The sequence below is a fragment of the Notolepis coatsorum genome (genome assembly GCF_963971535.1).
Source record: "Notolepis coatsorum genome assembly, chromosome: 4".
In the NCBI taxonomy this organism is placed as follows: Eukaryota; Metazoa; Chordata; class Actinopteri; order Aulopiformes; family Paralepididae; genus Notolepis; species Notolepis coatsorum.
The window spans coordinates 27924064-27996152 of NC_140168.1; positions in this window are offsets into that span (position 1 = coordinate 27924064).

Genomic DNA, 72089 nt, shown 5'->3' on the forward strand with positions numbered 1-72089 from the left:
ATCAAGTGTACAAAAACATTTAAGCAAATAAATAAAGGGAAGATGATTAAACAAGGATTTGTAGATACAGTAATAATTATAATCCATTTGAATAATCCATAATACATTCAAAATTGAATTATGAACTATAAATAACCTTATTATGGCCAAGTCATACATCTATGGATAGGGAAAAAGCTCATCTTTCCAATAGCAGTGTTGAATCTGGATTTAGTAATTTCCTACGATAAAAGAGAGATTGAATTTGCATTATTCCGATAAATTCTTATTTTCGGTAAACAAACATAGTGTGGAAAATATACACTTTGACTGCTGTTTTGATGGGGTTAGGGTCTTTACTCTTGGCTACATTTGAAAAAGAAACACAACATTAATTAATACGGTCTGTATTGATCAATTTATGATAAAACCAATTCGGGGACCTTACAGACTAAGTTTAAACTGTCCATAGGATAGCGAGGCGAGTTGAAAGTTGATGTCGTTCCACAAAGCTGGGGCATTAAAACAAAAGGCTGACTTTTCAAGCTCAGTCGGCACTCTGGGGACCACATAAGTCAGTCATTTGAACATGTCAGATAGGGTCCAGAGCTCCAATCCAGCAACATTGTGATATAAGGTGGTAATGGCCTTAAAAATCTATTTCTATTTTGCCTCTCTTTTTGCCAGAGAAGACCAACCCACTTTATCATACAGGATGCAGTGACGAGTACACACACACACACACACACACGCACGCACGCACGCACGCACGCACGCACGCACGCACGCACGCACGCACGCACGCACGCACGCACGCACGCACGCACGCACGCACGCACACACACACACACACACACACACACACACACACACACACACACACACACACACACACACACACTGTTATGTACTAGAGGCCTGATCACTCTGTGTCACGGGGCATGTAGGTGAGGGCTGCCACTTAGCTAATTAGTGCTGATTGGTTACCTGCTGGGAGGTTTAAAACCAGCCAGGCACACACACATGCAGGGTCTGTGTTTAGAAGAGTGTGGGTTACCAGATAGATTGTCACGTTCTTCCAGTCCTTATCCTTTTAGCTTACACTAGTAATTCCTTAATATAGTAGCACTTGAGTTAATATACAGGTTTTGGTGTCGGTTTTGCACATAGGTTGCGGGCCTTGAGCCAGGGTCGTAACAATTGGGCGCTCGTCCGGGATCTTTTACCCCTAGAACTTTGTTTGGTGTTTTTTTTTTTGTGTTGCACGGGGTGTCATCATATTATGGTTTGGGTGGTGTTCGTTACATTTGGTGTAACGTGGGGGCTGAGCCATTTCATCAAACAGGTGAGTATGCCGTATTTGTTTGTAATTTGATGTGACTACTTATGCTGTTAAAATATATAGTTTAGTAGGCACCACATGTAGATAGGGACATTATTTTCTGGTTGTGGGTTAGCGTCCGGTGCACCACGTACTCCTGGGGCGGTCAATGAAATGATTGTATATGATCTTTGACTGGTAGCAGGTGTGGTTGAAGAAAGTTAGGTCTACAGGGCATTAGTTTAAGGGTAGGTAGGTTAGGGCGGCCAGGAAACACAGGTAGTGTGGTAGGGCTTGAATTAGTGTTTCTTAGGGTAGACATGTGGTAGGCCGGGTTTTTTTTTTTCCTGCAGTTTAGACGTAGAAGCATATACATTTACATTTACATTTAGTCATTTAGCTGACGCTTTTATCCAAAGCGACTTACAAGTTCTGTACGACAAGCCATCAGGAAGAGCACAACTCTATCAGCTGAGTAACAATGTTCATCAAAGTGTTGAGTGCTACAGTGTAGGTTAGTTTATTAGGACAAGTGCATGACAGTATGGTTAGTTAGGGTTAGATTTTTTTTTTTTTTTTTTTTTTTTTTTTTTTTAATTCAGATAATGGTTGAAGAAGTGAGTCTTTAGTCGACGGCGAAAGATTGGACGTGTTTCGGCTGTCCTAACTGGGGTGGGTAGTTCATTCCACCATTGTGGGGCAAGGACTGAGAATAGGCGACTTCTCTTTGATGACCCTCCCGGAGCTTGGATAGGAGTAGGTCTGAGGCGGCCAGAAGATGCAGAGCGTAGGGGTCTTGAGGGTGTGTAGTTAGAGACCATTGACCGGAGGTAGGCGGGAGCAGTTCCCTTTGCCGCACGGTATGCTAGGTCAAGGGCCTTGAAGCGGATTCGTGCAGCAATGGGGAGCCAGTGCAGGTCCCTAAGAAGTGGGGTGACATGGGCCGACTTCGGTAGGTTTGAGATCAGGCGGGCCGCTGCGTTCTGAATGAGTTGAAGAGGCTTAGTGGCAGTGGCCGGGAGGCCAGCGAGCAGTGCGTTGCAGTAGTCGAGGCGGGAGATGACTGTTGATTGGACGAGGAGTTGGGTGGCTTCTTTTGTCAGGAAGGGGCGTATCCTTCTGACGTTGCTCAGGAGGAATCGGCAGGTTCTGGTTGTCGCTGCGATGTGAGCAGAGAAGTTCAACTGGTCGTCGAGGACAACACCAAGGTTCTTGGCGGTCGGGGACGCGGTCACAGCTGCATTCTCGACTGTGATGGAAAGGTCGGTCAGGGGGGAGGATTTGGCCGGCAGGTGGAGCAATTCTGTTTTGCTTAGGTTCAGTTTGAGGTGGTTGGTCGTCATCCAGGCGGAGATGTCGGACAGACAGGCCGAGATCCGCTCAGAGACGTGGATATCTGAGGGAGGGAAGGAGAGGAAGAGTTGAGTATCGTCGGCATAACAGTGGTAGGAGAAGCCATGAGACGTGATAATGTTACCCAGTGATTTAGTGTAGAGGGAGAAGAGAAGGGGTCCTAAAACCGAGCCCATATGTGGTCACATCAGGTTAGAAGGCGCACCTGTTTGGAATTGTTTGTTGGATTTATTTTGTTTTGTTTGTTTGAGTGTTTGTTGAGCATACCTGGTAGCACCTAACACCCTGAGTGTATGTCACGTCTATTTAGGGTGGGTGTGGTTTTTTTTTTTGGTTTTTTTTACGTCCTTGAAATGTGCGCTCCGTAGCACATTGCCACAGCGTCCCTTTATGGTTGTTATTAGTGGCTTTGGCATTCAGTATGATTCTTCAGTGGTTCGTCGTGGTTCTTTAGTCGTTCTTCGGTGGTTCTTTGGTGTTTCTTTGGTGACTCTATGGTGAACGGGTGGTGGCGCTGGTGTAGGAAAGATGGCTTCCGTTAGGGATTTTGTTGATCTCCCTTCGCATGACTTGTTGGAGAGGTTTTCCAAAGAACAGCTTCTGGAGCTTGCTGTACACTACAAGGTGGAGCTTTCTCCCAGTGAGAAACGGTTGAAGCCATCTGCCTTGAGTGCTTTAAGGGTGTTGCTCATTAGAGGGCAGGTGCTTGAGGAGAGGGTGGAGCAGCCTCCTTCGTCTGACGCGTCTCCGCTTTTATCTGGTGCAGAGGGTGAATGGAGGGTTAGAGAGTTGGAGTTTAAGGAGAGGCAGCTACACCAAGAGCGTGAGGAGAGGAGAGAGGAGCGTGAGCTTAAGGAGAGGAGAGAGGAGCGTGAGCATGAGCGTGAGCTTAAGGAGAGAGAGAGGAGAGAGGAGCGTGAGCTTAAAGAGAGGAAAGAGGAGCGGGAGCTTAAGGAGAGACAAATGTTGCTGGAGCACGAGCGTGCGCAGAAGGAGCTTGAGTATAAGCATGCTGCCTTACAGGCGGGTGTTCTGCATCCAGAGTCACGTTCCGGTTTTGATGTAGGCAGGAATATTAGGATGGTGCCTCCGTTTTTTGAGAAAGACGTGGAAAGATATTTCCCCCTTTTTGAACGGGTGGCAACCACATTGAAGTGGCCTGATACCGCCTGGACACTGCTGCTGCAATGTGTTTTGGTTGGTAGGGCACAAGAAGCCTACACTGCTCTGTCCCTTGAACATAGCGCTGATTATGAACTTGTTAAAGCTTCCATATTGAGGGCTTATGAGTTGGTCCCCGAGGCCTATCGTCAGCGTTTTAGAGGTTATCGTAGGCAGGAGGGGCAGTCTTATGTTGAATTTGGAAAAGAGAAGGAGAACCTGTTTGACCGGTGGTGCACCTCGCAGAAAGCAGAGTCAAGGGAGCAGCTCAGACAGTTGGTTCTCCTAGAGGAATTTAAAAGGTGTGTTCCTGATAACGTGTCCACACATCTAAATGAGCATAAGGTATCGAAGATAGCCGACGCTGCTGTCTTGGCTGATGAGTTTGTGTTAACACACAAATCTGTCTTTGTAGAGGAGGGCCGTGTGGAGTCCAGGGGTAGTAGGCGTCCTTCTCAGGGGAGCCGGTTCCCGGCACCCGTGTCTGCTGGTCGGTTTACTTCGACTCCTAGGCAAGGTGGCTCTGCTAGTGCATTCCCAGAGGGGGTTATCTGTTTTTACTGTAAGGAGCCTGGTCATATCGTTGCTGGATGCCCTGTGCTTAAGCAGAAAAATGTAAAAACGGTGGCTCTGGTAGAAATCATGGACAGGACACCTATGCCGACATTAGAGGGTGGGGTGCGAAGTATCAAAGGTGCAGACAGGGAGCTAGAGGGCTCCTCAACATTTATGATGGATGGATTTGTTTCACTGGTTGGTGCATTAGGATCAAGGCAGGCTATTACAATATGGAGAGATACAGGAGCTTTCCAGTCTCTCATTCTGGATGGGATTTTGCCATTTTCGGAAGATTCTTCATTGCATTCCGGTGCCATTGTTCAGGGCTTTGGAGGAGGCTTTGTGAATACTCCTTTGCATGAGGTCTCGCTAAACTCTCCCTTAGTATCAGGCAATGTTGTCGTAGGAGTGTGTTCTCACATTCCCATAAAGGGGGTGTCCTTCATTCTAGGGAACGATTTGGCCGGTGGCAAAGTGCTGGCTACTCCAGTTGTAGTTCCCGTCCCTGTAGTTTCTGAGGTTCCTGATGAGCTCGCACAGAAGCATCCAGGAGTGTTTCCTGTGTGTGCGGTAACACGCGCAATGTCAAAGGTCAAATGTGACACCCATGAGGTTGTTAACTTAGATGGTGATATGACACTTAGTGACACGTTCTTTGTTGAGTTGAAAAGTGGCCCTGATGAGGGTTTTGGTAAGGTGATACCGTATCATGAGCAGTTGGTACTAGAGCAAAACAAGGATGTCTCCTTGTCGTCCCTCTTTGAAGAGGCGGTTTTAGAGGATGCAATGGTAGATACGTCTCAAGGATACTTTGTTAGCAATGACGTGCTCATGAGAAAGTGGACACCACCTAACCTGTCCAGTCTGGATGACTGGGGCAGTGTGTTTCAGATTGTTGTTCCAGCCGTATATCGTCCTGATATACTGCATCTAGCACATGATCATGATCTTGCTGGTCACATGGGGGTCAGGAAGACTTATGACCGTGTGCTGAGACATTTTTGTTGGCCTGGTTTGAAGTCAGATGTGGCACAATATTGTCGCTCGTGCCATGTGTGTCAGGTGGTTGGTAAACCAAACCAGAAGATCCCTCAGGCTTCTCTGCAGCCTATCCCTGCCGTTGGGGAACCTTTTGAGCGGATCCTCATTGACTGTGTTGGTCCCCTCCCTCGAACTAAGACAGGGAACCAGTACCTTTTGACTATTATGTGTGCAGCGACCCGTTTTCCTGAAGCCATTCCTTTACGCAAGATCACAGCCCCAGCTATATCCAAAGCTCTGGTTAGGTTTTTTTCGACATTTGGTCTACCAAAGGTCATTCAATCAGATCAAGGGTCTAACTTCATGTCCCGTCTCTTTGCTCAGGTCCTCCAGCAGTTGTCTATCCAGCATTGCCCTTCCTCTGCCTATCATCCAGAGTCCCAGGGGGCGCTGGAGAGATTTCACCAGACTATCAAAACAATGCTGCGGGCATATTGTACGGAGTTCGACAAAGACTGGGATGATGGAATTCCTTTGCTTCTGTTTGCTGCTAGGGAGGTAACCCAGGAGTCTCTTGGATTCAGCCCGGCTGAGCTGGTGTTCGGCCACACAGTGAGGGGTCCTTTGAAACTGCTGAAGGAAAAGTGGTTGGCTGACCAGACTCCTTCCTCTACTAATTTGTTGGACTATGTGTGTGACTTCAGGCTTAAGCTTAGTAGAGCATGTGAACTAGCGAAAGAGAACCTAAAGGTAGCCCAAGGAAAAATGAAGGTGTGGTATGATAGGCGGGCCCGACATAGGGTGTTCTCACCGGGAGACAAGGTGTTGGTTCTCTCGCCTATTCTTGGGTCTGCATTACAGGCTAAATACAGTGGGCCATACTCCATTGAGCGCAAAGTTGGTGAGGTCGACTACTTGATTAAAACTCCCGACCGCAGGCGCAAGAGTAGATTATGTCACGTCAATATGTTGAAGGCGTACAATGATAGGGCTCAGATGGACCAGTCAGGGGTCAAGCCTGTGGCTATTCTGACAGTTTCTGCATCTCCTATTGTGGCCGACTGTTCTGTGTCGAAGGAGATTTCTCAGGGCAGGTTGCCAAACACCCAGATACTAGGTGACTTGGACTCACACCTGTCGTACTTGCCACTTCCTGAGCGTGCGGATGTGGTGCGCCTACTTAGACAGCATACACGTTTGTTTTCTGATGTCCCTAGTCGTACTAATGTACTCGAGCACGACATTGATGTTGGTAGTGCAGGGCCAATTAAGCAACATGCCTACAGGGTGAATCCGGAAAAACGACGGATCTTGAGTAAGGAAGTAGACTATATGGTGAGACATGGCATTGCGGAGCCCAGCTCTAGTGCGTGGAGCTCCCCCTGCCTGCTTGTTGATAAGCCAGACTGCACTCATCGGTTCTGTACTGACTTCCGTAAAGTTAATGCAGTAACCAAGCCGGACTCGTACCCTCTTCCTCGGATGGACGACTGTATCGATCGGGTGGGTTCAGCAGCCTTTGTAAGTAAATTGGATTTGCTGAAGGGATACTGGCAGGTTCCGCTTACTCCGCGAGCACGTGAGATATCCGCTTTTGTCACACCAGAGAGTTTCTGCCAGTATACAGTGATGGCCTTTGGCATGCGAAATGCCCCAGCGACGTTTCAGCGGCTAGTGAACAAGGTCCTGGCCGGAGTAGCGTTCTGTGAGGCATATCTGGATGACCTGGTTATCCACAGTTCCTCTTGGTCACAACATGTGGAGCATCTGGCGGAAGTGTTCAAGCGGTTGGGTGATGCTAACTTGACAGTTAACCTTGCGAAATGTGAATTTGGACAGGCCACGGTTACCTACCTGGGTAAGGTGGTTGGACGTGGGCATGTGTGCCCCATTACAGCTAAGGTGGAGGCTATAGTGGGCTTCCCTGCTCCCATCACCAGGCGGGAGTTAAAGCGCTTCCTAGGTATGGCAGGGTACTATAGGAGTTTCTGTAGGAACTTTGCTTCTGTTGTTGCCCCTTTGACCAATCTGCTCAGTCCTAAGGTACCTTTCGTGTGGACTGAGACTTGTCAACAGTCTTTTGAGAGCATCAAGGGTATTCTGATTAGCGCTCCCGTTCTGTCAGCTCCCGATTTTCAACTGCCATTCAAGTTGGCAGTGGATGCTAGTGACCTCGGTGCTGGAGCCGTCCTCCTGCAAGAGGATGCATTAGAGGTGGAGCACCCAGTGTGCTACTTTTCTAAAAAGTTTGACAGGCATCAACTGCACTACTCTACTATAGAGAAGGAGGCGCTCGCTTTGGTTCTTGCCTTGAACCATTTTGATGTTTACGTTGGATCCTCCAGTTTACCCCTTGTTGTGTATACAGACCATAACCCTTTGGTTTTTCTTCGCAGCATGGTGAACTCGAACCATCGTTTGATGCGATGGAGTTTGTTCCTCCAGGCGTATAACTTGGATATTCGCCACATTCGTGGGAGGGACAACGTGCTAGCAGACGCCCTCTCACGATCATAGTACCGGTGTTTGTGGTACCCGTTATCACTGTTGTGGTAGTGGCCCTGACAACTAAGGGGTCACAGTTGTTTTTTTGTTTTGTCTATGAGTTGTTGTGTAGTGGTTGCCTCTTGGGCAACCAGTTTGGTGGGGGAGGTGTTATGTACTAGAGGCCTGATCACTCTGTGTCACGGGGCATGTAGGTGAGGGCTGCCACTTAGCTAATTAGTGCTGATTGGTTACCTGCTGGGAGGTTTAAAACCAGCCAGGCACACACACATGCAGGGTCTGTGTTTAGAAGAGTGTGGGTTACCAGATAGATTGTCACGTTCTTCCAGTCCTTATCCTTTTAGCTTACACTAGTAATTCCTTAATATAGTAGCACTTGAGTTAATATACAGGTTTTGGTGTCGGTTTTGCACATAGGTTGCGGGCCTTGAGCCAGGGTCGTAACACACACACACACACACACACACACACACACACACACACACACACACACACACACACACACACACACACACAGTGGTAGTTTGTGTTGAATCACACACCCTTGTGGGTTGGGTGATTAGCTGGCTGACACTGTGCAGATCACAAAACCTACTGAAGGATTTGAAGAAAAAAAATGCATACACTATTGCTGCAACAATTACCAATGTGTTTTTACACAAATGGCTTAATAAAGGAATCTGAATCTGAATCTGAATCTGATTAAAACTGCTCAGTACATCTCTGGAGCAGCCTTCCCCTCACTACAGGACATTTACTCTACCAGGGCCACCAGGGCCCTCATTCATCAATAGTGTGCGTAGAACATTTCTATTTCCACACGTAAGCACGGAATGTAGAACTAGTGTACGCACAGGGAAGTCGGGATTCATCACACGGTGCTTACGCAGGCTCTATGCTCCTCCGTGTTGATGAATACCACTTTGTTCTACCGTCAATGCTCGTGCATGATTATCCATATATGGTCATGAAAATGAGGAAACACCCCCCATGGGATGTGAAATAATGGACTGACCCGAGCGGGACTCTGAGAAACTCCACGAAGATTGTTCACTGCTGTCGAACCAAGAAGACACTATCGCGTATTATGGGATAAATAGAAGGCGGACTCGTAAACGGTGATGTCAGATATCAACGGCTCCCTAAGACCATTGCTGCAATTCTGCCTGGACAGCTCAAAATACTAATAAAGACTGTTCGTTGACCACTGTTTGGCGTTGGTTGTGTGTCATTATAACCGTGCTGTAATATGAATGCCTTTATTAGTTGTGTTCGATTGGCTATATGATTTTTAGAGGCATCTATTTTGTTGTCGGCTAATAAAGACCGCGCTGGAATATGACTGCCTTTTCCCGTGTTGTTTGATTAATAGTACCCAGGGATTAAAGTTCTCCTCAATTCTATTCCAAATCGCGATGGATCTCCCGTAAATTTTCTACCTGCTGCATATGATTTCTAGAGGCATACTACAATCTATTTTGATGTCAGTATTGGGTAGCCTATATAAACAATATAATACGAGAGCATATACAAGAACAATGAATCTCACTGCATGTATGATGTAGCCTGCCTTTCAATACATGAACTTGAATTCCATCATGTTTGTGTGCGGGACTCACAAGGCTGTTGTCACAATGGGTGGTACCGGTGTACAGTAATAATAACAGTCCACACAATATCACGATCCATGCCATAGCCTATGTTCTATTAGGACATGATCTGTGACGACAAATGTTCTAGAATGTTTGATTAAGATATCATACTCTGACAGCATGCCTATGAGCAACAAAAACGCGAACTTGAATCCCATCATATAGTCTGTCCACTATCTGCATGGTGTCATTGCAATGCGTTTTCTATTTTTTCTTATACAGTAAAAAGGGGGAAGAACACTATATTCATATGACTTATTCTGCTTACAGCTTCGAAATTCCACTTGTTTCGTTTAACGTAAAGCCTTTTAAATATAATCAAAACGTTCCCGTGTTTCGGCGGTCTGTGCGCAAAATAATAACGAGTTGAGCTTTATGATTTATGATGAATTGAAAATGGGGGACCCTGATGTAAACAAGACGAAAGTTGGTCTGCATCCCCAATTAACAATTGTATGTACTGAGCTGTACTGTACTGTACCCATTCTGCAATCTGTTAATAAACTTTTCAATCAATCAATCAATCAATCAAGCTACGCGGAGCGCAGTCAGTCAGTAGCCTACACCCCGTATATTCCGATAACGCTATATAAACCATGCTGCATTCATTCTGAGAGAAAGATCTATTATTCCAAATGCTATTTATAGGGTTTTGACCATAATTACACTACTGTTGCTATTTTACAATGAACTATAATGAACTACGGTTCGTACAGAACATGCCAGTGTTATTATGCACAGAAGCTCATTTCCTTGTAATAATATATTCTACCACTGGGCGCTAGGTACGCCAGGTCTGACCTGTGCGTAGATGTAAGCACGGAGTCAAGTTCAAATCGAAATTGATGAATCCCACTCTTTGCTTAGAAATGATCGTACGCACAGGGTAAGCACAGATCTGTGCGTAGAACACGTTGATGAATGAGGGCCCAGGAGAGCACACAACATCATTAAGGACAGTGCACACCCCCAACACAGACTCTTCAACCTCCTGCCATCAGGAGTCAGAACCACGAGACTGACAAACAGTTTCTACCCACAGGCCATCAGACTCTTGAATGCCTAGCCCCCGCCCTCCACACCTTATACTATGAACTATGAACTATGAATCACTAAAGACACTTTTAACTGCTGCTATGACCCACTGTCACCTCCATGGAACGTGCAATGTAACTCACTGTGCCTTGTTGTATTGTATATATATTTGATCTATTTTATCTTATTTTCTAGCACTCGCTTGTATTTAAATATGTTTAAGTACTGTGTGATTTTTTGTGAAGGGTGGACTAGCAAAGTAAGATTTTCATTGTATGGCAAACTCGTTTTAACTGTGCATGTGACAATAAACAATCTTGAATCTTGAATCTTGAATCTTGAATCTTGAGATGACCTCCACCCAGCAAGCATCCAGAACAAGAGGCCCACGTGTGATACCACGAGTGTGGACAGAACCAGGTGCTCCGTGCACTGTGTTTTGGTCTTGGCTTTGGGAAATCAACCATATTCCAGAGCTCTTCCAATTGTGTGTTGCTCAGTGGGCTGTACTGGCACAGTAGCCTACACCTGGGAGCTCATTGGAACTTTCCACCGAAAACTTCATCCGTCACACCGTTATGGTCTCCACTCGCCACACTCTGTCAGGCATCCTGTCATCAAACGTTGTTTAGAGATTTGAAAAGAAACTCCCACGGCTCCTTTTGCGGGAATTGATTAACCCGACAAGGTATGATTTTTGCTGGACCAGGAGGGCCAGCCTATAATAGCGAATGTCCCTGACTGACTCGCCATTGTTGAAAGACGCACGTGTGAGTGTCGTGGCCAGGTCTAGCTTAATAAATAGGCTTTTGTTTTTCTTTGTTTTTTCTAGATTCTATTTTGGATTCCTTGAATAACCAGAAGCCATTGTTACTGAACTCTTACGTCCTTGGTGGAGTGTCAGGTTCTCAATATTCTTAATCCTCAAAGGGTTAAGAAAGAGGATTTTCCCTGTCGGTACTGAAAGGCCTTGCCAAGCCTGTCTTAGGTTCCCTGTGGCAGACTGCCTGTGCCATCTGTTTGTTTTAGTGTCTCTATACGTATCCATCTCTCTTCTAACTGTCCTGTGTCTCTATACGTCTCTCTTCTAACTGTCCTGTGTCTCTATGCGTCTCTCTTCTAACTGTCCTGTGTCTCTATACTTCTCTCTTCTAACTGTCCTGTGTCTCTATGCTTCTCTCTTCTAAATGTCCTGTGTCTCTATGCCTCTCTCTTCTAACTGTCCTGTGTCTCTATGCCTCTCTCTTCTAACTGTCCTGTGTCTCTATGCCTCTCTCTTCTAACTGTCCTGTGTCTCTATACTTCTCTCTTCTAACTGTCCTGTGTCTCTATACTTCTCTCTTCTAACTGTCCTGTGTCTCTATACTTCTCTCTTCTAACTGTCCTGTGTCTCTACTTCTCTCTTCTAACTGTCCTGTGTCTCTATACTTCTATCTTCTAACTGTCCTGTGTCTCTATACTTCTCTCTTCTAACTGTCCTGTGTCTCTACTTCTCTCCTCTAACTGTCCTGTGTCTCTATACTTCTCTCCTCTAACTGTCCTGTGTCTCTACTTCTCTCCTCTAACTGTCCTGTGTCTCTATACTTCTCTCCTCTAACTGTCCTGTGTCTCTACTTCTCTCCTCTAACTGTCCTGTGTCTCTACTTCTCTCTTCTAACTGTCCTGTGTCTCTATACTTCTCTCCTCTAACTGTCCTGTGTCTCTACTTATCTCTTCTAACTGTCCTGTGTCTCTATACTTCTCTCTTCTAACTGTCCTGTGTCTCTATACTTCTCTCCTCTAACTGTCCTGTGTCTCTATACTTCTCTTCTAACTGTCCTGTGTCTCTATACTTCTCTCTTCTAACTGTCCTGTGTCTCTATGCGTCTCTTCTAACTGTCCTGTGTCTCTATGCGTCTCTTATAACTGTCCTGTGTCTCTATACCTCTGTCCTCTAACTGTCCTGTGTCTCTATACTTCTCTTCTAACTGTCCTGTGTCTCTATACTTCTCTCCTCTAACTGTCCTGTGTCTCTATACTTCTCTCCTCTAACTGTCCTGTGTCTCTATACTTCTCTCCTCTAACTGTCCTGTGTCTCTATACTTCTCTTCTAACTGTCCTGTGTCTCTATACTTCTCTCCTCTAACTGTCCTGTGTCTCTATGCTTCTCTCTTCTAACTGTCCTGTGTCTCTATACTTCTCTTCTAACTGTCATGTGTCTCTATACTTCTCTTCTAACTGTCCTGTGTCTCTATACTTCTCTCTTCTAACTGTCCTGTGTCTCTATACTTCTCTCTTCTAACTGTCCTGTGTCTCTATGCTTCTCTCCTCTAACTGTCCTGTGTCTCTATGCTTCTCTCTTCTAACTGTCCTGTGTCTCTATACTTCTCTCTTCTAACTGTCCTGTGTCTCTATACTTCTCCTCTAACTGTCCTGTGTCTCTATACTTCTCTTCTAACTGTCCTGTGTCTCTATACTTCTCTCTTCTAACTGTCCTGTGTCTCTATACTTCTCCTCTAACTGTCCTGTGTCTCTATACTTCTCTTCTAACTGTCCTGTGTCTCTATACTTCTCTCTTCTAACTGTCCTGTGTCTCTATACTTCTCTCTTCTAACTGTCCTGTGTCTCTATACTTCTCCTCTAACTGTCCTGTGTCTCTATACTTCTCTTCTAACTGTCCTGTGTCTCTATACTTCTCTCTTCTAACTGTCCTGTGTCTCTATACTTCTCTTCTAACTGTCCTGTGTCTCTATACTTCTCTCTTCTAACTGTCCTGTGTCTCTATACGTCTCTCTTCTAACTGTCCTGTGTCTCTATACGTCTCTCTTCTAACTGTCCTGTGTCTCTACTTCTCTCTTCTAACTTGTCCTGTGTCTCTACTTCTCTCTTCTAACTGTCCTGTGTCTCTATACTTCTCTCTTCTAACTGTCCTGTGTCTCTACTTCTCTCTTCTAACTGTCCTGTGTCTCTATACCTCTCTCCTCTAACTGTCCTGTGTCTCTACTTCTCTCTTCTAACTGTCCTGTGTCTCTATACCTCTCTCCTCTAACTGTCCTGTGTCTCTACTTCTCTCTTCTAACTGTCCTGTGTCTCTATGCTTCTCTCTTCTAACTGTCCTGTGTCTCTATACTTCTCTTCTAACTGTCCTGTGTCTCTATACTTCTCTCTTCTAACTGTCCTGTGTCTCTATACTTCTCTCTTCTAACTGTCCTGTGTCTCTATGCGTCTCTCTTCTAACTGTCCTGTGTCTCTACTTCTCTCCTCTAACTGTCCTGTGTCTCTATACTTCTCTCTTCTAACTGTCCTGTGTCTATACTTCTCTCCTCTAACTGTCCTGTGTCTCTACTTCTCTCCTCTAACTGTCCTGTGTCTCTATACTTCTCTCTTTTAACTGTCCTGTGTCTCTATACTTCTCTCTTTTAACTGTCCTGTGTCTCTATGCTTCTCTCCTCTAACTGTCCTGTGTCTCTATACTTCTCTCCTCTAACTGTCCTGTGTCTCTACTTCTCTCCTCTAACTGTCCTGTGTCTCTACTTCTCTCTTCTAACTGTCCTGTGTCTCTACTTCTCTCCTCTAACTGTCCTGTGTCTCTACTTCTCTCCTCTAACTGTCCTGTGTCTCTATGTGGGGCGGCGTGGCTCAGGGGTAGAGCGGGTCGTCCAATGATCGAAGGGTTGGTGGTTCGAATCCCGCTCAAGCCCATGTCCATCACACTGCCGTTGTGTCCTTGGGCAAGACACTTAACCTACTTGCCTCGTATGAATGTGTATGCATGTGAATGAATGTTGGTGGTGGTCGGAGGGGCCGTAGGCGTTGATTATTCGCCACGCTTCCGTGAGTCTGCCTCAGGGCAGCTCTGGCTGCAATTGTAGTTTACCACCACCGGTATGACTGTGTATGAACGAATAATGGACTCTGTAAGCGCTCTGGGGTCTCTGGGGTGTCACGAAGAGCGCTATATAAATCCAATCCATTATTATTATTATTATTATTATACTTCTCTCCTCTAACTGTCCTGTGTCTCTACTTCTCTCCTCTAACTGTCCTGTGTCTCTATACTTCTCTCCTCTAACTGTCCTGTGTCTCTATACTTCTCTCCTCTAACTGTCCTGTGTCTCTATACTTCTCTCCTCTAACTGTCCCGTGTCTCTATACTTCTCTCCTCTAACTGTCCTGTGTCTCTATACTTCTCTTCTAACTGTCCTGTGTCTCTATGCGTCTCTTCTAACTGTCCTGTGTCTCTATACTTCTCTCCTCTAACTGTCCTGTGTCTCTATACTTCTCTCTTCTAACTGTCCTGTGTCTCTATACTTCTCTTCTAACTGTCCTGTGTCTCTATGCTTCTCTCCTCTAACTGTCCTGTGTCTCTATACTTCTCTCTTCTAACTGTCCTGTGTGTCTCTATACTTCTCTCTTCTAACTGTCCTGTGTCTCTATACTTCTCTCTTCTAACTGTCCTGTGTCTCTATGCTTCTCTCCTCTAACTGTCCTGTGTCTCTATACTTCTCTCTTCTAACTGTCCTGTGTCTCTATACTTCTCTCTTCTAACTGTCCTGTGTCTCTATACGTCTCTCTTCTAACTGTCCTGTGTCTCTACGTCTCTCTTCTAACTGTCCTGTGTCTCTATACGTCTCTCTTCTAACTGTCCTGTGTCTCTACTTCTCTCTTCTAACTGTCCTGTGTCTCTATACTTCTCTCCTCTAACTGTCCTGTGTCTCTATACTTCTCTCCTCTAACTGTCCTGTGTCTCTACTTCTCTCCTCTAACTGTCCTGTGTCTCTACTTCTCTCCTCTAACTGTCCTGTGTCTCTATACTTCTCTCTTCTAACTGTCCTGTGTCTCTATACTTCTCTTCTAACTGTCCTGTGTCTCTATACTTCTCTTCTAACTGTCCTGTGTCTCTATGCGTCTCTTCTAACTGTCCTGTGTCTCTATACTTCTCTCCTCTAACTGTCCTGTGTCTCTATACTTCTCTTCTAACTGTCCTGTGTCTCTATACTTCTCTCCTCTAACTGCCCTGTGTCTCTATACTTCTCTCCTCTAACTGTCCTGTGTCTCTATACTTCTCTTCTAACTGTCCTGTGTCTCTATACTTCTCTCCTCTAACTGTCCTGTGTCTCTATGCTTCTCTCTTCTAACTGTCCTGTGTCTCTATACTTCTCTTCTAACTGTCATGTGTCTCTATACTTCTCTTCTAACTGTCCTGTGTCTCTATACTTCTCTCTTCTAACTGTCCTGTGTCTCTATACTTCTCTCTTCTAACTGTCCTGTGTCTCTATGCTTCTCTCCTCTAACTGTCCTGTGTCTCTATGCTTCTCTCTTCTAACTGTCCTGTGTCTCTATACTTCTCTCTTCTAACTGTCCTGTGTCTCTATACTTCTCCTCTAACTGTCCTGTGTCTCTATACTTCTCTTCTAACTGTCCTGTGTCTCTATACTTCTCTCTTCTAACTGTCCTGTGTCTCTATACTTCTCCTCTAACTGTCCTGTGTCTCTATACTTCTCTTCTAACTGTCCTGTGTCTCTATACTTCTCTCTTCTAACTGTCCTGTGTCTCTATACTTCTCTCTTCTAACTGTCCTGTGTCTCTATACTTCTCCTCTAACTGTCCTGTGTCTCTACTTCTCTCTTCTAACTGTCCTGTGTCTCTATACTTCTCTCTTCTAACTGTCCTGTGTCTCTACTTCTCTCTTCTAACTGTCCTGTGTCTCTATACCTCTCTCCTCTAACTGTCCTGTGTCTCTATACTTCTCTCTTCTAACTGTCCTGTGTCTCTATACTTCTCTTCTAACTGTCCTGTGTCTCTATACTTCTCTCTTCTAACTGTCCTGTGTCTCTATACGTCTCTCTTCTAACTGTCCTGTGTCTCTATACGTCTCTCTTCTAACTGTCCTGTGTCTCTACTTCTCTCTTCTAACTGTCCTGTGTCTCTACTTCTCTCTTCTAACTGTCCTGTGTCTCTATACGTCTCTCTTCTAACTGTCCTGTGTCTCTACTTCTCTCTTCTAACTGTCCTGTGTCTCTATACCTCTCTCCTCTAACTGTCATGTGTCTCTACTTCTCTCTTCTAACTGTCCTGTGTCTCTATACCTCTCTCCTCTAACTGTCCTGTGTCTCTACTTCTCTCTTCTAACTGTCCTGTGTCTCTATACCTCTCTCCTCTAACTGTCCTGTGTCTCTACTTCTCTCTTCTAACTGTCCTGTGTCTCTATGCTTCTCTCTTCTAACTGTCCTGTGTCTCTATACTTCTCTTCTAACTGTCCTGTGTCTCTATACTTCTCTCTTCTAACTGTCCTGTGTCTCTATACTTCTCTCTTCTAACTGTCCTGTGTCTCTATGCGTCTCTCTTCTAACTGTCCTGTGTCTCTACTTCTCTCCTCTAACTGTCCTGTGTCTCTATACTTCTCTCTTCTAACTGTCCTGTGTCTATACTTCTCTCCTCTAACTGTCCTGTGTCTCTACTTCTCTCCTCTAACTGTCCTGTGTCTCTACTTCTCTCCTCTAACTGTCCTGTGTCTCTATACTTCTCTTTTTTAACTGTCCTGTGTCTCTATGCTTCTCTCCTCTAACTGTCCTGTGTCTCTATACTTCTCTCCTCTAACTGTCCTGTGTCTCTACTTCTCTCCTCTAACTGTCCTGTGTCTCTACTTCTCTCCTCTAACTGTCCTGTGTCTCTACTTCTCTCCTCTAACTGTCCTGTGTCTCTACTTCTCTCCTCTAACTGTCCTGTGTCTCTATGTGGGGCGGCGTGGCTCAGGGGTAGAGCGGGTCGTCCAATGATCGAAGGGTTGGTGGTTCGAATCCCGCTCAAGCCCATGTCCATCACACTGCCGTTGTGTCCTTGGGCAAGACACTTAACCTACTTGCCTCGTATGAATGTGTATGCATGTGAATGAATGTTGGTGGTGGTCGGAGGGGCCGTAGGCGTTGATTATTCGCCACGCTTCCGTGAGTCTGCCTCAGGGCAGCTCTGGCTGCAATTGTAGTTTACCACCACCGGTATGACTGTGTATGAACGAATAATGGACTCTGTAAGCGCTCTGGGGTCTCTGGGGTGTCACGAAGAGCGCTATATAAATCCAATCCATTATTATTATTATTATTATTATACTTCTCTCCTCTAACTGTCCTGTGTCTCTACTTCTCTCCTCTAACTGTCCTGTGTCTCTATACTTCTCTCCTCTAACTGTCCTGTGTCTCTATACTTCTCTCTTCTAACTGTCCTGTGTCTCTATACTTCTCTCCTCTAACTGTCCCGTGTCTCTATACTTCTCTCCTCTAACTGTCCTGTGTCTCTATACTTCTCTTCTAACTGTCCTGTGTCTCTATGCGTCTCTTCTAACTGTCCTGTGTCTCTATACTTCTCTCCTCTAACTGTCCTGTGTCTCTATACTTCTCTCTTCTAACTGTCCTGTGTCTCTATACTTCTCTTCTAACTGTCCTGTGTCTCTATGCTTCTCTCCTCTAACTGTCCTGTGTCTCTATACTTCTCCTCTAACTGTCCTGTGTGTCTCTATACTTCTCTCTTCTAACTGTCCTGTGTGTCTCTATACTTCTCTCTTCTAACTGTCCTGTGTCTCTATACTTCTCTCTTCTAACTGTCCTGTGTCTCTATGCTTCTCTCCTCTAACTGTCCTGTGTCTCTATACTTCTCTCTTCTAACTGTCCTGTGTCTCTATACGTCACTCTTCTAACTGTCCTGTGTCTCTACGTCTCTCTTCTAACTGTCCTGTGTCTCTATACTTCTCTCTTCTAACTGTCCTGTGTCTCTATACGTCTCTCTTCTAACTGTCCTGTGTCTATATACGTCTCTCTTCTAACTGTCCTGTGTCTCTACTTCTCTCTTCTAACTGTCCTGTGTCTCTATACTTCTCTCTTCTAACTGTCCTGTGTCTCTCTACTTCACTCCTCTAACTGTCCTGTGTCTCTATACTTCTCTCTTCTAACTGTCCTGTGTCTCTATACTTCTCTCTTCTAACTGTCCTGTGTCTCTACTTCTCTCTTCTAACTGTCCTGTGTCTCTATACTTCTCTCCTCTAACTGTCCTGTGTCTCTATACTTCTCTCTTCTAACTGTCCTGTGTCTCTATACTTCTCTCTTCTAACTGTCCTGTGTCTCTATGCTTCTCTCCTCTAACTGTCCTGTGTCTCTATACGTCTCTCTTCTAACTGTCCTGTGTCTCTATACGTCTCTCTTCTAACTGTCCTGTGTCTCTACTTCTCTCTTCTAACTGTCCTGTGTCTCTATACTTCTCTCTTCTAACTGTCCTGTGTCTCTATACTTCTCTCTTCTAACTGTCCTGTGTCTCTACTTCTCTCTTCTAACTGTCCTGTGTCTCTATACTTCTCTCCTCTAACTGTCCTGTGTCTCTATACGTCTCTCTTCTAACTGTCCTGTGTCTCTATACGTCTCTCTTCTAACTGTCCTGTGTCTCTACTTCTCTCTTCTAACTGTCCTGTGTCTCTATACTTCTCTCTTCTAACTGTCCTGTGTCTCTATACTTCTCTCTTCTAACTGTCCTGTGTCTCTACTTCTCTCTTCTAACTGTCCTGTGTCTCTATACTTCTCTCCTCTAACTGTCCTGTGTCTCTATACTTCTCTCTTCTAACTGTCCTGTGTCTCTATACTTCTCTTCTAACTGTCCTGTGTCTCTATACTTCTCTCCTCTAACTGTCCTGTGTCTCTACTTCTCTCCTCTAACTGTCCTGTGTCTCTATACTTCTCCTCTAACTGTCCTGTGTCTCTATACTTCTCTCCTCTAACTGTCCTGTGTCTCTACTTCTCTCTTCTAACTGTCCTGTGTCTCTATACGTCTCTCTTCTAACTGTCCTGTGTCTCTACTTCTCTCTTCTAACTGTCCTGTGTCTCTATACTTCTCTCCTCTAACTGTCCTGTGTCTCTATACTTCTCTCTTCTAACTGTCCTGTGTCTCTATACTTCTCTCTTATAACTGTCCTGTGTCTCTATGCTTCTCTCCTCTAACTGTCCTGTGTCTCTATGCTTCTCTCTTCTAACTGTCCTGTGTCTCTATACTTCTCTCTTCTAACTGTCCTGTGTCTCTATACTTCTCCTCTAACTGTCCTGTGTCTCTATACTTCTCTTCTAACTGTCCTGTGTCTCTATACTTCTCTCTTCTAACTGTCCTGTGTCTCTATACTTCTCCTCTAACTGTCCTGTGTCTCTATACTTCTCTTCTAACTGTCCTGTGTCTCTATACTTCTCTCTTCTAACTGTCCTGTGTCTCTATACTTCTCTCTTCTAACTGTCCTGTGTCTCTATACTTCTCCTCTAACTGTCCTGTGTCTCTATACTTCTCTTCTAACTGTCCTGTGTCTCTATACTTCTCTCTTCTAACTGTCCTGTGTCTCTATACTTCTCTTCTAACTGTCCTGTGTCTCTATACTTCTCTCTTCTAACTGTCCTGTGTCTCTATACGTCTCTCTTCTAACTGTCCTGTGTCTCTATACGTCTCTCTTCTAACTGTCCTGTGTCTCTACTTCTCTCTTCTAACTGTCCTGTGTCTCTACTTCTCTCTTCTAACTGTCCTGTGTCTCTATACTTCTCTCTTCTAACTGTCCTGTGTCTCTATACCTCTCTCCTCTAACTGTCCTGTGTCTCTACTTCTCTCTTCTAACTGTCCTGTGTCTCTATACCTCTCTCCTCTAACTGTCCTGTGTCTCTACTTCTCTCTTCTAACTGTCCTGTGTCTCTATGCTTCTCTCTTCTAACTGTCCTGTGTCTCTATACTTCTCTTCTAACTGTCCTGTGTCTCTATACTTCTCTCTTCTAACTGTCCTGTGTCTCTATACTTCTCTCTTCTAACTGTCCTGTGTCTCTATGCGTCTCTCTTCTAACTGTCCTGTGTCTCTACTTCTCTCCTCTAACTGTCCTGTGTCTCTATACTTCTCTCTTCTAACTGTCCTGTGTCTATACTTCTCTCCTCTAACTGTCCTGTGTCTCTACTTCTCTCCTCTAACTGTCCTGTGTCTCTACTTCTCTCCTCTAACTGTCCTGTGTCTCTATACTTCTCTCTTTTAACTGTCCTGTGTCTCTATGCTTCTCTCCTCTAACTGTCCTGTGTCTCTATACTTCTCTCCTCTAACTGTCCTGTGTCTCTACTTCTCTCCTCTAACTGTCCTGTGTCTCTACTTCTCTCCTCTAACTGTCCTGTGTCTCTACTTCTCTCCTCTAACTGTCCTGTGTCTCTACTTCTCTCTTCTAACTGTCCTGTGTCTCTATACCTCTCTCCTCTAACTGTCCTGTGTCTCTACTTCTCTCTTCTAACTGTCCTGTGTCTCTATGCTTCTCTCTTCTAACTGTCCTGTGTCTCTATACTTCTCTTCTAACTGTCCTGTGTCTCTATACTTCTCTCTTCTAACTGTCCTGTGTCTCTATACTTCTCTCTTCTAACTGTCCTGTGTCTCTATGCGTCTCTCTTCTAACTGTCCTGTGTCTCTACTTCTCTCCTCTAACTGTCCTGTGTCTCTATACTTCTCTCTTCTAACTGTCCTGTGTCTATACTTCTCTCCTCTAACTGTCCTGTGTCTCTACTTCTCTCCTCTAACTGTCCTGTGTCTCTACTTCTCTCCTCTAACTGTCCTGTGTCTCTATACTTCTCTTTTTTAACTGTCCTGTGTCTCTATGCTTCTCTCCTCTAACTGTCCTGTGTCTCTATACTTCTCTCCTCTAACTGTCCTGTGTCTCTACTTCTCTCCTCTAACTGTCCTGTGTCTCTACTTCTCTCCTCTAACTGTCCTGTGTCTCTACTTCTCTCCTCTAACTGTCCTGTGTCTCTACTTCTCTCCTCTAACTGTCCTGTGTCTCTATGTGGGGCGGCGTGGCTCAGGGGTAGAGCGGGTCGTCCAATGATCGAAGGGTTGGTGGTTCGAATCCCGCTCAAGCCCATGTCCATCACACTGCCGTTGTGTCCTTGGGCAAGACACTTAACCTACTTGCCTCGTATGAATGTGTATGCATGTGAATGAATGTTGGTGGTGGTCGGAGGGGCCGTAGGCGTTGATTATTCGCCACGCTTCCGTGAGTCTGCCTCAGGGCAGCTCTGGCTGCAATTGTAGTTTACCACCACCGGTATGACTGTGTATGAACGAATAATGGACTCTGTAAGCGCTCTGGGGTCTCTGGGGTGTCACGAAGAGCGCTATATAAATCCAATCCATTATTATTATTATTATTATTATACTTCTCTCCTCTAACTGTCCTGTGTCTCTACTTCTCTCCTCTAACTGTCCTGTGTCTCTATACTTCTCTCCTCTAACTGTCCTGTGTCTCTATACTTCTCTCTTCTAACTGTCCTGTGTCTCTATACTTCTCTCCTCTAACTGTCCCGTGTCTCTATACTTCTCTCCTCTAACTGTCCTGTGTCTCTATACTTCTCTTCTAACTGTCCTGTGTCTCTATGCGTCTCTTCTAACTGTCCTGTGTCTCTATACTTCTCTCCTCTAACTGTCCTGTGTCTCTATACTTCTCTCTTCTAACTGTCCTGTGTCTCTATACTTCTCTTCTAACTGTCCTGTGTCTCTATGCTTCTCTCCTCTAACTGTCCTGTGTCTCTATACTTCTCCTCTAACTGTCCTGTGTGTCTCTATACTTCTCTCTTCTAACTGTCCTGTGTGTCTCTATACTTCTCTCTTCTAACTGTCCTGTGTCTCTATACTTCTCTCTTCTAACTGTCCTGTGTCTCTATGCTTCTCTCCTCTAACTGTCCTGTGTCTCTATACTTCTCTCTTCTAACTGTCCTGTGTCTCTATACGTCACTCTTCTAACTGTCCTGTGTCTCTACGTCTCTCTTCTAACTGTCCTGTGTCTCTATACTTCTCTCTTCTAACTGTCCTGTGTCTCTATACGTCTCTCTTCTAACTGTCCTGTGTCTATATACGTCTCTCTTCTAACTGTCCTGTGTCTCTACTTCTCTCTTCTAACTGTCCTGTGTCTCTATACTTCTCTCTTCTAACTGTCCTGTGTCTCTCTACTTCTCTCCTCTAACTGTCCTGTGTCTCTATACTTCTCTCTTCTAACTGTCCTGTGTCTCTATACTTCTCTCTTCTAACTGTCCTGTGTCTCTACTTCTCTCTTCTAACTGTCCTGTGTCTCTATACTTCTCTCCTCTAACTGTCCTGTGTCTCTATACTTCTCTCTTCTAACTGTCCTGTGTCTCTATACTTCTCTCTTCTAACTGTCCTGTGTCTCTATGCTTCTCTCCTCTAACTGTCCTGTGTCTCTATACGTCTCTCTTCTAACTGTCCTGTGTCTCTATACGTCTCTCTTCTAACTGTCCTGTGTCTCTACTTCTCTCTTCTAACTGTCCTGTGTCTCTATACTTCTCTCTTCTAACTGTCCTGTGTCTCTATACTTCTCTCTTCTAACTGTCCTGTGTCTCTACTTCTCTCTTCTAACTGTCCTGTGTCTCTATACTTCTCTCCTCTAACTGTCCTGTGTCTCTATACGTCTCTCTTCTAACTGTCCTGTGTCTCTATACGTCTCTCTTCTAACTGTCCTGTGTCTCTACTTCTCTCTTCTAACTGTCCTGTGTCTCTATACTTCTCTCTTCTAACTGTCCTGTGTCTCTATACTTCTCTCTTCTAACTGTCCTGTGTCTCTACTTCTCTCTTCTAACTGTCCTGTGTCTCTATACTTCTCTCCTCTAACTGTCCTGTGTCTCTATACTTCTCTCTTCTAACTGTCCTGTGTCTCTATACTTCTCTTCTAACTGTCCTGTGTCTCTATACTTCTCTCCTCTAACTGTCCTGTGTCTCTACTTCTCTCCTCTAACTGTCCTGTGTCTCTATACTTCTCCTCTAACTGTCCTGTGTCTCTATACTTCTCTCCTCTAACTGTCCTGTGTCTCTACTTCTCTCTTCTAACTGTCCTGTGTCTCTATACGTCTCTCTTCTAACTGTCCTGTGTCTCTACTTCTCTCTTCTAACTGTCCTGTGTCTCTATACTTCTCTCCTCTAACTGTCCTGTGTCTCTATACTTCTCTCTTCTAACTGTCCTGTGTCTCTATACTTCTCTCTTATAACTGTCCTGTGTCTCTATGCTTCTCTCCTCTAACTGTCCTGTGTCTCTATGCTTCTCTCTTCTAACTGTCCTGTGTCTCTATACTTCTCTCTTCTAACTGTCCTGTGTCTCTATACTTCTCCTCTAACTGTCCTGTGTCTCTATACTTCTCTTCTAACTGTCCTGTGTCTCTATACTTCTCTCTTCTAACTGTCCTGTGTCTCTATACTTCTCCTCTAACTGTCCTGTGTCTCTATACTTCTCTTCTAACTGTCCTGTGTCTCTATACTTCTCTCTTCTAACTGTCCTGTGTCTCTATACTTCTCTCTTCTAACTGTCCTGTGTCTCTATACTTCTCCTCTAACTGTCCTGTGTCTCTATACTTCTCTTCTAACTGTCCTGTGTCTCTATACTTCTCTCTTCTAACTGTCCTGTGTCTCTATACTTCTCTTCTAACTGTCCTGTGTCTCTATACTTCTCTCTTCTAACTGTCCTGTGTCTCTATACGTCTCTCTTCTAACTGTCCTGTGTCTCTATACGTCTCTCTTCTAACTGTCCTGTGTCTCTACTTCTCTCTTCTAACTGTCCTGTGTCTCTACTTCTCTCTTCTAACTGTCCTGTGTCTCTATACTTCTCTCTTCTAACTGTCCTGTGTCTCTATACCTCTCTCCTCTAACTGTCCTGTGTCTCTACTTCTCTCTTCTAACTGTCCTGTGTCTCTATACCTCTCTCCTCTAACTGTCCTGTGTCTCTACTTCTCTCTTCTAACTGTCCTGTGTCTCTATGCTTCTCTCTTCTAACTGTCCTGTGTCTCTATACTTCTCTTCTAACTGTCCTGTGTCTCTATACTTCTCTCTTCTAACTGTCCTGTGTCTCTATACTTCTCTCTTCTAACTGTCCTGTGTCTCTATGCGTCTCTCTTCTAACTGTCCTGTGTCTCTACTTCTCTCCTCTAACTGTCCTGTGTCTCTATACTTCTCTCTTCTAACTGTCCTGTGTCTATACTTCTCTCCTCTAACTGTCCTGTGTCTCTACTTCTCTCCTCTAACTGTCCTGTGTCTCTACTTCTCTCCTCTAACTGTCCTGTGTCTCTATACTTCTCTCTTTTAACTGTCCTGTGTCTCTATGCTTCTCTCCTCTAACTGTCCTGTGTCTCTATACTTCTCTCCTCTAACTGTCCTGTGTCTCTACTTCTCTCCTCTAACTGTCCTGTGTCTCTACTTCTCTCCTCTAACTGTCCTGTGTCTCTACTTCTCTCCTCTAACTGTCCTGTGTCTCTATGTGGGGCGGCGTGGCTCAGGGGTAGAGCGGGTCGTCCAATGATCGAAGGGTTGGTGGTTCGAATCCCGCTCAAGCCCATGTCCATCACACTGCCGTTGTGTCCTTGGGCAAGACACTTAACCTACTTGCCTCGTATGAATGTGTATGCATGTGAATGAATGTTGGTGGTGGTCGGAGGGGCCGTAGGCGTTGATTATTCGCCACGCTTCCGTGAGTCTGCCTCAGGGCAGCTCTGGCTGCAATTGTAGTTTACCACCACCGGTATGACTGTGTATGAACGAATAATGGACTCTGTAAGCGCTCTGGGGTCTCTGGGGTGTCACGAAGAGCGCTATATAAATCCAATCCATTATTATTATTATTATTATTATACTTCTCTCCTCTAACTGTCCTGTGTCTCTACTTCTCTCCTCTAACTGTCCTGTGTCTCTATACTTCTCTCCTCTAACTGTCCTGTGTCTCTATACTTCTCTCCTCTAACTGTCCTGTGTCTCTATACTTCTCTCCTCTAACTGTCCCGTGTCTCTATACTTCTCTCCTCTAACTGTCCTGTGTCTCTATACTTCTCTTCTAACTGTCCTGTGTCTCTATGCGTCTCTTCTAACTGTCCTGTGTCTCTATACTTCTCTCCTCTAACTGTCCTGTGTCTCTATACTTCTCTCTTCTAACTGTCCTGTGTCTCTATACTTCTCTTCTAACTGTCCTGTGTCTCTATGCTTCTCTCCTCTAACTGTCCTGTGTCTCTATACTTCTCTCTTCTAACTGTCCTGTGTGTCTCTATACTTCTCTCTTCTAACTGTCCTGTGTCTCTATACTTCTCTCTTCTAACTGTCCTGTGTCTCTATGCTTCTCTCCTCTAACTGTCCTGTGTCTCTATACTTCTCTCTTCTAACTGTCCTGTGTCTCTATACTTCTCTCTTCTAACTGTCCTGTGTCTCTATACGTCTCTCTTCTAACTGTCCTGTGTCTCTACGTCTCTCTTCTAACTGTCCTGTGTCTCTATACGTCTCTCTTCTAACTGTCCTGTGTCTCTACTTCTCTCTTCTAACTGTCCTGTGTCTCTATACTTCTCTCCTCTAACTGTCCTGTGTCTCTATACTTCTCTCCTCTAACTGTCCTGTGTCTCTAGTTCTCTCCTCTAACTGTCCTGTGTCTCTACTTCTCTCCTCTAACTGTCCTGTGTCTCTATACTTCTCTCTTCTAACTGTCCTGTGTCTCTATACTTCTCTTCTAACTGTCCTGTGTCTCTATACTTCTCTTCTAACTGTCCTGTGTCTCTATGCGTCTCTTCTAACTGTCCTGTGTCTCTATACTTCTCTCCTCTAACTGTCCTGTGTCTCTATACTTCTCTCCTCTAACTGTCCTGTGTCTCTATACTTCTCTCCTCTAACTGTCCTGTGTCTCTATACTTCTCTCTTCTAACTGTCCTGTGTCTCTATACTTCTCTCTTCTAACTGTCCTGTGTCTCTATACGTCTCTCTTCTAACTGTCCTGTGTCTCTATGCCTCTCTCTTCTAACTGTCCTGTGTCTCTATACTTCTCTCTTCTAACTGTCCTGTGTCTCTATACTTCTCTCCTCTAACTGTCCTGTGTCTCTATGCCTCTCTCTTCTAACTGTCCTGTGTCTCTATACTTCTCTCTTCTAACTGTCCTGTGTCTCTATACTTCTCTCCTCTAACTGTCCTGTGTCTCTACTTCTCTCTTCTAACTGTCCTGTGTCTCTATACTTCTCTCTTCTAACTGTCATGTGTCTCTATGCCTCTCTCTTCTAACTGTCCTGTGTCTCTATACTTCTCCTTCTCTCTTCCAACTGCCCTGTGGTGGAGAACTGTATTGACTACGGTCAGACGTGATCCGTGTAGCTTACAGTTTGAATCTAAACATCTTTGCTGGGAGAAGATCCTCATTGTGGCAGAAGTTTGTCTCGTCGAGGGAATGGTTGTGGGTAAACACCTCCCAGTTAGTCCCAATTAGTCATGCGGAATTCTGCATGTAAACCTACACACATTTGTCCGTCCACACGTCTGTCCACGCGTCTGTCCACACGTCTGTCCACGCCAGGACTCTCTTTGTTTGTCCTAACAATATCTTAAATCTCACACCTTAATGAGAGTCAAGGGGCTAAAGCCCCCAACCCTCTGCTCTTAACCCTTTCACTACCACACTACAAAGGGTTAATGCTTTCACTACCACACTACAAAGGGTTAACACGTTCACTATCACACTACAGAAGGTTAACACTTTAGGGCGGCTGGGTGGCGCAGCGGAGATTGCGCTTGTCACCAATGCAAGAGACTCCGGTCTCGAATCCGGGTGTCAGCATTGCCTCCTGCTTGGGCCAGCCATCATACTAACTCAATTGGCAGAGTTAGAGGGTGGAAGTCGATGGGTGGGGATTTGGATGTTGTGGACAGCGACTCCTACAGGTCGATTGGGGGACGCCTGCACAGCAGAGACAGGAAGTAGCGGGGGTAGTGTGAGCCTCCCATGCGTTACACCTCGCCACTGAGAGTCCGCGCTGGCAGGTGAAAAGATGTGACAGGCTGGCTCCTTGTGTACCGGAGGGGACACGTGATGCAAGGCTTCTATCCTCCCTACAACCGACCAGTGGGGGGCATAGTCGAGCAACGTTCAAGACAGGGGAGGGGAGAATTGGAAATACGAAATTGGGATGGGAGAAAAATAAGGAGAAAAAGTGGATACAAAAAAAGAAGGTTAACACTTTCACTACCACACTACAAAGGGTTAAACTTTCCACTATCACACTACAAAAGGTTAACGCTTTCACTACCACACTACAGAAGGTTAACTTTTCACTACCACACTAGAGAAGGTTAACCTTTTACTACCACACCACAGACGGTTAACCTTTCACTACTGCACTACAAAGGGTTAACGCTTTCACTACCACACTACAGAAGGTTAACCATTTCACTACCACACTACAAAGGGTTAACACTTTCACTACCACACTAAAGAAGGTTAACCTTTCACTACCACACTACAGAAGGTTAACCATTTCACTACCACACTACAAAGGGTTAACACTTTTCACTACCACACTAGAGAAGGTTAACCTTTTACTACCACACCACAGACGGTTAACCTTTCACTACCACACTACAGAAGGTTAACCCTTTCACTACCACACTACAGAAGGTTAACCATTTCACTACCACACTACAAAGGGTTAACACTTTCACTACCACACTAAAGAAGGTTAACCTTTCACTACCACACTACAGAAGGTTAACACTTTCACTACCACACTACAAAGGGTTAAATATTCCACTACCACACTACAGACGGTTTACCTTTCACTACCACACCACAAAGGGTTAAGCTCAGTGTCTCCCTCTCCCCCTCTGTCTCCCTCTCCCCCTCAGTGTCTCCCTCTCCCCCTCAGTGTCTCCCCCTCAGTGTCTCCTTCTCCCCCTCAGTGTCTCCTCTCCCCCTCAGTGTCTCCCTCTCCCCCTCAGTGTCTCCCTCTCCCCCTCAGTGTCTCCCTCTCCCCCTCAGTGTCTCCCTCTCCCCCTCAGTGTCTCCTCTCCCCCTCAGTGTCTCCCTCTCCCCCTCTGTCTCCCTCTCTCCCTCAGTGTCTCCCTCTCCCCCTCAGTGTCTCCCTCTCCCCCTCAGTGTCTCCCTCTCCCTCTCCCCCCTCAGTGTCTCCCTCTCCCACCTCAGTGTCTCCCTCTCCTCCTCAGTGTCTCCCTCTCCCCATCAGTGTCTCCCTCTCCCTCCCTCCCCCTCAGTGTCTCCCTCTCCCCATCAGTGTCTCCCTCTCCCCCCTCAGTGTCTCCCTCTCCCCCCTCAGTGTCTCCCTCTCCCCCTCAGTGTCTCCCTCTCTCCCTCAGTGTCTCCCTCTCCCCCCTCAGTGTCTCCCTCTCCCCCTCTGTCTCCCTCTCTCCCTCAGTGTCTCCCTCTCCCCCTCAGTGTCTCCCTCTCCTCCTCAGTGTCTCCCTCTCCCCCCTCATTGTCTCCCTCTCTCCCTCAGTGTCTCCCTCTCTCCCTCAGTGTCTCCCTCTCCCCATCAGTGTCTCCCTCTCCCCCCTCAGTGTCTCCCTCTCCCCCCTCAGTGTCTCCCTCTCTCCCTCAGTGTCTCCCTCTCCCCCTCAGTGTCTCCCTCTCCCCCCTCAGTGTCTCCCTCTCCCCCTCAGTGTCTCACTCTCCCCCTCAGTGTCTCCCTCTCCTCCTCAGTGTCTCCCTCTCCCCCTCAGTGTCTTCATCTCTCCATCAGTGTCTCCCTCTCCCCCCTCAGTGTCTCCCTCTCCCCCTCAGTGTCTCCCTCTCCCCCTCAGTGTCTCCCTCTCCCCCTCAGTGTCTCCCTCTCCTCCTCAGTGTCTCCCTCCCCCTCAGTGGCTCCCTCTCCCCCTCAGTGTCTCCCTCTCCCCCTCAGTGTCTCCCTCTCCCCCTCAGTGTCTCCCTCTCCCCCTCAGTGTCTCCATCTCCCCCTCAGTGTCTCCCTCTCCCCCTCAGTGTCTCCCTCTCCCCCTCAGTGTCTCCCCCTCCCCCTCAGTGTCTCCCTCTCCCCCTCAGTGTCTCCCCCTCCCCCTCTGTGTCTCCCTCTCCCCCTCAGTGTCTCCCTCTCCCCCCTCAGTGTCTCCCTCTCCCCCTCTGTCTCCCTCTCCCCCTCAGTGTCTCCCTCTCCCCCTCAGTGTCTCCCCCTCAGTGTCTCCCTCTCCCCCTCAGTGTCTCCCCCTCCCCCTCAGTGTCTCCCTCTCCCCCTCAGTGTCTCCCCCTCCCCCTCTGTGTCTCCCTCTCCCCCTCAGTGTCTCCCTCTCCCCCTCAGTGTCTCCCTCTCCCCCTCAGTGTCTCCCTCTCCCCCTCAGTGTCTCCCTCTCCTCCCCAGTGTCTCCCTCTCCCCCTCAGTGTCTCCCTCTCCCCCCTCAGTGTCTCCCCCTCCTCCTCAGTGTCTCCCTCTCTCCCTCAGTGTCTCCCTCTCTCCCCCTCAGTGTCTCCCTCTCCCCCTCAGTGTCTCCCTCTCCCCCTCAGTGTCTCCCTCTCCCCCTCAGTCTCCGTCTCCCCCTCAGTGTCTCCCCCTCCCCCTCAGTGTCTCCCTCTCCCCCTCAGTGTCTCCCAGGTGACCGATGGAAGCGCTCCTCTCAGAGAAACTGTGAGACTGTGTGTTTAAATATTAAACCTATATTGATCACGAAGATCCATCTACAAACATAATTGATGAGTCCAGTTCCACCGCAGACAGTTCCTACAACTCTGATACAATTTGGATATAACTTGTACAGTAGGCCAGCAGGCCAAGGATTTTATTTTAATACATTTCCTTTCCACCATTTTCCAATGAAGTCAATATTAAGGTGCAGACATTGCCTGCTGGCGCTCTGTGTTGTCATCTCTCTGACTGCCCCATTTATCTTCATATTTATGTAATTGGAACACCCAAAAAAAGACATGACAACAACGTACACGCATCACCAACAAATGAAGTCAACTTGCAAGACAAGAGTTTGGAAACAATGGCTATTATAACAACACCCCTGGGTTTAGGACGTGAGGCCGTGAGACAAAGACACAATGGTGCCGGCAGTGGTGCAGGAGGTAGAGAGGCTGTCTTCTGAAGGCTCACGGTTCAATCCAATTCATTCAATCCAACTCGATGAGGCAATTCAAAAAGCAGGTCCTTGACAAGGTCCTTGAAAGTAGTTAGTTACTCAACTGAAAATGTCCAGTGTCCAGTGACCTTTGCAGCTCATTCCAATTGCTGGCAGCAGCAGCCAGCCATTCAGTTCAGCAGCAAACTGGAATGAGAAGCGTCCCATGGAGTCATTGTGGGATATTTTAAATATATACATTTTAAAGGATGTGACAGGTTAAAATGATAAAGACAATGCTGATTTATTAAGTATATACATATATATATATATATATATATATATATATATATATATATATATATATATATATATATATATATATATATATATATACACACATTGTTTTATATAAATATATATATATTCCGATTATTTTATTGTCACGTTGTTCAGTACCTTACAGCAAAAAGAGTGAAATTCACTTTGTTGTGGTTCCTCGACCATAGCAGCATCCAATATAATATAAATAAAATAAAATTTGCATAGAATAAAAATAAAATAAGATAAAATAAAATAACAGCAAGAAGACTATATACAGTTCTAAATAAGTGTGCAGTGCAGATAACAGGATGTATATCATATTTAAATAACAAAAAGCCTATGTACAGTTCCAACAAGATTATGTGTGATGTGCAATGAGCAATGTGCAATAATTAGCAGTGGGTAAAATGCAATGTGCAATACAGTTGAGCAGCAGCAACAATTTACAAATATACACCATATCAAGCTGAGTAGGTACAAGTTAAAGAGACATTGATACCACCACTGTCTCATAATTCTGTAGGTTACAGTAAGTGACTATTAAATGTAGGCCTGTGTTTCTGGGGGATTTCTAGCGTATTTCTATACAAACATTGTGAGTCTGAGATTCTAAATGGTGACAATCCTTATGGAAACAAACACAGAACAAATGTTGTCAATGCTCAGAATTTCCAAACAACCGGGTCTCAACAAAGAACACCACTTATACATTTTCTTTGGGACGTGGTCTGTGGAATTTGAACGTCACACTTCCACTGTAAACAATACAATTGATGTTACATGAGCGGCCCTTGAAAATACTCTATGGCAGACTATATATATATAGTTCAAACCTTTATTTAAACATGATGATACCCTCAATTACAGTCATGTTGAGTGTACATACAGAGCAAAAAAGGCATATAAAATCACACAGAATATAAAATCATAATCATAAGATGACAATAAATTAAAACATGTACAGCTTGATTGACAAAGGTTGGAGATCAAGGTTTTAGACTCTGCAACAGAGGGGAGAATCTCAAGCTTTAGGGACTGTTGGAGTTCATTCCATGAACTAGGGGGCATCATAGCAAAATACAGATGAACCCTGTTCTGAGCAAACTCAAGGGACCTTAAGGGACCAGCCAGTTACTAGAACGGGTTCCATATAGGTACCAAAATTCCATTCCATTAATGATGTAGTATAAGGAGGTAGCTTACTAGTAAGGGCCTTAAAAATAAACAAATACCAGTGTTTGTTGCGTCTCTCCATTATCGAGGACCAAGCAACCTTCTCGTAAAGGACACAGTGATGAGTGTCGTATCTATCATTAGTGATGAATCTGCGGGCAGAGTGATATACAGAGTCCAAGGTTTTTAACGGTTGAGGCCGCAGCATGCCTATAAATGACATCACCATAGTTTCTGTATAGGAAGACAATTTTCTGTCGCAACTTGGAGGCAAGGTTGTCCACGCTTGGAATTAAAATGTAAATTTCTCATCAAGCCACACACCAAGATATTTATATTCAGTGACTCTCTCAATGCTAGAACCACTTACGGTAGATATGTGTAAACCACCATATTCAATGTTTCTGGCTCTAGAAAACAGCATAAATGTAGTTTTACTAGCATTAAGAACCAATTTAAGTTTAATAAGAGCTTCTGGGAGGGTAATAAAGGAAAGTTGTACGTTCTCAATGGCCAATTGTACAGAGTCAGCAATACAATACACAACAGTATCATCTGCATACAGATGGGCTTGACAACCATTTAGTGAAGACGCAATAATATTATAATATATATTATTATCATTAATATAAATAGTGAAGTGGACAGGACCTATAATTTAACCCTGTAATACCTTTAGTTATTGATAATAATTTTGATTGGGCATAACCCGACTTTACACACTGACATCTCCCTGACAGATAATCTTGGAACCAATCACATCCATTTCTATCCAAACCAATAGTAGCTAATATTTTTAAGAGTAAATGGTGATCGACTGTATCAAAAGCTTTTGACAGATCTATAAAGAGGTCAGCACAGTGTTTCTTCTTTTCTAAAGCTGATATTATGTCATTAGTAACTAAAGAGATGGCTGATAATATGTTGATATTTAAATCATATCTAACACCACCTTTATATAATGGGATCACATGGGCAGATTTTCAGACACTATGAAATCTTCCTGTTGAGATAGAAAGATAAAAAATACTTGTTAATTGCTCTGTAATTAAAGGAGCAGCCAGTAAAAAAATTAAAAAAAATAAAAAATAGTCAAAATGATCCTCACCAGTAGGGATCTATGTATTGGAGAGTGTCTAATATTTCATCATGTGAAAAGGGACTAAAGGAGAATTGAGGGGTGTGGTCCACGGGACTCATACAATCAGTGTCTACTGTACATCAACATGGAAGAAGTCTGATGTATTCTCTATCAAACAGGTTCCCAGCAACTGTCACACATATCCAAAAACTGTCAAATGTGTTGATTTAGTTTGAATATGTCCAGTGATTTCATTGGAGGACACTGAATCATTGTGTTGTTTTAATTACAGCACAATGAGATGAAAAGATAGATAGCAATAGATCTTTATTGACCGTTTTCCTAAATAAATCAGCATTGTTTTTTGTAAGTATAGGATGGTAGAGGACAATATTGTTAAACTCCATACTATTAAACTGCTTAGTACGGTCGTTTTTTTTTATTTTTTTTGCAGGATTTTATGCACTAGGCTCATGATGATACCAGTTTATGAGCCATAAAATAGGCATACCTTGTACCCGGTGAGCTGTCGACTTCCAATATAATTATATCTCAGTCAATGTTTATACTCAAAACTCCATTTGAAGGTGAAACCTTTTCATATGGTAAGTTAATCAAAATGTCGGGTGGTAGTGATGATGGAATTTGGGGAGCTTATGAAATACAGGGTCAATAAAACCAGATTGACTTCCATTATATTCAGTCTTTTAATCATACTCAGTGTTTACATTAGGCTTTGTGTTCAAATAGCAAAATTATATTATGGTAAGACAGTCAAATCCACTCGTTATTCAAATTACTCTACTCAGAGGCTATGTTTTTTCCCATTGCATATTGCTAAAGTATGGGTGGCATGTGTGACAGCTGGCTCAGGGCGTAGAGTGGTCGTCTGGTAATCCGGAAGTTCCCGGGTTCGATTCCCACTCCTCCCAGGCAGCGTGTGAAAGTATCCTTGAGCAAGACACTTCACCCTTAACTGCTCCTGATGAGCAGGGTTGGCACCTTGCATGGTCGCCTCTGCCGTGAATGTGTGAGTGAATGGGTGAATGTGAGACATAAGTTGTAAAGCGCTTTGTATAAAAGCTGTAGTCCATTTACCATAATTTTCTATTCTATTCTGTTATAGATTATATTATTATTGTTGATAGATAAAGTAATTTATTGAAACAGGAATGAGCAGTACAGTGTTGTGGCTTCCACCTCGTCACCTCCCGTGGAGACTAATCAGGCGCAATGTGGAACAGCTGGATGTGTCCTGAGGCAGAGGCACCTGCTGCATAAAAGACCTGACAACTCATCTCTCAGTGCTTGATCGTACTGACCGTTGTAGTTAGTGTAACTAAATCTCTCTTCATGTCTTAGTATATGTTTCTCTCGTGTTTTGATTATTCCCGTTCTCCGTTGTTTGCTTTATCCCGTGTTTCGTTCTTGGACTAACGCTCGTTGTTTTCTCTTCTCTCCCCTTCAAGGGACCGTACAGTACCTCCACCCTGGAATTCCCCGCATCACTCCCTGTTCATTTCCCACTCATTCTCGCTCCCCTGGACTGGTTAGTACACGGCTACACGCACATGTAAACAACAGTCTCTAACATTTACATTTAACACCACATGAGTTTTTGCACGCTAGACGCACGCACCAATACACATACTGTAATTGAAACCACACACATCTCATTTACATGGACCGTGGGCACACACACACTTTCCCCACTTAGGCCCCCGTTAGTTTAGTACGTTTGTTGATTTCATTTACTTGTCTTTATTTGTTAAAGTATTATTATTGTATTACGTCTGTCTCCTGGGTTTCTGCCACACTTGACTCTCTCTTTAGTATTAGCGTAACATACAGCTACACTTTATATACTGCACGGGTGTTTTCATACACTCCCATACAAAAAAAGATACACCAATCAATCTCTGAATGACATTGTTAAGGTTTTCAGCCAGTACACCTTTTCCCCTTAGAGTAACACTATAATGTGTTTGTGTAATAAAGTTGTTTTTTATGTTTTTTATAATAACAATTTAAATATTTTCCCCATCAGAGGTCCACATGGGAGCCGGTGCCCTCGGCCGACATTACTGTGTTTCAGAGGCTGTAGCAGCTCAGTTTTAAAGCTAGAATGAAGATTATTGTTGTTCTTAGCTCTATTTTATTTACATTTTTCAAAAATGTTCTTATGTACCTTAGTTGCTATTGCATGTACATATGTGTTTTATTATATGTATATGTACATACATTCCAACTATTTGCCTGTTTTATTCACCACCCATCTATCATCCACAGCAACACTACCGACATCCATTGGGGATCCCCAATCTGAGGTTTCTCTCCTCCACGTCGCCTGTGGTGCTTTTTCTTTCTATTGCTAGGTTTTTAGTGAGTTGTTCCTAATCTTCATTGGGGAATGTCTGGGCGTGTAGCATATTTGTATTTTATGGTGGTTTCACACAGCCTCATGAAACTCTACAACCACAAACTAGAGACCTCAGGTTTATTCACAATAAGGAAGGGCTTCTGAGCAATCGCCATAAAAGTAGCGTTCCACCAACGGTTTATTAACGTACCGATATGTGACCAGGCACAGACTGTAGGTCTTGTTGAGCCATCTTTAATGTTTTACATGATATGAAAGTACAGGTTCATACCTTCAAAATAAGTCACTTGTACAAATCTGGCGGATACTTTTCAATCTGTGTTTTATTAACATGATGATACCACATTAGCTGATTTTGAGCCACCAAGCTTGGTCCTTTAACCTCTTAACTCATTGACCGCCACGCTGTTTTCCCATCTCTACTCAATGGCGCCAGCGTTTTACCTCGAAGCTGCGATCGTTACCAAAAGCATGTTTTAGGTTTGGTCAAATAGACCTAAAATATACCTTACCTTAGTCAGAAGGTACTCCAAAATTAATAATCCCAGTCATCCCATCGCAATCTCAATTACTCGTGTATATTGGGCATGGATATCATACGGGAAACAATAGGTTTGAGGCGATCAAATCTCCGACCGATTTCTGTGTCCTGATGCACTTTGAGGGGGAGGAGTTCCTGCAGCCAGATTCACAGAGAGAGAAAGACCCAGAGACCAGAGACTCAGTTCAAAAGGTAGGTGATACTGCCACCTGGCGAGATTCAATCATCATTGCAATTTTAACGTATGGCAGCGGTGCCAGGGAGACACAGGGAGGTCCGTGCGAGTGTTTAGACTGGGGATCAAAGGGAAAATATCAAAGGATCTAAAACACGAGAATACTCGTTTTTGGTGCAGAAAGAGTTAAGTCCAATGGGTCCGGTACCAAATATAGCCAAGAGTAAAGACCCTAATCCTGTCAAAACAGCAGTCATAGTGTATATTTTCATACGTTTCATACGAATATGTTTGTTTACCAATAGGTTAAAGTGTTATTAGTGCGATCTTTGTTTATGGAATGTGTTCATAATTTCGCGAATATCTCCTTTTTGAATTAGCCAATTTGAATTTGGTTTGTAGTCATATGAGGAGAGGACATCCAGAGCTCTCAATGAGGGTTGAATTTTCGAAAAACAACAGTGAATGCCAGCTTCCTGCAAGCAAATTATTTTTGGCATTTAAAAAAAAATATTTTGAGGGATTATCTACCACACAACTGAACGTTATTGGCATGGATTGGAGCGCAGTTAGTTTGTGAACGTTTAGAAACCATCCGCGTTGCAATCCGATTCAAAATGGCGGACCTGTCTCAAACATTTTAAACTCACTGTATTTAGAGTAGATTTGTTATCTGTTATCTGATGATGAACATGAGGTGTCACTGGTATAAACCAAAGGTTAATCAATTCAATGCATGTATGGATGATGTCCAAAACAGATTAAAACCTGATTAATAGTGTAACTGCAAGCCTCCCTCCAAGCCTCACTTTGGGAACCATGTATTTATATAGTACATAATACCTAAGCACATACAGTACAGATATCCTCATAATATAATTCTAATCAATTAGATATACTATTTGGGCTTGTTTTTATCCTTATTCTGAAAGAGTTGAACTAATTATTTTCGCTAGCAAGATCTCATTTGATTATTCATTCCATTAAGCCTACTGCCATCAGGCACATTTAAAGAAATATAATCTGATTGATTGGGGTAATGAGGGACTTAAAATTAGCCTATAGATTATGCATTTAACTTCTCTGCGAGGCTATTGAGCCGTACTGTATTGTACCCATTCTGCAATCTTGTTAATAAAGTTTTAAATCAATCAATCAATGCCGTTGGAAAATCAGGATTTCTGCGATCTACACCTGCTGTCTTTTCAGGTGAGGCGGCCGCGTGCAATTATCCTGAGTATCAAGTCTGGTTCGAATTAACAAGACTGAATCCACCTTCGAGGAACAGGGAAAGCCTGGATTCAAACATCGGGTTAATTGAATCTGGATAATGGGACTTTTGATCGACTTAGTTGAACCAGGTACTGGGAATAGGGCCCAGGTGTGTTCAAATACGTTCTCAGATACATTCACACAAAACGTGTGAATGAAATGTGTTACATTCCATTTGTAGAGGCAATTAGGCATTGTCTTTAGTCTGTGCGTATGCAAGGGAACATTTATGTGCAGCAACGCACCCCTGTTCAAACGCATGTGAAAGGTTGCTATTTTCATTTTGCCACTTGTATCTCCCTCCCTACCTGCAACTTACTTTACATTGAGTACTTTATTGATCCAGAGGGAAATTCAGCACCACAGATCGCTCACAATAAACATTTAGGTAGTCAGAAGCTCTAAAATAAGAATAAGAACACAGTCAAAAATATACATTCTAAAATATGAACTGTACGTTTAAAGGTGAGTTAAACTCACTGTATTTAGAGTAGATTTCATTCACGGTTCTTGCTGCACGCCTGGTGATACTACAGTAAATCCAAATTGAACTCTGCCATTTGAAAGAGGAGATTTGGCCCGATCCATATATGTGCAATTTGGCTATAATAAGGTCATTTATAGGCCTGATATTCTATATTCTATAATAATATTTCAAATTCCATGTGTCCAGATGGCAGAATTCAGTACTGTATCTACAAAACATTCTGTTTAATCATCTTCCCTTTATTCATTTGCTTAGACTTTTTGTACACGTGATCTCAAGAAGGTGCTGAACGAGCTCAGTGGTCGTTTTTCATGTCTGGCCATTTTTAGCATGGTGTTATTCACCATCAAAGATGTAAAGAAAAATCATAATTTATATTATCCTTTGTTTCCTCACAATTTACTCAAGCCTAGTTACAGACACAATATTTCTGACACTGGGAATACATTCCCTGAGATCCATAGATGTCCCTAGATACCAAGAACATGCAAATGGACCTTGTAGAAGTGGAGCAATCTTCCATTTACTTAGGTATGTATTTTAGGCGGATTTTCAGGAAATAGGGCTATAGGGCTAAACAGGTTAATGAACAATGTCCTTTACCTGTTGCTTATTTCTACAACCAGGGCACTGGGATGCTAAATAAGTAACATTAAATGGTAAGTAACATTAAATTACCCAAATGTGTTGCCCTTGGGTTCCCCACCCCCCCAAGCCACAGCATCGTATGAAACAAATGAAATGAACGAGGAACACAACAAACAGGTACTTTCAGGGAACAGACAAGCCGGAAAAAAAGATTAGTTTTGCCAATCTCCACCGTATGTGTGCCGTATAATGATGAGCGGACGCTTGGGCTTCCTAACAGGCTCCTACCCTCCCTGCAGACACGCTGCAGAGCTCTCTAACTTGTACAGTACAAACCGTTGAGCAGCACTCAAGCGCCACTCTCCTCCTCTCTCCCAGAGTCTCACACACACACACACACACACACACACACACACACACACACACACACACACACACACACACACACACACACACACACACACACACACACACACACACACACACACACACACACACACAGAAACACACACGGACACACTTCCCCTGCAAACATAATATAATTGGACAAAGAATTGTAATAAACATCGCCTGGTGGGGAGATAGCTGCTCTCCTGGCAGCCTTGAATTGAGGATCCGCTCTTTAAAAATACTTTTGGGGTCCTCCTGGCTTTCATCGGGGGTTCCGGTGCTTCCGGCAGGGCCCCCGTATTCAGGGCCACGGCAGCCATGGTCCGTATCTCTCATCGTCTAATCCTAATTGCCACCGGTAGCAGCTGGGTAACAAAACAGCAACATGTAATTATGCGATTAAAGACTTTACATTTCAACGCTTAATCTCGTTGTCACCCTGTGCTCAACATGGAGTTTCACATGCGCGCGCGGGGAGACTGACTGAGTATGAGAGAGAACTGTATCCCATAATCCACACGGTTCCTCCTCCTGGGTCACTGATCAAACTAAATCTAAATCTAAAGCTAAATAAGCCTCGTTTCACAACAATGTCTGTTTACAAACGCAGGGGGTGCGTTGCTCATGGGACGGGGTTGCACGCCGTGCAACCGGCTCTGTGAGCAGAAGCATGCGCACGGATGTGTACGTGCGTGCACACAGGAATGCGCTGCACTCGACTGATGCGCCAACTCGCTAAGTACCCACCTGGCTACTTTGCATAACAATAGCGCAGGTCATCCCCTGGGCCCTGTTCCTCGTACCTGGCTAACTGAGTTAGCCTGATAATTTTCAGCATAGCTTGACTTAAGCCAGACATTTCCGTTCCCCGACGTCGGATTGTCTAAGTCGCTATGGCAACAGATCAGAAAGTTTGAACCTGGTCGAGGGCAGAGTTTAGTTCAGTTAGCTGGATAACCTGCATGGCCACACCCTCGCAAAGAAATGCAGCTCGCTTCATGAAATAATTCTCACAGTCTAGATCCCATTATACCATTCTGAATTATGTTTTTGTGCTTCGTTCTTCTAGAGGGGGCTTTTGAAATGTAAAATAATATACCTAAGATGCTGATAATAAATCACATTCAGCCTATAGATTTACTTTGTCCTAAATAATGCACATCATATTTATACGGATACGGCGCTCGGAGTCGCGATACACTGCATGTGGTTATTTTAATAACGGCGCATTGCAAATGTGAATCCCGCAGGGATGTTTTTAATGAATGAAATGTATCTGGCGTTTGGCTCTGATTAGTTTAATATTCTTCGCTGTGTATTTCAAGCATACATTGAAGCGTCTATGCGTGGATTGTGGATATGAATTATGAGGAATCTGAATCTGTGGATTGTTTAATTGTATCACTGTCACTGTGACAGTCACGCGTTATTGTGATATTGTAACTGGGTTTAAAATATATGAGGAGATGCGCTGTTTGATGGATTTGATGACGTGACGTGACTTGATCAATTGAATGAGCCTTTGACGTTTTTGATGAATGAATTTGAGAAAATGCATTTATCTTTTCAAGCACTGTTATCTGATGATGAACATGAGGTGTCACTGGTATAAACCAAAGGTTAATCAATTCAATGCATGTATGGATGATGTCCAAAACAGATTAAAACCTGATTAATAGTGTAACTGCAAGTCTCCCTCCAAGCCTCACTTTGGGAACCATGTATTATAGTACATAATACCTAAGCACATACAGTACAGATATCATCATAATATAATTCTAATCAATTAGATATACTATTTGGGCTTGTTTTATCCTTATTCTGAAAGAGTTGAACTAATTATTTTCGCTAGCAAGATCTCATTTGATTATTCATTCCATTAAGCCTACTGCCATCAGGCACATTTAAAGAAATATAATCTGATTGATTGGGGTAATGAGGGACTTAAAATTAGCCTATAGATTATGCATTTAACTTCTCTGCGAGGCTATTGAGCCGTACTGTATTGTACCCATTCTGCAATCTTGTTAATAAAGTTTTAAATCAATCAATCAATGCCGTTGGAAAATCAGGATTTCTGCGATCTACACCTGCTGTCTTTTCAGGTGAGGCGGCCGCGTGCAATTATCCTGAGTATCAAGTCTGGTTCGAATTAACGAGACTGAATCCACCTTCGAGGAACAGGGAAAGCCTGGATTCAAACATCGGGTTAATTGAATCTGGATAATGGGACTTTTGATCGACTTAGTTGAACCAGGTACTGGGAATAGGGCCCAGGTGTGTTCAAATACGTTCTCAGATACATTCACACAAAACGTGTGAATGAAATGTGTTACATTCCATTTGTAGAGGCAATTAGGCATTGTCTTTAGTCTGTGCGTATGCAAGGGAACATTTATGTGCAGCAACGCACCCCTGTTCAAACGCATGTGAAAGGTTGCTATTTTCATTTTGCCACTTGTATCTCCCTCCCTACCTGCAACTTACTTTACATTGAGTACTTTATTGATCCAGAGGGAAATTCAGCACCACAGATCGCTCACAATAAACATTTAGGTAGTCAGAAGCTCTAAAATAAGAATAAGAACACAGTCAAAAATATACATTCTAAAATATGTACTGTACGTTTAAAGGGTAGAGCTCAGTGTGCCACTATGTGAAACAGGAAAGTTAGATTAGATTATATTCAAATGTATTGTCATCTACAGCACAAGTACAGTACAACGAAAATAAGTTTGGCGTCCAACCAGAGTGCAAATGTAACAGTAAAGTGAAACAGCAATATACAGGTGATTAAACTGGGTATAAAATATATAGATTAGTACTACTGGGTGGATGTACAGAGTTGTGGTATACTATGTACAGTGATACAGGTGTAAAGACAGTATGGTATATACTGACCAGCAGTGTAACTAGTAAGAGTAGGATAAAGATATAGATATAGTATCTACAGATATGTAAAAGGAAAATATGGAGGTAAATACAGACAGGGGATAGATATATATGCGGTGAGAATAAATAAATATATATAGTGACGAATCTGGTGGGGATCAGACTCGCCACGGTTCAAATACAAACTAATTCAAAAGGTCCACACAAGAGCAATATCAATAAATTGTTACAACCTCAGCCAGAGCCTCTCTCTCACCTGCCTGGCTGCAGGCCTCCACGCCCTTATATGGGCAGCTTCCTGTCCCTTCTCCCACACGCTGTCTCCATCGATCAACCTACGCACCTGAGGCTCATCAGATCATCACCAGACCTGGATATGAGACCTGCGTTCCTGCCACTCCTCGTCCGAGTGTTGCTTCACCTACCTGGGTATGAGTACTAGAACATGTTGCTTACGCTGTCTCTATTTTTGCCTTGTCCACTCCTAACCCTGTTTTTCTGTGTGTAGGATCACACTCACACACCATCCAGTCTTTGCTCCATCCCGAGACACCACCAGCCAAGCTGTTCCCTGGGAATCACACGGAGTGACCCTGCTCTCTCCTGTCGCTAGGGCTGTCCCCGACTAAGGATTTGGATAGTCGACTATGATTGGCCGAAATTAGCCGATAGTCGACTATTTGACTATGAAAAAAAGAAAATTACAAAAAAAAATTATAATTATTTGTTCTTCTTTTTTTCATTCCATTTGGGCTGTGGGGTGCTTAATGTCTGAAGGAGTCAACAGAAGGCTTCTTGTCCTCTGCAAAAGCATGCAATTGGTCCACTGATTGATACATCTTGATATTTGTCTAGTCTAGTGTGTTCATTAGATTGGTTAAATCCTCTTTCAGTGCCTCTGTGCCTGTTTTCTTAGGCAGTTAGCCTCTGGTATGCGTGCCATTAGCGTTAGCCACGCTTCTAGGCCTCTTTTCTTTTGGAAAGAATGATAAAAAAAATTATAATAATTAAAAAAACGATTTTTTTTTGTATTCGACTAAGAGATTGGCAGTCGACTACGGCTCCTTTCGATCAATTAGTCGACTATTCGACTAATAGGGGTCAGCCCTACCTGTCGCACATTCTGTCATTCAAACCCTGTCTGCTTGGTACCTAGTGATTAAACATCCTAAACCGCCTCATTCTCCTCTCCTCTTGTGTTCTGCTCTTGGGTTCAAGATCTGACGCTACCCTAACATCAATAAGAATATTTATTGAATTAAGGCAAAAATCCAGTTTGAAAAGCAAGAGAATGGTCAAAAACACAAAACAGGCTCGCCGACAGAAAAAGGGACTGTTCAATACTCGTCCGGTCATCCGGTCCAGGGTCGGTACAAGGGGGAATCTCAGCCAATCCAGGGTCCAGTACACAAAGAACCCCTATCGCTTTCTCCTCACCTCTCACTACCTCTCACCGTCACAACTCTGAATGCTCAATCTCTCTCTCTCTCTCTCTCTCTCTCTCTCTCTCTCAATAACCCAACTCCAACTCCTACTCCGCTCAACGTACTGCTCTCTAACCTAGTGTTAATGTAGTGTGTGGGACTGGGTGTGTGCACCTGAGATGTGTGTCAACTAATTATGCACAGGTGTATTCTATCAGTACTAATCAGCTAGTGTGTGTGTCGGGAGTGTGTGCATGTGAGATGTGTGTGACTAATGCTGCGCAGGTGTATTTTATCAGTACTAATCAGCTACCTAATTGACTCTACTCCTCCCGTGGCAGAAGTATCTCCTATCCTTCACATATCCATGGGAGGGGGGAGGAGATCTGTCACAATATATATAGAGGTGATGAATATGTATTTCCTGTACAATGGCCATTTCATTGGAAAATGTGAGCAAACATGGCTTGTCGGGAGGTAAAAGATTCAGTTTTGGAGAACTGCCAGAAGGAGCGGCGGGCCATTTCATCTCCAGGTCTAATCAGGCGTTGATATGGTAACGGCCGGGGCGAGTGCAACAATTTTGGACAGTAATAATAACAGATAATTATAATGACAGCGGGCGCGGAACCTCAAAGTCAGCAGCGCTCGTAGCGGGAAGGGACTATGGACTGGAGGCGGAAGCCGCCCGTGAGAGAGAGTACCCCCCTCCCCAACAAACCACTAATCCTCCTGCATTGTACGATGAGATATTGCAGTTAACCGAGTGACCTTGGCTCTGTGTTGGAAGGATCTGGCCGAGGGCTCTGTACGCTTACACGCTGGGAGACGTTGCTATTTGGCGCACACACACACACACTGCTGAGAGAATCATGCCACGTGTTCAGGGAAAGAAAACGTTGTTTATTGTGATTTTCCACATTGGTTACTAGCCTGCGTGTTCTTTCGTGTCTCTCAGGTATAGTAGTCATCTTGTCGTTATGTGACGATCCTGCCTAGATTTCAGGTTCATTTCAGTGTAGGAAAGATACTGTTACTATAATCAGAGAGATACCGGAATGCTACAGTATAATAGCCCAGTGGCTCTCCATGTGGGATCTGGGGCCCCTCAGGAATCCTTGAGGGGGTTAGGCCAATGAGAAGATATATATAAGAACGACTATTCTGATGAGATATAATGATGTAATTTGATATCCCGAAACTGGTATAGAATTAGGTATATAATGCATTTCACTGTATTCCTATTTTAGGAATAAAAAAGGGAAGCAGAATCTCTCTCTCTCTCCCTCTCCCTCTTGCTCTCTCTCTCTCTCTCTCTCTCTCTCTCTCTCTCTCTCTCTCTCTCTCTCTCTCTCTCTCTCTCTCTCTCAGAATCATTGGTTTAGCCAGTGTGTGTGTGTGTGTGTGTGTGTGTGTGTGTGTGTGTGTGTGTGTGTGTGTGCGTGTGCGTGTGCGTGTGTGTGTGTGTGTGTGTGTAGGAATGTGCATGTGAGGGTGAGAGAGAGAAAGTGAATTTGCTGAGAGCAGTTAACAGATTTAAAGCCGTCCAACTGAGTTTTCTTGGAAACAGCTTGCTTTCATTTATTTCCACATTTCCACACAGATAGATGGTTTTCTATTGTTGTTCTACAGAGCTGGAGAGTGAGGTTCCACTGTGATCTTTACCCCATTGCAGCTGCCCTGTGAAGTACTTACACAGCCTGTCTCTTTTCTATTTATTTATTTATATATATATTTTTTGTCTGTCCCTTCAAGGGTACCTTTTTTGGACCTTATTGATTTATGAATGTATCCTTCAAATGTTGGCAGGTCCAGAATGTTGTTGTTTACATGTATCCCCTCCCTACTTCCCATGTCCCCATGTGGAATGCACCTGATTGGATGCTGGTGCTCTAGTGGGACATCTAATGGCTCAATGTTATCTATAGATTCAAGATTCAAGAGTTTATTCATCACATACATACCAGGGCATACAGTGAAATGCAGTTGGCCATGCCCGCTATGATTGTGCAAAAATACAATAGTAATAATAGTAAATAGTAATAAAATAAGTAGAATAGACATGATAAAATAGACATGTTAATAAATCACTGGGTCCTATGTACACTACTATACAATATACAGTTTTTACTTCTATGTCCCTATGCTATACTTGCTGTTACTAACTATACTATGCAATAATCACAACAAGTTATTTTCTTAACACATTCCCTGCCATGACTTATATCCATCAATATAGCCAGTTTGCCACCACTCTAAGCCTATGGAGATGTTCACCTTCTTTGCAGGGCTATAACTTTTTAAATTGTATTGCTAAATTGACATTACTATGGCCCATTCAACATCGATTATCTATCGTTCAGGATGTAGGAACGTTATGCTTTTTCATTCATATATTCATACAAAAATACCTTCTAGAATATAAGTATGTTTTTATCGTTTTCTGCAGTAATTCCTAGAACGTGAGCTATAGGCATAAACGCATAATAGATTATCGATTGCCGTCTATTCCCTAGACACGCTATATTAAAAAATTCAACTGTACATGATCGTATACGTTATGCGTCATCATGCGCGGATTTGCGGTGAAATGAATAGACAATTGGGCTGAAAATGACGTCAGCGTCCTCTTACCGTTCGCCGACGAGACTGGAGGAAAAAGATCCACTTATTTGACGTCGATCTCCTAGATCTATTTCCGGTTTGTATGGCGCAATAAACGCCCAAATCATATCGATTATTGAGTTATGGCAGCGATCCATATGCATGCCAGTGTATGTCTGGAGTCCCGCAACAATATGTGACTGCCGGACGGATTTCCCAGATGCACCGATTGCTACTTCCGGTTGTAACTCGCCCGATCATCCACCAGGCGGTGGTATTGAGGCGTTGCAATATTGTGCAGAGTCCCACTGTATCACCAGAGGCTGGGTGGCGGAATTATGAATGCCATGGCGAAAAAATTAACTATGATCTCAATATCGCTGTACAGCGTGGTTTGGCAGACAACGCATGGCGGGCAATAACGCTGTACAACATGAACGGCGGTGGATGTGTTAAAGTGTCATTTTTCCCCTTCCTTTAAAGTGTCCTTTTCTTGTGTGTTTAAAGTAACCTATAGTGCGTTTGTGTGTGAGTGAGTGCAGAATGTTTTGTTGTGTGTGTGTATGTGTGTGTTCATGTGTGCTTGTGTGTGGAGAGATCAGTGTTCTGATGGCCTGAGGGAAGAAGCTGAGCCTTAGTCTCTCTGTTCTTGCTGCGTATATGCGGAGGCGCTTGCCTGACTGCAGCAGCTTGAACAGGCTGTTGTAGGGGTGGTGAGGGTCCTTCATTATTCTGCAGGCTCTGGATTTACACCTCCTATTGTATAAGTCCTGCAGGGGTGGTAGTGCAGTACCCGTAGTACGCTCTGCTGAGCGCACCACAGGGCCTTCCTGTCCTGGGCCGTGCAAACAAAGCCCTCACCTACAGAGAGACCCTGACCTAGAGAGATGCCCGCTCAGCCAGTTGGTTTTGGGACTCTGCTCACAAACACAAGCAGGGCCACCTGACAGAAACCACACTGGACTAAACCAAATTATAAGAAAACGATCTGACACATTGGAAAGAATCAACCCAAAACCAGAGCAAATTGGAATGCTATTTAGCCCTAAACAGAGAGTACACTGTTTAAGTGTATTTATAATTTTTTTACCCAGGGACAGTGCACATTAATCAACATCTTTCCACATCAATGTAAATGTGCCAGATTTAGCTAAGTAGCTAGTTTTCATCTGTAGTCCCTGACTAACATGCATGTCTTTATGGTGTGGGAGGAAACCAGAGTACCTGGAGGAAACCCACGTGAACACAGGGAGAACATGCAAACTCCACACAGAAAGGCCCCCTGCTGGGGTTCGAACCCAGGACCTTCTTGCTGTGAGGCAGCAGTGCTAACCACTGTGCCACTGTGAATACTGATCCTAAACTAAGGAGATCCTTGACTAGGTACAGACTCAGCGAGCACAGCCTAGCCATCGAGAAAGGCCACCATAGGCAGACCTGGCTCCCAAAAGAAGACAGACTGTGCACCCACTGCACACACGACGAGGTGGAAATCGAGCTACACTTCCTAACAACCTGCCCACTATGCCAAGACATCAGAGACATACTGTATACTTCCCACAAATTGCAAACACCCAAATAGACTTAGAAAACATGGCAAATAACACAAAATACAACAATACAGCAAGATGTGTGAGCTGCTGTGACAAGAAAAGGACATCCAACGGAATACAACCACCATAAAGACTGTCAATCACACACAAAAACTGATCTCTGTTTGATTGTTTTGCTTTGTTTTGTTTGTTTTAACACTGGCTTTGGCAATGTAAACGTATGTTTCCCATAAAGCCCCTTTGAATTGAATTGAAGTGAAGTGAATTGAGAGAGAGAGAGAGAGAGAGAGAGAGAGAGAGAGAGAGAGAGAGAGAGAGAGAGAGAGAGAGAGAATCCTCTGTATGGAGGGAGGGAGAGGGAGAGAGAGAGAGAGATAATCCTCTATGGAGGGAGAGAGAGAGAGAGAGAGAGAGAGAGAGAGAGAGAGAGAGAGAGAGAGAGAGAGAGAGAGAGAGAGAGAGAGAGAGATTACTAGGTAAAGTGCCAGACAGCACAACAGGAAGCAAACAAAAAACAAACCATCACCACAGCCTCAGATGGTCTGGCCTCAGTGCCTGGTCCTAAAGATACCCCTGCACTGCAAAAAGACACGTGTTAGAAGTGACAAATGTGCAGAGTTTTAACACATGTAGAGAGTGTGCTCGGGAACAACACACGTTGTGTCACTTTTAACACAATAGATGCGTGAGCCCTTGTAACACTCAACTTGTGTCAGGTAATTAAACACACAGATGTGTCATGTCAACAACACGCCTTGTGTTGATTTTTGACATAATCAATGGGTGAGCCATTTTACAGTAACGCACACATTGTGTCAAGTTATTTAACACACAAATGTGTCCTTCACCACACGTGTTGATTATGTTAACAAAAAATCACCAGAAACCACTACTTGAAGCAACAACGTTCTCTGACATCGCTCACCTTACGCTGCTCTAACATCGCTCACCTTACGCTGCTCTAACATCGCTCACCTTACGCTGCTCTAACATCGCTCACCTTACGCTGCTCTAGCCTCGAATGGTCTGGTGAGACACAGCGCTGAGCCTCTCACCAGACCATCGGAGTAGTTTAATGAACATTTTTGGTGGAAAAACCTAACTATACCAAACAAATTGTTATTAAATATATACGCCATTTTAAAAGTTAAAAACACTTGAAGCCTTTTCAACATCGCCCACCAATGACTGTTAGTCAAGTGGTACCAGCATTATTATTCAATAGCGTAGGTGTTGAATGTTGCAGACGATCTACTGTCTAGCACCTCTTTTCAAAGTTGAACTTGATTAAGAATACATTTGTTACAGGCGGTTAGGTGGCCGAGCGGAGATTGCGTTCGTCACCAGCCCCGGAGCTGTGAGCTGGATTCGAATCCAGCTCACAGCTCCGGGGTTGTCACCAGCTTGGCTGGCCGTCTGCACTGATACAATTGGCTGTATCAGAGGGTGGGAGAAGCTGGCGGGGTGGGTCCGGGTCGTTGTAAACAGCGACTCCTACAGTTCGGTCGGGGCGCCTGCTAAGCGCGGATTGGACGTGAGGGGGATAGTGTGGTCCTCCCACACGCTACGCCCTCTCAATGAGAATCCGCGCTGCCAGGTGAAAAGAAGCGGTGATTGGCTGGACGTGTGTCGGAGGAAGCACGTGGTAGCCTCCACTCTCCCAGATGATCTGACTGTGGGGGGTAAGTGCGCAGCGATCAGGAAGGGACTGGGAATTGGCATACGACTAACATTGGGATGGGAGAAAATCGGAGGAAAATGGAGGGGGAAAAAGACAAAAAAAAAAAAAAAAATACATTTGTTCCACAAAAGAGAGCAACACAGGAGTGGCACAACACAGTGTCACTAGGAGTGGAATTTTTTTAATGTAACAGAGTCTGGTGTATTCTCAACATTAGATGTTCCTGTCACTAGATGTATCTGCTGAAGAAGAAGACGTCGTTATTGTCATCCCATCCCATCCCATCATCCTTCCCCCCTGGGCCCTGCGGTGTGGGCCGCGCCCAGGGACCAATCCAAGTGCTCCTGTCCGTCTTCGTCAGGGACGCGACAACATTAGCGATCTGTTCTGCATGTTTTTCCATTGGTTTATCTCTTTTTCTGGAGAGGAAATCATTGCAAGCACAGAGAGAACATGCAAACTCCACACAGAAAGGGAGAAACCCCACCTGGGTACCTGGCAACCCCACATCTGGTCATTGGCTTGATATCACACACATTTTCATTTATGTTCCAATGCGGATATTCTTGCTTCCAAGCAGTGGAGGCTGCTGACCAAATTTTTAGGTGAAGCACAAATTATTATATTATATTATATATTAAATAATATTTTTAAAACATCCCCCACTGTGTGTCAGTGGTCAGTGGACACAGATGAAAACATATTAACATTAGGTGACAGCGGACCTGACCAGATGAAAACATATTAGGTGACAGCGCACCTGACCAGATGAAATCATATTAGGTGACAGCGCACCTGATCAGATCAAAACATTTTAGGTGACAGCGCACCTGACCAGATCAAAACATATTAGGTGAAGGTGACAAGGAAGCCACAGACTCATACCCCCCCGACACTCAACTAACCGCCTCGGACAGTCCTTCATACCAGTGGCCATCAGGCTCCACAACAGTGGGCAGCGACTGCTGCCAGACATCGACCTAGAACTAATAGGAACCCAAGTAGGACAATAACACTACCTTATGCATACTGCACCTTATGTGGATACTGTGATACTGTGAATAATGAATAATGTATATTTCAGTTAGTTAGATAGTAAATTATATTGACCTATTTGTTTACACTGCTTGTGTTGTTTTCACTACCTGTACCCCCCCCCCTTCCCCCATGCTGCTATGATGCCTGAATTTCCCCAAGGGGATCAATAAAGGAATATCTTATCTTATCTTAAAAGGAAAGATGAAATTACCTACCTGGGTTCCATCCTATAGAGGCAAATCTTTCCTGTGACAAAATGGGATCCAATGTAATAAAACTAAGTCAACCAACGAACTAGATTCCTGTACCGGATCTCCTCTCTGGTAAACAAGAATACCTTGAAGACTCTAACAGGAGCACTCATTCAAGGGTACTACGACTATGCTTGCACCTCATGGTACCAAAGCACCTCAAAGGCACTAAAAACAAGATTACAAACATCACAAAACAAACTGGTCAGACTACTGCTTGACCTTACTCCTAAAACCCACCTCACCCCTGTCCACTTTGACAACCTAGGATGGCTTAGAGTAGACGACAGAGTACAGCAACTTGCAATGGGCCTGGTCTACAAGATACACTACACCACTAAGATACCCATGTGCATGTCGAAATACTTCCCAAAGGTCAGTGAATACCACGACCACAACACCAGAGGGAGTTCCACAAATCATGTTCAACCCAGATAAAATAATAAAAAAAAAAAAAAAAAAAAAAAAAAACGTTTTTTTTTAATAAAAGAAAATAGTCATAACTTAGAAATTAGATTGCATAGGTCTATGAATCGATATCGCGATTCTGTTTCAATTAATTGCCCAGCCCTACAGTGTGTACAGTAAGTTAGCTTGGTGATTATCATTGTGATGTAGGCTAAGCTGCCTAGCTACTGTTAGCATACAAGCACTGTAGCCTATACTTACCTTTTCATCCACAACGTTTTTTCTGATCCAGATGCATAAATCCACTTCTTCATGTTGCTCAGTTGCTGGTTTATACTTCGGTCCTAATGTTGGCGCAAAGTTTAATTTAGCCTGACTTGTTATAGCTGTACAGCTTACTAACTACTAAACAACAACTTTCTCATAGTCTCAACTTTCACATAGTCAAAATGGGTCCAGCTGCATGTGAGGAGGATAGGTTTAGCTCGGGCCAATCTCAAGTTTCTCAAGTTTCTTTATTAGTTGTCATACAGAAGTACAGAATACTTTTATACAAAATGCTTCTTTATGTTACATTTTGTATAAAAGTATTCTGTACTTCTGTATGACAACTAATAAAGAAACTTGAGAAACTTGAGATTGGCCCGAGCTAAACCTATCCTCCTCACATGCAGCTGGACCCATTTTGACTTTGCAATGCAGAAATCTCTGATTGGATTTGCAAGGCTGCCAATCATATTCAACCTCCGTGTATTGGATGTCAAGGGCTGTCAATCAATCAATCCTCCATTCAATGGCAAGAGTTTAACTGCACAGACCGTTCTTAGATGAAGTTAATAGCCTATTTTGATTCGCTGTTATTTATTATTTATTTAACAATGGGTCACACCTGTGAAGTTTTCTTCACGAATAATTACTGCAGGCAATACTGCAGTGCAGGCCTGCTCAGAGCTGTCAATTTTGGCCATTTTTGAAAAAAAAAAATTCACTGGCATTTTTTTTACAGAGGAAAACATTTATAATAAAAAATAATAATAATAATAATTTAAAAAAAAATATATATATATAGTTTTTTTTTTTTTTTTTTTTTTTATAGGTATATGTAAATTAATAATAATTATGAATTATGAGTGAATTTGTGTTTCACGTGTTGTCATAGAGAAACCTCCACTGCTTCCAAGCTGCAACAAAAAATTGGCTTCCTGTACATAAATAGATCCAGCTTTTCCTGTGATTAGTAGAAAGAGGATTGTTGGAGCTGTTTTCTTATAAATGTTGGACTATGGTGATGTGATTTATAGGCATGCTGTGGCTTCAACTCTTAAACCTCTGGACTTGATCTATCATTCTGCCCTCAGATGTATTACTGGTGACAGATATGGCTGCACACCACTGTGTCCTTTATGAAAAGGTTGGATGGCCTTCTCTGGTTGAAAGGCGTAATTATCATTGGTATTTGTTTATTTTGAAAGACCTTATTGGTCAACTTCCCTCTTACATCACAACCCTGTTGGAATGGAATCTTGGAACCTATTCTACACGTTCAAATGACTGGCTGGTTCTTATGGTTCCTCCAGTTTGCTCTGAACTAGGAAAAACTGCTTTTTCTTTGATGCTTCCAACACCTGGAATGCCCTCCAACTGACTCTGAACCTGAAGGTTCTTCCTTCTTTTGCTGCATTTAAAAGCATGATCTCTGACTTGTAACCACAGTCGCGAGATTATAAACAAGTGACTTTCAACAACAAACATTGCAACAAACAGAGTGCAGCGAGGGCTGCTACAATAAACATAACTTTCAGCTGTACACATGTATAATCCATATGCTCAAATATATATCTGAAATGGCTTTATCCTCCTGGCGCCCAGAAAAGTGGCCATTTTTAAACTTGAACTTGAGGACTGCATTTTTTTTTTGAAAAGCATATCTTTATACTTTATACGTATAGCACATGCATAAGCCTGGTCTCTTTTGAAAGATATTTAGTGCTAATGAAATAGAGTAACATATGTCTGAACTTGAGTTGTAGAAAAACTAGTTTTTCTGTAGTAGTTGCAATATCCAAATATAGTATTTCCAAATAAATTGGTATGAGCTGGAAAACAGCCTGGGTCCATAGGCCTGAAGTCTTATGTAGTAGATGTCCAAATTGCATACAAATCCGTTCAGAAATGAGTGATTAGGAGCGATTTTGGTAAACTGAGAATAAAAAAAAAGCTCTCCAGTAAACCATTTCCTCATTGACTTCAATGCATTCTGCATTTTTTTTCTCTTTCTGTTTTCGCTTGTGACTTTTCACCTAGATCCCTGATTTGCATCCCCACGTGGGGTATCATTGGAAAGCCACCCTCATTGGCTATAACCCTGTCCAATAATTTTCGAGATCGCCAGATGATTGATGGAGCTAGAGCCCCGGGAGTCGGGGGTGGTAATCATAAAAAAAAATAAAAAACTCTGCCATGTACTTTGGCGCACGCCTCACATCAGTGGCGGACTCAGGCTGTTTGAAGGGCAGGGCGAAAAGAAAAAAGGGCACCTACTGCACAATATGGGACCCCATCAGTGAGAAAAAAGAAATGATGCGTCATGTATGGTGAGCTAGTCTTCATCCTTGATTAAGATTAACATTAGAATAACATAGACAATCCAGATTAATAGTATAACCACACCTCTATGATAAAAACACACTGGGAACAATACACCTTTCAAATGTTTATTTCACCTCATTGTCATCGTGTTTGAAAAGTAGATTTATCATGGTGTTTGAAAAGTAAATTATCATGGTGTTTGAAAAGTGGATTTATCATAGTGTTTGACACTTAGATTTATCATGGTGTTTGAAAAGTAGATGATCATGGTGTTTGAAGGCCTAAACCATTGATGCAGTGGTACATTTCTCAATGCTAAAGATATCAGTGAGGAATATAAATATTTGGGAAACAGCATTTTAATATGGTCTGGGTTGAAAAATAGTGAACCTATTCTTTAAAAGCTATTCACAACATATATTTTACAGGATATAAAACAGTTTAACAGTTAAAGTTAATTTGAGTGCCGTTGAGCTTCTTCCTTTCTCTCTCCTAACTCTCCTTCTCTCCTCATGTCCTCTCCTTCTCTCCTCCTATACTCCCCTTCTCTCCTCCTGTACTCTCCTTCTCTCCTCCTGTACTCCCCTTCTCTCCTCTCCTTCTGTCCTCATGTCCTCTCCTCTCCTTCTCTCATCCTGTCCTCTCATTCTCTCTTCTATCTCTCCCTCCCCCCTCTCTATCTTCCCCATTCTCTCCATTAAAGTTAATATATTGTACCTGGATACTGGCTGGATCAGTGGGATATTTTAATGGCAAAAGGAGAGCATTCAAGTTATTTGATTCATTTGAATAATTTCTCTCCCTATCATCATTTTCATCCTCGCTTTCTTGTGGGGGCACATGGTCAAGTTTAGACCATTGGAAAGGCACCAATGGGCATGTCCTCTCATTTTCGACACTCAAAAGGGCATTTTAGCGCAATATTTTCAACTGTGGGGGCACATGGTCAAGTTTAACCATTAGAGGGGCACCAATAGGGCACGTCCTCTCGCTTTTGCCACTCAAAAGGGCACTTTAGCACAATGTTTTCAACTGTGGGGGCACATGGTCAAGTTTAGACCATTGGAAGGGCACCAATGGGCACGTCCTCTAGTTTTCGCCACTCAAAAGGGCACTTTATTCCCTAGTTAGTTATCTGCCCTCAAGAACGCTATGGTCATCCACTACAGGTCTATTAGACACACCCAGAAACCAAAAGAGGATCGGAAGTATGGCATTTACCAACTATGCCCCAAAACTATGGAACACTACCAACACACATCAGGAACGCCAGCTCCATACACAAAAAAATAAAAAATAAAAACGTACCTATACAGTCTAGCTTACAAATAGTGTACCATGCCTTAGGGAAAGCGAGTATCTTATTGAAATGTTTTTATTATTATTTGTTTTTAATTTTATGTATTGATATTTTACTGAAATGTTATTTTACTGTGCTTTGCCTATTGCCGTACTTTTTTTACTGTCTTATTAATGTGATGCTTTACATTTGCGTATGTTTGTGTACAGCACTTTGAGCTGCATGACATGTATGAAAGGTGCCAATCTGAGAAAGGTATTACCTGACTTCTATCAGCATGTGACTTGCAACACCAGAGGCGGTAACATCCTAGATCACTGTTACACGCAATTTAAAGGTGGCTACAAGGCTCATTCTGATAGTGGCTTTGGTATATCAGATCACGCGTCCATCTTTCTTTCACCAATGTACAAACAGAGAATCAAAAGTACTCCTGTAGTCTCGCGAGAGGTGCAGAAATGGGATTTGACGTCAGAGGAGACGCTCCAGTCTGCGTTTGACTGCACAGACTGGAATGTGTTCCACGACACAGATAACATTAATGTCTACACGGAGACAGTGCTGGACTATGTTTGTACTTTGGTGGAAGAAACAATCCCCACTACCAAAATGAGAGTTTACCCAAATCAAAAACCCTGGGTAGACAAATCCGTCCGTGAAGCTCTGAGAGAGCGCACCAAAGCATACAACGACGGCCTAGTGGCAGGCAACATGAATGACCACAAGGTGGCGCGATACAACGTAAGGAGGACAGTGTCAGAGGCCAAACGGCGCTACAGGGATAAAATTGAACTCCAGTTTGAACAAGCTGACTCTAGAGCTATGTGGCAGGGGCTCAAAACGATGACAGACTACAAAGGCGCCTCCCTCAAACTGAACAGTGACATCTCCTTAGCAAATGACCTCAATACCTTCTATGCGAGGTTTGATGCTGGTAATAACAACACCAGCTCACAAGCCACGGCAATGGGGGGGGGGGGGTCGGCTGCTGATGGAGGCGCAGTGTTCAGGGTAACAGAGCATGAGGTGAGGCGGACCTTTAAAAAAGTGAATATCAGGAAGGCAGCAGGTCCGGACGGCATCCCCGGCCGCGTCCTAAAAGTCTGTGCCGACCAACTGGCCCCAGTATTCACTGACATATTTAACCTGTCCTTAGAACAGGCTGTCATCCCCACCTGCCTGAAGAAGTCCACTATTATCCCTGTACCCAAAAAATCCAAGCCTGCTTGCCTCAACGACTACCGCCCTGTAGCTCTCACCTCCATAGCCATGAAGTGCTTTGAGAAGCTAGTAAAGGGCTACATCTGCTCCTCCCTCCCCATCAACATGGACCCCCTGCAATTTGCATACCGCCCCAACAGGTCCACGGAGGACGCCATAGCCCATGTGCTGCACACAGCAGCATCACACCTGGACAAGAGGCAGGGGAACTATGTGAGAATGCTATTCATCGACTACAGCTCGGCATTCAATACCATAGTCCCCTCCATACTCATAGCCAAGCTCAGGGACCTGGGCTTGAACTATGACCTCTGCCAGTGGGTCTTGGACTTCCTGACTGGCAGACCCCAGGTGGTGAGAGCAGGCAACTGCACCTCCTCATCCATCACCCTCAACATAGGGGCCCCCCAGGGCTGTGTTCTGAGTCCCCTCCTCTACTCCCTGTACACACACGACTGTGTGGCTCAGCGGAGTAGCAATACAATCATCAAATTTGCTGACGACACAGTGGTGGTGGGCCTGATCTCTGCCAACGACGAGAGGGCCTACCTGGAAGAGGTCAAGGTCCTGGCGGGATGGTGCCAGGAAAACAGCCTCTCCCTGAACGTCAGCAAAACAAAGGAGATGATTGTGGACTTCAGGAGGTCGGGGGTCAAGGACTACAGCCCCCTCAGCATCGACGGGGCACCGGTTGAGAGAGTCAACAGCTTTAAGTACCTCGGAGCCTACATATCCGAGGACTTGACATGGACCACACACATTGACAGTGTTGTGAAGAAGGCACGACAACGCCTCTACTTCCTCAGGCGCCTAAGGAAGTTCCAAGTCAGTCAGAAGATCCTTAAGAACTTCTACTCATGTACATTGTACAATAGAGAGCATCTTGACCGGCAACATCACCTCCTGGTTTGGGAATAGCACTGCACAAGACCGAAGCAGACTACAAAGAGTGACACGTTCAGCCGAACGCACAATTGGAGGGGGGCTCCCCACCCTCCAGAACATTTACAACAAGCGTTGCAAGGGCAAGGCTAAGAGAATCATTAAAGACTCCAGTCACCCGAACAACTGCCTCTTTGAACTACTGCGGTCAGGCAAGCGATACCGGAGTCTCAAGGCGAGCACAGAAAGACTCAGAAGAAGCTTCTATCCCCAGGCCATCAGGCTGCTAAACGAACAATGAACACTACACAACAACAACCACCAAACGCACATAGCACACACATCCACACGCACACACTCACTTTAAACAAACACACTGTAGCACCCACTCCACACACTTTATAGCACACACCCACTTTAAACAAACACACTGTAGCACCCACTCCCCACACTTTATATTTATTGATGAAGGATTGCACTACAACTCGTACACCTTACTGTAAATTGTACCTAAATTGTACCTCATCCCATTTCTGCTTTGCACTATATAGTACTGTACATTAGTATACTGCATAGTATTGTATATTATATGGTAACTCAGAACATTGTACATATGTCTATACCGAACACTGTGACCTCATTTTCTTCTTCTAAATTACATGCTATACTATGTTATTTGATACTATCTTGTCTAGCACAGTCTCTGGAGCGTAACAGTAAGAAGCATTTTGTATGAAAGTATTCTGTACTTCTGTATGACAACTATTAAAGAAACTTGAAACTTGCTTTATAAATAAATACTTACTTACTTACTTACTTACTTACTTACTTACTTACTTACTTACTTACTTACTTACTTACTTACTTACTTACTTACTTACTTACTTACTTACTTACTTACTTACTTACTTTAGCGCAATGTTTTCAACTGTGGGTGGGGGCACATGGTCACGTTTAACCATTAGAGGGGCACCAATAGGGCACATCCTTTAATTATTTCCACTCAAAAGGGCACTTTTGCATGACATTATTTAACCGTGGGCACAAAAGCACTCAAAAGGGCACTTTTGCGTGATGTTTTTTCAACTGTGGGGGCCCATGGTCAAGTTTAGACCATTGGAAGAGCACCAATAGGGCACACCCTCTCATTTTTCGCCACTCAAAAGGGCACTTTATAGCGCCTTTTTCAACCGTGGGGGAACCAGGGGGGGGGGGGGGGGGGCGATTGTCTTCTCCTAGGACGTGTCTTGTCTCCTCCCTCTCCCAAAACCCCCAGTTTTAGTGTCCCCCCGCCCCTCTCCTGGGTATAAATAAGGTCCCCTTTCTGTGAATCAATCTCTTCTCTCTGGGTGACACAGCTGGTCACTTGGGTGAGGGCCATTCAAGCCATATGCTCCAACTTTGTATTTGATACTTCCTTCTGAGTTAATAAATTGCATTAACCGGATCTCCATTGACTGAGTAAGTTATTATATGTAATCAACAATGACAAGGTATTGCTATTCTTTCATCTGCATCCTTTCACGGTGCTGTAATTAATACAGCAAAACTGTTTAGTCTTTTGACGTGTGTGATGTTATGTGCAAAATAAATCAGCATTGTTTTCTTTTTGTTTAAGTGCCCCTTTAAAGACAAAATTATTAAGACATGTGTAATCATATGTAGCAGGGTGGATTATCCCTGCTTCGTGGGAACGGTTGCTAGCAGTCAGGAGGTAGCTGGACACAGCAGAACTCTGTCTGACTGCACCCTCGTCTTTGGGCCTGGGGCGTCGACTGGAGGCTGGTAGTGTGAGTGGATGGGGCCCGGGATTTACCAACCTGGTCTGGTACTCTGGTCTTCCTTCCCTGCCGCAGGGCGGTCAGCAGTACTCCCCAACACGCTCCCACTCCTCCCAGTTGCTCCTTAGACCCTCCCACACCTCGTGACTGAATTGTAATCAAATACTCTGAGTTCCCCCCGCAAGCAGTACCCTCCCTCAATGACCCTAGAAACCTTACCATGAAAAGGGGAGAGTTGGGTAGGAAGAGGTTAATCATATATACGTTACCCACACCAAAAGAGTTAATGCTGGGCACAGGAATGGACACGCACACAGAACCCCATTCAAGTCTTTATGTTAATTATACTGTCAGTTACAATTATTTAATAGGAGTGGTCTACTGGACTGAAGTCCTACTATAGCTCCGGTGTGTAACTCAATACCTCATAAACACGTATATTATGCACCCACCTCTGGGTTAATATCAGGGATAATATACTTCACTGTGTTTGACTCATCACCCACGTCTGGGTCTGCACCCTGTATAATACCTCAACAGGCTTTGATTATACGGCCAGAATAATACCTCCAAAGGCTTTAATTATAATGCACCAGGTCTGTAACTTCCCCACAGGGAAGGGTTAATTGAATGGGAAAATATTAATAAACACACATGTTATCACGCTCAAAGAAAAGGAAATAAAACAAAAGTGTGGAAAAGTGTAGTTAGCAACGTTAACTTCGCCCGCAGGCCGCACCACACTGTGTAACGTGCAATAGATCCTGGGCACCGAAGCCCTAATGTTACTCTACCAAAATGGCGGCCGCGCCGCTCCACCACCGTCCAGGTGGCAAGATGGCGTCGAACGCTCTCGTTGCAGGTGCTAGCAGGCGGAGCTGGAGCAGGGAGGCAGTGTTGGCTGAGAGAGTGTGCTGGGCGATGCCGACCTCTGCTGGTCGGCGCGCACTCCCGTGTCGCAGGCAGCCAGGTGCAGAGCTGATGCAGGACGCCGGTGAAAACAGCTGTTGACAGCCGGAGCAGACTGCTTGTAGGTCCACGCCCGTATCTGGCTCGCACACTATACCGGCACAGTAACTGCTATAACCCGACTACTGTGAACTCAGATATATCATTAGCCGCACGCTACCTATACCGCACACTGTAACTATTATAACCCGATTGTTAGTGCCTGGCTCTGCACTAATTGTTCACACACTATCGCTGGTACTGCTAGGATATCGTGTCCACTAGCAAGTACCTCCTATCACCCGTGGCTATCTCACGGGGCTCTCCAGCTTCACTTCTTCAACGGGGCTATTCCAAAAGCACACGCCCGCCGTGGCTGCGACCGTTCACAGTCAAGTCCAAAGCCGAAGAGGTTCTCTTTCCGTCTCCCGCTCCCATATATCACGTTCCATCTCTCTCCAACACTCTCTGTCTGCTACTGCCCCCTGCTGGTCCCGCCTGCCAGTCACACAAGGGGAGGATGGGGAATAGAGTAATGTCATTTATAAACCATCTTCCAGTGATAGAAGAAGGAGACGCCTGTGTCATTGTTCGTGCGGATATAAATGAAACCAATTCGAATGTCTTGGTGTACAAAGGGGAGGTAAAAGGCAAGTTAGCACATCTGAATAATAGACTATTTCCAGGTCGCTACACATACATTCATTCATCTTTTACATTTTGAGCCCATAACTCCAGTGGCACTTCTGGCATTAGCCCACCTTCCCAGATGGCCAGTTCGTCTCTGGCATGAAATTGCACATTGTCCACGAATGCTGCTGATGGTCTCTGTGGAGAGACGTTTGAAAAATGAGTTAAAGTTATGGCATGTCCTTGGGCAACCATCTTGCCTGCAGATAATAGCCAAGTCCATCTGATCAGGCATGCGTTTCATGTAGATGCCAAATGACTTCCTTCCGTGGATATCGTCTGCATACGTGTGTACATCCTCTGGTGATTGACTTTGCAGCCTGAAGCGCTGAGATAAGCCCTGGCACCTTGGCTCTCCTGTTGGTTGAGCTGCTCACGTGGGGTTTGAGCCCAAACATTCGAACGTTCGGATCTTCGTTCGTTACGTTGGCATTTGAATTCTAAATCAACATTTGAATTTAAAATGTTTAATTAAAAATAAAAACGTATTTTTTTTATATATATTTTTTTTTTGTGTGTCTATTCATTCTGTTTAAACCAATGGGGGTTTTCTTCACAGTTGCAGATAAAGATTAGGCTACACTAATATTATAGTATAAAAAAAAACTGATGAGTTATATTCATTAAAGAAAGTTGATTTAAAAAAAAATACTAATTTAATCAAAGTAATCACTTTATTCAAATTGAGGATTTTGTTTGATGATATTTATAAAAAATAATAATAATTTAACTTTATTTTGAATATAGGCTACATATATTCTTTTTATTATTATTATTAAAAACGAAGGTTCGAATGTCTGTTCGAAAAACCCTGACGAAGTTCCAATCCCAAAAACAGGCTTCCCCCTCTTTTCTTGATCCTCCAATCGCAACCGTTGCTTCCCTCGGACAAACTGCGACTGGGGGGTCAAAGCGACAGTTGCGAGGATCAAGGATCAAGGATCAAGAAAAGAGGGCGGGGTTTGAGATAGGTCGATTGCACACCCAGTAGAGCTCGTCCACAGCTCTTGACAGGCGCTTGACAGGCCATCATCCACTGTCGGGAGTGTTCCTTGCGACGGTAATGTATTACCTTGCCGTGTTGTGCTTTCCAGATTGCCAACGCAGATCAGCTGTGGTTGGTGGGTCCGTGATGCCGTCACTCGTAGCTACAGTACCGCAGATGGATGCAATGCTGGTTCCAGGTGGAATGAGGGTCAAAGTAGATGGTGTGTGCTGTGTGTTTTAATTATCCACCTTACCTATGTGATGTATGTGTCATATGTGTCCAATAGCCTTATCTGGATTGTTCTTTTTTTGGTTTATTTGAATTTACCCTTCCAGAGGTTTTTAGTTTTTTCGCCAGGCCGTCATTGTGGATAATAATTTGTTCTTAATTTACCTGCCTGGTTAAATAAAGGTTAAATAAATAGAATAAAAGATAAATCTCAGGAAAGAATGACCAGAGCTCATGAAGCACCATCATAAATGTATATAAATCTCGATTGACATGATATATCACATTAGGTAACAGGTGTGAGACCCTCGTGAAACATACCAGTACACAATCAAAGTAGGATTACTTTAACTCATCAACACCTACAGCATTATCTACAAACTATAACTTCACTCACACACCTCGACCTTCCAGACGGGGTGGAGGCACTGGCCTCATGACATCTCCTTCATGGGCTACAAACCTAACACCACTCTCAGAACTGTCACTCTCCTCTCTCGAATATCATGCAGTATCTGTCTCTAATCCTTTCAATCTCACCATTGTTACACTCTATTGCCCTCCAGGTCCCCTCGATCACTTCACAGATGAGCTGGACATGCTTCTAAGCTCCTTACCGGAAGATGGGTCCCTCTCCTTCTATTGGGCGACTTCAACCTGCCTGACTCATCTCAGTCGGTCCCAGTGGTCTCCCTCCTACAACAATTTGACCTGACTCCCACTGCCATGCCTCCCACCCACAAAGCAGGCAACTCCTTGGACCTCACATTTTCCCGTAACTCCAGCATCATTAACACCATGGTAACTCCCCTACATGTATCTGACCATTCCTTCACATCCTTCTCACTAACTCTCATGCTTAACCGAAAGGTCTTCACCCCAACTCAAACCGTCTCACTCAGACGCAACCTGCCCTCCCTATCCCCCTCCACCCTCTCCTCTGACATACTAGCCGCTCTACCTTTGAGTGAGTGTCCCCCGGGGCTCGGTCCTAGGACCCCTTCTCTTCTCCCTCTACACTAAATCACTGGGTAACATTATCACGTCTCATGGCTTCTCATATCATTGTTATGCCGATGATACTCAACTCTTCCTCTCCTTCCCTCCCTCAGATATCCACGTCTCTGCCTGTCTGTCTGACATCTCCGCCTGGATGATGACCAACCACCTCAAACTAAACCTAAGCAAAACAGAATTGCTCCACCTGCCGGCCAAATCATCCCCCCTGACCGACCTTTCCATCACAGTCGAGAATGCAGCTGTGACCGCGTCCCCGACCACCAAGAACCTTGGTATTGTCCTCGACGACCAGTTGAACTTCTCTGCTCACATCGCAGCGACAACCAGAACCTGCAGATTCCTCCTGAGCAACGTCAGAAGGATCCGCCCCTTCCTGACAAAAGAAGCCACCCAACTCCTCGTCCAATCAACAGTCATCTCCCGCCTCGACTACTGCAACGCACTGCTCGCTGGCCTCCCGGCCACTGCCACCAAGCCTCTTCAACTCATTCAAAACACAGCGGCCCGCCTGATCTCAAACCTACCGAAGTCGGCCCATGTCACCCCACTTTTTAGGTGCCTGCACTGGCTCCCCATTGCTGCACGTATCCACTTCAAGGCCCTCGACCTAGCATACCGTGCGGCAAAGGGAACCGCTCCCGCCTACCTCCGGTCAATGGTCTCTAACTACACACCCTCAAGACCCCTACACTCTGCATCTTCTGGCCACCTCAGACCTACTCCTATCCAAGCTCCGGGCGGGTCATCAAGGAGAAGCCGCCTATTCTCAGTCCTTGCCCCACAATGGTGGAATGAACTACCCACCACAGTTAGGACAGCCGAATCCCGTCCAATCTTTCGCCGTCGACTAAAGACGCACTTCTTCAACCATTATCTGAAATAATAATAATAATAATAAAAAAAAAATATATATATATATATCTAACCCTAACTAACCTTACTGTCATGCACTTGTCCTAATAAACTAACCTACACTGTAACACACAACACTTTGATGAACATTGTTACTCAGCTGATAGAGTTGTACCCTTCCTGATGACTTGTCGTACAGAACTTGTAAGTCGCTTTGGATAAAAGCGTCAGCTAAATGACTAAATGTAAATGTAAATGTAGGATTAGATAGTAGATTTCATACTGCAGTGACTCCCAGGCATTGATGGCAGAGGATGTGGAAACAACCGGCACTGTGTGGCGCTTTTCATCTGAAAACAAAATGACAATAAATCAACTCATGTTTTCAAGCATTTAATTAAGGGCAGCCCACATGCCGGTCCTTCACAAAACAATTTTTGGCCCAACAAAGGGTTTGAGAGAGGACATTCACGTCTGAGATTTTGATGTAAATTCATATCTGAAGAGTGCTTTTGAAATAACTTAAAGGGTAAGTTCAGAACTTTGGACCCCTAGTTCTTGGATACTCTGCCTAGTTAGCCACAAACGAATGCAAAGTCAGTGAGGCACATGTTCCAGTCTGTACAATCCCTGAAATAAACACTAGTAAACACCTAGTCCTCATTACACCCAAAGTCGATTTCAGCATTGATCGCAGGGCTTGTACTCCACAGGAGTGTGGCCCCATTGACTTTGCATTACTTTGTGGTTAACTGGCCGGAGCTGTGCTGTCCAGTATGAAGAACAGCATGGATTGTGCTGAGAAAAGACTCTACCGATCAACAACATACTTTTGTAAGTAGAAAGTAAGGCTATGGTTCCTACATTCTGAAGAGAGTTGTGCCCTTCCTGCTGACTTGTCGTACAAAACTTGTAAGTCACTTTGGATGAAAGCGTCAGTGTGTGTGTGTGTGTGTGTGTGTGTGTGTGTGTGTGTGTGTGTGTGTGTGTGTGTGTGTGTGTGTGTGTGTGTGTGTGTGTGTGTGTGTGTGTGTGTGTGTGTGTGTGTGTGTGTGTGTGTGTGTGCGTCCACATGTACACAGGTATATACAGGTATTTTTTTAAACCGTAGCATTTTCTATGCGGTTCGGCTTTTCATCTGCTGAAACCGGACCTTTTTGAAAACTCCTGAGCAGGGTGAAGATCTTTTAGAAACTACACTACACTAACTAAACTTTAGAAAATACACAGTGTACTCAAGCGGACGGGTGAAACCTGGGGCTTATGGAAAAAAACTGTTAACCTCATGACCCTGTCCACACATACGGATATTTATGAAAGTGCAGTGTTTTCTCTGCTATCAGGACCATGGAGAGCTCCCTGCAGCCTGCCATCCAGGTAATTGCACGTGGGCGTTTTTCGGTCGTTGTGTGGATTGAGAGGTTTTGTAAAACACTGTTGGTGCAGACGTTTTTTATTTTTCATTTTTTTATGGAGGACAAAGGAAAAACCCTGGTTTCAGAAATGCCAGCGTACACGTGGACTAGTGCCTCACTGCCTTAGGCGCTTTCCAGCTTTGATGCTTGATTGGCGATCTGTGTCAGGCTTACTTTGGCAACCCGGTACCGACCTGAAGAGATGGAAAAGGCATGCTTATACAATAAGAATGATACCTCTACTTACAATAATCAAACCTACAGTGTACAAATCAAATCAAATCAAATGTATTTGTAAGGCCCGACAACAAACGTTAAAGTCCCCATGGGCTGGACACGTCTTCTTTAAACAAGTCAAGAAGAAACATTACAATGAATCAAGAACAAAACAAAAACACCATGAAGTCCAAAGAAATTTAAAATAAATGAATGCAACACTCCCAGACATACCCCCCACGAAGGTAAGGAAAAACTCACTAAAACCTAGCAATAGGAAAAAAATGCACCACAGGCAATGTGGAGGAGAGAAACCTTAGAAGGGCCGTTCAAGGGGTGATAGTAGTGTTGCAATAAAACAGGCGAAACAGTTGGTAAGTATGCACACATACGTGTAATGAAACACAAAGAAGTGCATGCAATAGCAACTGAACATTTTGAAAGATTGAAAATAGAGCTGATGGCGGATCCATTTGAGGTATGGGGGCGGTGCAGAGAGGGTCGCAGTACACACTGTTCCTAGCTGTTGCCTCATCTCATCTGCTCTGCACTCAGAGTGAAGCACTCAAGTTCAGCACCGCTAGATGAACAATACCACTGTCTTTTTTTATTTCTTTATTTCGCACCATTTCAGCAAAACAGTAAAAACATTGACCATGACAGAAAGTGTATAAAGGTGCTGAGTAGAGGCAAGAGACCCAGATGGGCCTATACGGGGCCTCAACTCATTAAATCATTGGATTAAAAAAAAATAAACAAGAACAAAAGTAAAGTGAAATAAGTTCATAAAACAATTTTCATAATATTAAGATAATAATAACATAATAATAATGATAACAATATCAAAGTAATAATAATAATAATAATAATAATAATAATAATAATAATAATAATAATAATAATAATAATAATAATAATAATAATAATAATAATAATAATAATAATAATAATAATAATAATAATAATAATAATAATAATAATAATAATAATAATAATAATAATAATAATAATAATAATAATAATAATAATAATAATAATAATAATAATAATAATAATAATAATAATAATAATAATAATAATAATAATAATAATAATAATAATAATAATAATAACAAAAACAACAACATTAATAATTAGTCTAAAACAAATTAACATGAAACTGTAAAACAAAGTGACATTAATGGTTTTATGAGATTGAAACTATTAATTTAATAATGTATATTTAAGCTTGGATTTGAGTGATGAAATAGATGAGCAAATTTTTATTATGGAGGGTTTTGAATTCCAAATAGTAGGACCTCTAAATCTTATACTGAACTGACCTAATGTTGTGCAGAAGAAATTACGATGAATATTGTTTGATATGAAAATATTATGGAAAACAATCGGAAATAAATCTAAATTAAAAGTGCAGTTAAACATAAAAATACATATCTGGTATTGTTACAAAGGGTCAGATTAAACCGAATATATATATTTATTGCTTGATATCCCTTGTATAATATTTGTATATATACACGGAATATCCCTTTACCTGTGTACAAACCAGAGTAATATTCGCTCTCCTATTGGACAGCGACCCCTAGGCGCCAACGACCAAGCCCCCAACGGCAAGTTCAAAGGCAACTCCGGGCATGTCTCAACATGTCCAGAGTCTGCGCAGTAATACGAGACAGAACTGAGGTTGGCACTAGATAATTCACCTTACGTATAAATACGGCGCAGGTGTACACAGCAGTACTTGTCTTACCAAAACCTTGAAGCCTTTACCACGAGTCAACGTGCAGTGAAGTTAGCAACCTTGCATCTAAATAGAGTATTGAGAACTGCGTGCGAATAGATTGCTAAAGTGTCAGAGTTTAACGCAGTAACGTTGAGTGCGACTTAATCTAATGTGAAGTAATAGTCGATCGTTTATAGTGTATCGTGCGGCTACAGTTCTTCAGTGACCAGCATTACCACCGGGTCGTCGTGTATATAGCTAGTGCACTTATCCAGGCTGGGCGGCCTAAACTCGTGCCCCCACCCGAGGAGTCCTAGACGAGAACCGTTGGATATGTACACCGGAGAACCTACACCGGCGACTGCAGAACCATTTCTGGTTGGATTATATTGCTTTGGGACCGTGACCGCTGGAGCAGAGAACCGTCGATCCCACTGTCGTTTGGGATCTACCCCCCGTGAGGATCATCACTCGAGCCCGCCTCTAGGAAGAGGCTGGCTAGCTGTCTTCCATGCTGTCGAGCATACTGGATTATAGCTGCTGCTTTGTCTGCTGATCAAGGGAGTACATGCACTGGCTCCTGTATCTGGAGCCTCGTTATTCCTCGTTGACCCAGACTTTGTACCCGAACATTCCTCTACCCCTGCCGGCCTTACACCCGGAGGGAACCCCCCAGTGTCTCCAGCTGGTACTAGTGTGCCCTATGTAATTGCTATACCACAGGTGGCGTCAGTTTAGACCCATCCTAGTATTCATACTATTCTCATTGACTTACGCTCTTGACTGACTTTATGCATGTTCTTCGCCATACAAGCGCGAGCCTAATTCTCAATCTGTAACCTAACGTTGCTTAATAATAATAAATACCCTCCAAATAGTACTTTATGTGTCAATGCCGTATTCTTGTGTGGGTGTTCACCATATATATTCATGTACTGTATGGCCAGTAATTAAAGTACATAACTAGTAGTGGTTTAATATATCATACTCTTTAATACAGTCAGGGAATTTGTACCCCTCAGTTACAGGTATTATATAATACCACTGTACTGCACCTCCTCCTGCTCACCTGCTGTACACAATTCTCTAAGTCGCTTTGGATAAAAGCATCAGGTAAAATGATTAAATGCAAATGTAAAATGTACTAGAAATAATCATAAAAAGATTCTTGCAAATTCTACTCATTAGTGTTCAGTGACATTGGTCTTCAGAGATGGAAAGTGGAGGGTGAAGGGATGCTAAGGTCTGACCCAGGTCTGACCCAGGTCACAGGTCAGTGGGGGGGGGGGGGGGGCTGGAGGGTCACGGAGGTCTGGATGCTCATCCTGTGTTGAACAATCTGGAGAGAGAAACTGGAAAAGGGAGGGAGAGAGAGAGAGAGAGAGAGAGAGAGAGAGAGATAGAGAGAGAGAGAGAGAGAGAGAGAGAGAGAGAGAGAGAGAGAGAGAGAGAGAGAGAGAGAGAGAGAGAGAGAGAAAAAGAGAGAGAGAGAGAAAACATAAGGATCACATCCAATGGAAACTATTTAAACTAATAATTAGAAACATTTGACATGTAATTGTTTAAATGAGGGAGAAGTTTGTGTACAGCTGTAAACTGGCTGTGTGCAGTCTGATGCGGTGTACAGTTTCATGGAACAATCTCTGGTCATCATCATCGCCGCCTCTTAGCGATCGCGGCATCATTGATCGCCGCTCAGGTCACTCTGTGTTGGCGGCGCAGGTGCTGCTGGCTGCTGAGCCGGGCCCGGTGTCTCGTTTGCGGTGGATTGCTGACTCTCGAATGTCGACCTCTGGCTCATATTACCTCCCACACTGTTGCTGATTCTGTTGTTGATCCACCACGACCAGCAGAGGTAGCCATGCTAGAGGTCGCAGGTGTGTAGTGGGTCCTGCACAACAGGCAGCAGCAGGGCTGCTAGCTAGCTGGCCAAAGTAGTGGAGCCTGCATTTGTCTCAGACTGTGTGTGTGTGTGTGTGTGTGCAGGTGTGTAGCTCCAGATTCTGGGCCCCATGAAAGAATGTATTTGTAGGCCCCCAGTGAATGCGGAATTTTTTTTGGCAATTTTTTTATTGATGAAAACGCATAATATGCACGGGGAGAACATGCAAACTGTGTCAAGTCAAGTCAAGTGCGTGCGTGCGTGGGTGTGTGTGTGTGTGCGTGTGCGTGTGTGTGTGTGTGCGCGTGTGTGTGTGTGCGTGTGTGTGTGTGTGCGTGCGTGTGTGTGTGTGCTGTCCGTAATGATGAACTGGACGCGTCTATATTAATCACAGCCAAAGAGTGCAAGAGCGCTTCCGCATTCTTCGCCATACGCCAGTATGGTAATGCGCATTTCCTTTTCCTTCGCCCAGGTGCTCGCCGCGCATGCGCATGAGGTCGCCGCTTGGTTCGACGCGGTTCAGACCCCCATTAATCACAGATGCCAGAACGCGCCATAAGCCTTTGGTTCATATTAACGCTGGTCAATCACAAAACGCGCCATAAGCCTTTGGTTCGTCAGCGGCAGAGCTCTGCCGCGTAGCGGAGCGGCAGAGCTTGCGGCATTATGTAGCCGTAATCCCCGATCTTTTTCCATTCGACGCTTAGCTCAACTGGTACGCCGCCGTGCTGTGGAGCCTGCAGTGCGGTTGGTCACAAGTTCGAAACACTGCAATTTCTTATTTTTTTTCTTTTTTACGTTTATCATCTCTCGCTATAAACGTGCATTCTTTCGCTGGTTAATTGTGTGTATTGAGCCGTACTGTATTGTACCCATTCTGCAATCTGTTAATAACATTTTCATTCAATCAATTTCATTCAATCAATTTTATGAATGCCCGAATAACGTTACTTATGGCGTTGCGAGTGAATCGCGTCGCGATAATATACATGTATTCCATAATATGTAAAGTACAGTTGACAGCTGCGTTGCATTAACGTTACAATGTACATGGAAATAACATTATGGCGTGTTATGGCGTTATGTGGTCCTCGTTTGGATAATATGTAAAGTACAGTTGACAGCTGCGTTGTGTTAACGTTGCAATGTACAGGGAAATAACGTTATGGCGTTGCGAGTGAATCGCGTCGCGATAATATACATGTATTCCATTTCGGCGTCTGAGCGGGGGAAAAGAAAATGGGCATTTGGAGGGCGTTACCGGGGCCAATCAGGGCAAAATGCGGAGGTGCTATTGCACTCTTCAGCTGTGATTAATATAGACGCAAACTGGACAGCAAGAAGCAACTGAAAACAAAGTCTCATTTCAGTTGTGTGCAAAAGGAATTGAAGGCCCGGCCCATATAGACGTCTGTCCGTCCCCGATATAGACTGGTTGAGTTCAGTGATTGAAGAAAATAAAAGTCTGGGCAATTCATTTGAGTTTTACATATAAATGGTAAATGGCGCGGCCGGGTAGCGCAGCGGACTAAGCGTCCGTCTACCACCGCAGAGACAGTGGGATCGAATCCAGCTGCGGTACCTCCGGCTTGGTCGGCCGTCCATACTGACACAATTGGCAGTGTCAGCGGGTGGGGTGGGTCCTGGTCGTTGTAAAACAGCGACTCCTACAGTTCGGTCGGGGCGCCTGCACAACGAGGGAAGGATCTGGAGGGAGGTAGTGTGATCCTTCCACACGTTACACTCTCCCAGTGAGAGTCCGCGCTGCCAGGTGAAAAGAAGTGGTGGGCTGGCTACACATGTGTCGGAGGAAGCATGTGATAGTCTCCGCTCTCCCAGACCGACGGTAGGGGGTAGAGTGCGCAACGACCAGGAAGGGGATTGGGAATTGGCATAACGACTAACATTGGGATGGGAGAAAAACGGAAAAAGGAGGGGGGAAAGATAATATAAAAAATAAAAAAAAAGGTAAATGGCTGCATTCATATAGCGCTTTTATCCAAAGAGCTTTACAATTTGTTCCTCATATTTGACCCATTCACTCACACATTCACACACCGACGGCGGAGACAACCATGCAGGGTGCCAACCTGCTCATCGGGAGCAATTAGGGGTTAAGTGTCTTGCTCAAGGACACTTTGACACGCTGCCCGGGAGGAGCGGGAATCGAACTAGGAACCTCCAGATTACCAGACGACTGCTCTACCTCCCAAACCACTGTCGCTCCCCATATTTATGTTGAAAGCCTCTGTTGTTGCGGTTAGGGCAGCTGAAGCCTATACTGAGGGCAAGATGTATCCCATGATGCATTGGTTGAGTCTGTCTACAAATCAGAGGCCGTGTTGCTTGTTGTGCAACTGAGCTGATCAATATGGACATAAGAGAATCACACCAGACTCACCTCACCTCATTTGCTTTAGTCTGATATTTGGGCAACAACCCAGATAATGAGTAGAATAAATTGAGCATAATACATAATGTGTTGATTCCCCTTTGTGCATTTGGGTAGTATTGTAACAGGATATAATGAGGCTATCATTGTTATTCAATTTGTACCATAGAATTATTATGCTTTTACACATTTTCTGTGTACAAAATAAATAATAAAAAATAATACAATTATATATATATTTATATACATATATTGTATATACAATTGTATTGGCACATACAAAAAGCATGACAATAAAGGTGCAACATTGTAGGATCCATGCTTCTGTGAGAACTGGGGTCTGGAGCACAGCCCAATTGCTGAACACACGAGAGGAGAAAGGAGCGTTTTCAAGGGTGTTTAATTGTCAAATGAGCAACACAGGAATTGGGGGGAATAGAACGGGGTTATGTTCTGTCTTGTGGCTGCCGCGGCGGCAGCGAGCGAGCAAGCGGTCCTTGTGCTTGTCTTGGAAGCTGCTGGGCTGCAGTGGGAGAACAAGTGTTCCTCTTCGGGGACAGGAGACGTCCAGGCAGGGACGGCGGTCCTTTGGGGCACAGGAGAGAACAGGTTAGAGTAGGCAAATACAAGGTTGGAATCCAGCAGAGCTTCAAGCAGAGACGTCGTACCTGGGTAGTGGTAATCAATACCACGACAGCTTCTGGGCAGCATCGAGGGGTAGAAGTAGTCCCCCCATCAGGGAAGGATTGAGTGCAGCTGTGGAGAGTGGGGTGCCTGACCGCGTGCGAATTAGGGGGATGGAGTACAACTGGGCGTATGAGGGTAAAGGAAGGGGTGGCTGGAGAAGGAGAGGATGAGGAGTGTGCAGTGGATGGAGAGGGGGATGAAGAGGAGCGTGTGGAGGACGTGAGGGGAAAAGGAGGGGGAGTGAAGTAGGCCCGTGCTGTGATTATGACAGGACCCCCCCCTCTACGGGCGCCTCCCGGCGGCCCAGGCTTGTCAGGGTGAGCCCGATGAAAGTCCCGGACGAGATCCGGGTCCAGGATCATCGACCGGGAGATCCAGCTCCGCTCCTCCGGGCCGTAGCCCTCCCAGTCGACCAGGTACTGGAAGCCGCCGCCGCACTCCAGCAACTCCCGGACCACGTAGGCCGGGTGGTCGTCTATCACCAGCGGAGGAGGGGGCTCTGGAGCAGGGGGAGACAGGGGACTGGAGACCACCGGTTTGAGCTGGGAGACATGGAAGGAAGGGTGAATGCGCATATGGGGGGGGGAGCTGGAGCTTGACAACAGAGGGATTCATGAGGGACAGGATTTTGTAGGGCCCCACG